Raw genomic sequence first — 71,178 nt, 5'->3', positions numbered from 1 at the left:
AACTAGGCCTCTTTCTATAGAAACAAAGGTTTTTCTTCCAACTAGTGCAGTCTATCCTTGATGATGAAGATATTCTGTATTGTCATGCTGCTCCATCAATGCTTCAACAGTTAAACCCTCATACTCATTGTTCTTTGTACCAGAAAGTTGGTTGGACTAGTTTACAGGTAAGAGGAAAAGCACATTGCCTGTAAATAAATTCTTCTCTTAACCACAGAAGCATAGTCTAGTTTGAACCTTAGACATTGCTCTTGTTGGCACTTATGTTGGCAGAACTGGTTTCTAACCTCAAACTTGAGTCTTAGATTCCACTTGGATAATGTAAAGCTTCATTATCTGATTTGTTTGTTTTTTTAAATGATCATGAGGTTATCAGGTTAAGGAAACAAGCTAAGTCGAAATACTAGCTTCTCCACAGTCCAGTGTAAAGTGTCTGTTTTTGTTTTGATCTGTGTTGAATCAGTGCCAATTCAACCTGATTGTGGTGCTGGCACACGATTTTAACACAACCGCATATGTAAGTGAGTTCGTGTTGATGCCCGTCTCAACACCCCAGGTAGCCGGATAGGAAACAATGGAACTCAAACACAGCGAGCTGCAGCTTCAAACAACCAACTGGATCAACCTGACTTAAAAACTAGCATCAGTTTTGACTCTAAAGACGAGAGACAGGGGAAGTGTCTCCAGTAATTTGAATTTGGACTCCAGTAACCATTAAACACTTGCTATCAGTGTTGCGTATTTCTCCTTTAATTTCTTTTCTCTTATGTTGTTTCTGTCTTCTGATTGTGTTCTTGTCTAATGAAGGTTTCTTGTCCTCAAGTCTTTCCTGGAAAACAGATCTTTAATCTCAATGGTACCATCTGAATAAATAAATAAATAACTCTCACTCATTGCTGATGACGGCCTCAATGCGACTTCAGACCACAGAGTCCAAACCAGAAGTGTCACCTTAAAGAGTTTAAATATGAACATTTTCTGACATACAAACAAGGTTTTATAAATGTTTAATAGATACAAACTTGATATCAGCAGCAGTGTTGACCAAAAAAAGCAACGTACATCCATTCAAGTTGGCGAAAGAAAGCTACTCTTCAAGGGTTTCAACAGACCCATTTAATATCCTGGTACTGAACAATTAGAGGGTGGTTACCATTGTTACTTGTCACCATGTTGAAAGAATGGCACCAAATGGCAAATGTAAACTCTTAATACCTCTTTCTCTCTTATCTTAACCGCCTGTTCAGCAGCAGTGACCTAAAAACACATTTCAAACCATGACAATGACACACTGACTCCATCTGCAGAAATACGTTGACCTTTTTCAAATCAAACATTTATAATAAACAGAAGCTACAGGAAATGTAAACAGGTTAGGTGTACCTTTATTTGGACAGAATTGTCCTGTTTGTAACCCTGTCTGTGCAAAGAGCTGCAGTCCTCTAAATGCAGATCAATTCTTCTTTAAAACTAGTTTGAACAGAAACATTTGTTAGTGGTGTCAACGGAGCCAGCAGCAGCGAGGAGTGTGCAAATAAACTATAAAACTGTTTAAAAAGGCGTTTTTGTGTGATACAGTACAAAGTAAAGCAATGATTTATCACAATAAAAGACAACATGCAAGACAAGACAGCAACTTTTGAACAGACAGAAAGTTTCAAACTTCACATACCTTTCTAGTGTCAAAACTTTCTGAAATTAAATACTGTGCTCAAACATTTATGTTCAAGTTGGCAGCAGTTTTTGGGATCACAGTGTCCCCCGCAAACAGAGGTCCAGACGACCTGGGATCCGTCTGCAGGAAACCGTGCAAGCGTCCAGTCGAAGAACACGTACCGAAGAAACGAAGACTTCAAAAGCAGCCTGAATCAGTTCCTTGCAGCGCCGACCGAGCTTCACGTTTCGTCACAAAAGGTTTATTGCGCTTTAAACAAGTCCGGGTACGTACAGTACTTACAGTGGAGTTCCTCAGGTCTCTATTCAAGGCCTAGGGAGAAGTTAATCCCATGGACAATACCAATGATGATGGGTTGCCAGGCAACCAGGTATCTGAGCCAGTCAAGCAGCTGTCCATACAGGACATGTGTCTTCTCCCAGCTGGCGGGATATGAGTTAAAGAGCATTCAGGATGCTGATGTGTTGCACTAAATGTACAGAAATACCTTCATGCATTTATATACATCATCTAAATCATCACAGCTTCTTCATCACCCACACAGTTATGATAAAAGGATACGGGTTGTTCATCATCCTCTTCATGTCGACCTTCTCGTTGCAGTATGGACACGTCTGCTTCTTACCCACAATGCACCAGCCGCGGATGCAGAACTCGTGGAATCTGAAGGGGCGGGTCAAGTTAAGGCGCAAACAGCTGCAGAAAAGTTATTTCTTATTGTGCAGTCACACTTTGTGAACAGTGTATCTCAGTGTTTTATGCTATCAGGCATAGTAACATATTTCAGAGTCAGAAAAGACCAATAGACACATCAGTATCCCTCACTGTTGACTTCCATACTTTTAACATAGGTGGTGTTCATGTATGTAGTTGCCTTCAAGCTGACTAGTATGTGGATTCTGTGTATGTGAGAAGTATATGAATGTATACTAGAATATATTAGAGTAGTGGTGTGAGTTTACTGGACAACTACCCCAGAATGCATTGTGTCTCCTCAGACTGTGCAATGGTGGCAGTAAATAATAAATAAACAATTTTCATTCAACAGTAGGTCGGACCAGTAATGCCGTCCTGCTTCAGTATACTTCAGTCTGCTGGTAATGGCATACTTAATCATTCATTTGGTAGGCAGTAGGTTAGTATGTGATTTCAAATGCAATCATGGTGACACAAGGCTGGAATAGTAAACCCTACTTTTCTATCTGGCCATTTGCTAAACATTCATTAGTTAATCTCCAATGTGATAATGGTCTGCTTTTATTAGTCTCATACTGTATCTGACAGTAAACTGAATATCTCTGAGTTTGACCAAAACAGCAACAAACTTTGGAGTTGGGGGAAACTGTGTCTGACAATTTCTGTAACCAACAATCACAACGACTGGTCAGCTATGTAGAGATGAGAAAGAAGGTAAAGGTTTCAACTTCTTTTCCAGCTGTTTTTTCAACTATTTCTGTCACTTTTGTATGCAAGTTGGTCTGAAAACATGTGCTCATGATCACGTCTGCTCTCTTTATTACAGCCAGATTTTCACCTACCTTCAGGAATGTCCATAAATAAAATAAAAGCTGTTAAGATTTTTGCCTTCCAACATGTTTGGACAACATAGCAGTACAAACTAGTTTCTTGTCGGGCATTAACTGACTCAGAGGATACAGGTGTCCACAGGAGAGCTGGTAGGTGTCTTCTATAAATCCTTCGTCCTCCACGTCCACCAGGATCCTCTGACCGCACACTGCACAGATGTCGTTGGTCAGGCTCCGGCTGGGCATTCCCCCCTTGTTGTAGTACTGAAAAAAAACAACAACACACCCACGTAGAGCTGCAACGATTAATCAACTGGTCTATCGAAAGAGAAAATCAACTGGCGACTCTTGTGATAGCACTGGTGCCAAAACATTAGAGACTTTGTAAGAAACAAGGGGCTGACTTGTAAGCGCCAAAACTGTCATCCACACTGAGGAACAATATCTGTGCGGCCAGAGTTGTGATGATAAGCAATCAATAGTTATCAATTCATGATCATTATATATTATTATGTGTAATGTTTTTAATGTTTTTTAGGAAGTTGCTGGTCACATCTGACATGGGATGAGGTTAGGTTGGAATCATATTAAGAATAAATTTGTGTTTTTACCCCGATTGTAGAAGCCATGTAGTCCGAGCAGATTTCAGCAAAGTCTCTACCCATCACGCCGTAGTAAAGTCCGTAAAACAGCATGATGACACCAACATCCATAGAGTCCTCAGCCTTGATCCTAAACAAAGGAAGAAAGAGAGATCGGCTGTCAGTAAAGCCCATTTAAATTAAACTGAGTAGGCTATAAGACAGCCACGTGTAAATGGTAAACGCAACTAGCCTTAATGGAGTGGACAAAATATTAGGAACACCATTCAATATAATGCACCCTAATACACCACAATCACTCAATAATGAACATAAAGCAGAATTTTTACCTTCTTGTCAAAAAATGTATAAGCTTCATAAATGTAGAATTCATAGCAGAGCTGCTGTATTGGATTAAATTAGATTGCACAGGTTAAGCCATTGAATCCATTTGATATAGTTAACTTATTCTCTGAACTATATTTTATAGTAATTACAAGTTATATAGTATTATACAGTTAAGTAGTTTATATTCAGCTTCAGTAGCATCACGTTTTTATTGAATCTGCCTCTCTCTCTCTCTCTCTTCAGGTCTGTTAAATGAGAAACATCTTGAATGACTTAAAATTGAGGTTTTGTAACATCAGCTGATAAAACGCGCAGCACCGCAGCATTTTAAACATTTCACCGTTAATATCAGCTGTTTAGTTGGATCCGTTTATATACTCTGAGCATAGACTGTATAAAAGAAAGATATCACTTGTTTAGTTGGAGCCTTTCATTTACTCTGAGCCGGTTAGCCTGAAACTTGTTGCTATAGTAACGTCATAGTAACCTGTCTGAGGATTAACGTTGTTAAGGTTGACATCACATGGCGCTGCTGGTGTCATTACTTTTTCGGGCTCCGGTGTTTGTTTCTCAGCAGGTTCTGACTTAGATGATGTAGATATATGTTTTAACCAGCGGTCTGTGTTTGTTTCCTTAAACTTAATATCACTGTTAGCGTGTCTGTGTTATGCTAGCGGGAGGTACAGAGAGCTACAGGTGTGTTCAGGGTCGAAGTCAGACAGTTGGACACAGCGGTTCCGGCCCGCTGCAGACGTTGGTTGGATATATTTATTTTATTCATTTTCTTTTTTTGAAGACGTTAGTTAAGGCGGTAGGTGTGTGTTGCTTAGGCGGCTGCCTTAGCTGTAAAGTGATGTGGGAAAACCTGCTACTCATTTTCAATTTAAACACCAACAATACAACAAAACCCTTTAACAGACACATCACCGCCATCTAGTGGTCAAAGTTATAATAGTCACAAAGTATGACAGTATTTGATGCAGGGAGGTCGTGATACATGCGTCTGTAAGAAAATGTATGAAATATGAAGATGTAAAAATCACTTCTGATATCTGTTATTAATATGTTAAGCCTAACCTATTAGCTTTTACTGGACAGAACAGATTTAGTACTACTGACAGTCAGGAAATGCATCATAAATTAATGGAAAACTGGAAATTTACTGATCCAAACTCCAATATATATCTTTTTTTTTTCTTTTTCTAATCTTAACCATTTATTTTCAGCTGATTGGTGCCGCTTCACTCTGTTTCTTTTGTGTTTTCATTATTTTCCTTAAAGGTTTGAACTGACAGGAATGGTATTTTATTAATGGTATAAAATACAGAACAATACAAAGTTAATGATAATATCAAAAGGAAACCTAAAGACGTCGACAGCGACCGCCCTTTTCATATTCTTTGAAATTCAGAAATGTATTGTTTGTAAATCTGTGTGTAGTATTGTCTTATTGTTTGATTTTATATAGATGGGTAAATGTAGATGTATTCCCTTTCTCCTGTGTAATGAAGAGTAGGTGCTATAGTAAATTCCATGTTTCTCGAAATATATTAAAATTAAAATTATAGCACTACTACTGTAATCTATAACTACAACCAATCAGTTAATCAGTACTTCAACCAGCCAACATCCTTCGGCACAGCTTTGGGATTCCTTTTCTGTGCTCTCTGATGAGATGTTTAAAACTAACTGTAAACCCCTGATCCCGTCGCCATGGAAGTGTGGACGACTCACCTGAAGAAGACATTGAAGCCGAACATGGTGAACATGATGGCCAGATAGCCCAGAACACCCACAGCATAGCTCAGCTTGTAGATCAACAGGAACCACTTGTACACCATCCTGAACACAGAAATACAGCCGGAGTGTTGTTAACATGTATAATACAAACATGTCAATGAAATCTAAGTCATTTGTGGGGTGATTGTGGGCAAGTTTTGCTCCAAATATATACAAATATATAAAAAGTAATGTATTAATCTATTATCAGTGGTGGAGAGTAACTAAGCACATTTACTCAAGTACAATTTTGAGGTACTCCACAACATATCAGAGGGAAATATTGTACTTTCTACTTCACTACATTTATTTAACAGCTTACTTTTCAGATGCAGATTTGACACAATGGATAATATAACAAGCTTTTAAAATACAACACATTGTTAAAGATGAAACCAGTCAGCAGTGTGTAGTCGGCTCACATTTCAGATGCCTGAGTTGTTAACAGCTCCACCAAATACTGATTCTTCCCTCTAAACTTCTCACATGCTTTCATTTCAATAAATGTTCAAATGATCCAATATTTCAGCAAAAATCACCAGCCCTCATATTTATCTGCTGACCCTTTGGAGGGGCCCCACCCCTAGGTTGGGAACCACTGGACTAAACCAGTTAACTGTATATAAAGTAGTGTAAACTAGTTAACTGTATATAAAGTAGTGTAAACTAGCTAACTGTATATAAAGTAGTGTAAACTAGCTAACTGTATATAAAGTAGTGTAAACTAGCTAACTGTATATAAAGTAGTATAAACTAGCTAACCGTATATAAAGTAGTGTAAACTAGCTAACTGTATATAAAGTAGTGTAAACTAGCTCCACCTCCAGCAGCTACAACAGTAACATGCTGCTCTAACACTGATGCTTCACTATTAATAATCTTCATGATGTCATATATAATAATATATCAGTAAGAGGGACCAAACCACTACTAGTTTTGTGTAAATTATTTGTGTCATTACGTCTTTCAAGCATTTCCCAGAATTGAAATAAGAAGAATATTAAAAGGGGAAGTAAAAAAACAGTTAACTTATGCATGATAAGTTATACAGTTCATTGTTTATATTTCCTGTTTTTACCACACTGACTTGTAGATTATTTTCTTTCTTCTTCTTTTCTCAGATAACACGTCAACAATCACAATACAGACCCAATTAAAAGAAGTCTTCAAACATCCACTTCTCATTGACATCCCAGCTCACCTCGGCGTCCTGCAGGACAGTGGCTTGCGAGTGGCTCTGAAGATGACGTAGCTGGTGATGACAGAGAACATCCCCCACATGGACAGAAACCTCCACCAGTACAGTTTGATGGTGAAGTAAAGGGGGACCACCCACATCTGGACCAGAGTCACCAGCTGAGGAGGAGACCGATAAAACATTTACACGAGTTCTCAGGCTGACACAATCCAAAAAAAAGCTTGAACCAGAGACTTGATCATTTATCCAATTATTATTTTCAGAGGCATTTATGCTAACTTAGGTTACTAACCCATGTGAAACAAACAGATGCACAGCCATAGGGTAAATAAAATGACTCACCTGCACCTAGAATTAATATCTAACAATTAATAATAACAGCACATGAGCAAACAAGAACATGATGCCAAATAATTAGTGCATATTTGTTGACATCAGTGAAGAAAACCTGAGTATTACTAATGTACAGTTCATTATACTACATCATATAAACATCACTGAACAGTATATATAGTCAGTAAATAGTATATTATAGTTATTACTGTATGTCTAGTCTCTAGTCTCTATTAATGTATTGTTATTTGGGTTATTTAATTTAGATATTGTGTGTATTTTAGCCATTCACAGTGCTTGTTAATTTGACCTACATCACTGTTTTCGTATTCAAGCGGCTGCTCAAGAAGCTACTTTAAGTAGCCTTTGGGAATAATAATAAAATAGATCGATCTATCCATCCATCCATCAACCTACCTAGGTATCTATTTTCCTATCTATCTTTCTATCTATCTATCTCTCATGCATAGTTACTATAGATTAAATATGTGTTGATATAATGGCATAAAACCTGTTTGAACTGCACTGTGACTTAATGCATTGAGATCTGTATCAGCCTCAAAGATCCTGCACCAGAGGGAACTATGAACTGTGTTATTGATCATCGATTAATCAGCAACGCAGTCCTGGAGCCGTGGACTCACATTATAGGACCGGTGGTGCCTCTGTTTCCACTGGACCAGGACTATCTGAGCCACCACCAGCGTGGCTATGAGGATGAGGACCATCTCAGCGTGCATGGCCTCGTGACCGCGGTGCTTCACATGCAGACGCTCATGCTGCACCCTGCAAGGAGGAGAAGACAAGAGGAGGAGGTGAATGGATGGATGGATGGATGGATGGATGGATGGATGGATGGGGGTGAGGGGTAGGGAAACAAAAACACAAGAGGAGGCTGAAGGACAATACAGTCTTTAATCTTCTATTCAAGTGGGGTCAACCTCATTTTAAATCAACGGCCACCAACAATCTGATCTCATGCGGGTCGGATCATTAAGGAGATGGAAGGAAGGAGGGAAGGATGGATGGATGGATAAAAGGAAGGAAGGAATGAACAAAAAGAAGACAGGAAGGGAAAATGGAAGGAAGAGAGGAAGGAAGGACGGACAGAATAAAGGACAGAAGGAAAGAAGGGAAGATGATAGGAAGGAACAAAAGAAAGAAGGAAAGAAGACAGGAAGGAAAGATGGATGGAAAGAATGGACAGAAGGAAGGAAGGAAGGAAGGAGGGAAGACAGGAAGAAAAGATGGATGGAAAGAATGGACAGAAGGAAGGAAGGAACAAAAGAAGAAAGGAAGGAAGACAGACAAGAAGGAAAGATGGATGGAAAGAATAAAGGACAGAAGCAAGGAAGGAAGGAAAAGAAGACAGGAAGTAAAGTGGGCCGGATTGGACCCCTCTGCAGGCCGATTCTGGCCACAGGGCTGCATATTTAAACCCCCCTCTGAAGTATGCACACATTTATATCAGAAAGTTAGTGGTGAAATAAAGAGAGGAGCTACTCACTTCCAGTTCTCCCTGTGAGTCATTTTCAGCAGGTCGTCCTGTAATGAGGAGACAGACAGAAATAGCAGCTGGGTCTCACTGGACTGATTTATGTAGGTTAAACCCACTTATTAAACGGAATGGCGCCTTAGCAATAATAATACAAAAAAGAAGGAATGTATGTTTATTAAAAAAAACGATGTAAATATGGATTTCTATAATGCCACGTCGAAATAACAACAGCACCAGCAGCAGCAGCAGCAGCACAGTATTGACAGCTTGCAACCATTAGCAGCCGATTTAACTCCTTTTAAACGCACTAAAGCTGCAAAGCATTTCGTTTCTACACAATATGACCTGCTTGGTAGTGAAATAGAGGGGTTTATTTACCTGAGGGTGCACTCCTGCCATCTCCTGCCCCTTGTTTTTACCCAGCTACCCGGTTAGCAGCAGCTAGGGGAAGGTTAGCACGCCGTTTGACAGCTGCTCATAGACGTAGCGGGTATGGAGAGCCGAGAGTGCCATAAGTCTAACCGCGCGTAAATAGACATCACGCTTTTTTTTTTAATATAAATCTCTCCAGTAGCGATTTTTAGGGGATGCTCAAACACCCCTAAATTTGATCTCAGCACCCCTATAAATATATAAACTATTATTTTTAATTTTTTATTATAAAAAATATTTTATACAGCGTTAATTATTATTTTGTGAGTCTGTCTGTTAGAGATGGGACAAACACTTCTGCTACAGGTTCAAATGGTTTTACGTTAACAGGTTTAATGTATTTTGGATTGTTCGGTCATTAATATTGTTGATTGATTAACTATCTCTAGTGTCCTCTCTTTAAAAATGTGTCATTGTTTATTCTGAACCATTATTATTATACACTATAGTAGACTATGTATTACACTCAACTATGTATTAATATTTCTTCTTGTAATTTGTGTAATCTGTTGAAATGAGTAGTTTAGCAGGGGGTTTAAACACTTGCAGGAGATTGTATGTCACATTCTCATTAGGAGCTGAGCCCCCCTAAAGGCCTGATCCTAGAATCGCCCCTGAATCGCTCTAATATAGACACACAAAAATACTACAGGAACAATCATTAAAATGTTCTGGTTGTATTTAATTTATTTTGTAGATATATTCCACAACTGTTTTAACACATTTTAGTAGTCTAATATTTAAAGTCCACACAAGAAAACAAAATATAAGCTGCTTATGATCTGTAATAACTACTGCTGTCAGACTCTACAACACCTGCACAACCTGCACATGCTGTAGTTTCTTCTCTCAATCCTCACCACTACCCATCATATTTATATTTTTCACACTGCAATCGGTTTTTTTATGTGCAATATTATTTATATTCTGGTCACTTTACTTCTAGTGCTTGTTTTAGCTCAGTTAGCACTAGTGTATGTTTAAAGGTGTATATTACACATCGTTTTGCTTGTTACAAGTGAATTTCCCCGTTGTGGGATTAATAAAATACATTCTAATTTAATGGCATTATGGTAGTGGTCTACAGTCCTGCATATTTTAGGCATCTCCCTACTCTTAACACACCTGATTCTAATTATTAACTCAATATCAAGCCCTTTTTACAAGCTTCGGCTGCTTGATAATGAGCTACTTGTTAGAATCAGGTGAGATACCTAAAACAGCAGGATTAGGGTCATCACCAACTAGACTGTTGGACAGCACTACATCCCAATACATTCACACATTAAGCAGATAATGGCCTCATTAGTTGCAAGCAAAAATCACTCAAGAAAACAGAAAATTCATACTTTTATTTTTATTCAATTCATTTGAAGGAAATATTGGTTCATCTTTAAAATTAAACATTTTGTATGACATGATGTCTACTCATGCTAATACAAACATAATTAGCATGAGTAGACCATTTTAGTTCGTAACAGATGGATATGGTAAATGGACTGTACATGTATAGCGCTTTTCTAGTATTTTTGACCACTCAAAGCACCATTTACACTACATCACATTTATAGACTGATGAGTGAGACTACCACGCAGGGCGCCAACCTGCTCATCAGATAGAGATTAACATTCACAAGTATCTTGGCCCAAGAACACATCAAAATGTGGACTTGAGGAGCCAGGAATCAAGCTGCTGATCTTCCAATTAGTGGACAACCGTTCTACACTATATTGCCAAAAGTATCTGCTCACATGCCTTGACTCGCATATGAATTTAAGTGACATCCCATTCTTAATCCATAGGTTTTAATATGACGTCGGTCCACCCTTTGCAGCTATAACAGCTTCAACTCTTCTGGGAAGGCTTTCCACAAGGTTTAGGAGTGTGTTTATGGGAATGTTTGACCATTCTTCCATAAGCGCATTTGTGAGGTCATACACTGATGTTGGATGACAAGGCCTGGCTCTCAGTCTCTGCTCTAATTCATCCCAAAGGTGTTCTATCGGGTTGAGGTCAGGACTCTGTGGAGGCCAGTCAAGTTCATCCACACCAAACTCTCTCATCCATGTCTTTATGGATCCTGCTTTGTGCATTGGTGCACAGTCATGTTGGAACAGGAAGGGACCATCCCCAAACTGTTCCCACAATGTTGGGAGCATGGAATTGTCCAAAATCTCTTGGTATGCTGAAGCATTCAGAGTTCCTTTCACAGGAACTAAGGGGCCAAGCCCAGCTCCTGAAAAACAACCCCACACCATAGTCCCTCCTTCACCAAACTTTACACTTGGCACAATGCAGTCAGATAAGTACTGTTCTCCTGGCAACCTCCAAACCCAGACCTGTCCATCAGACCGCCAGATGGTGAAGCACGATTTGTCACTCCAGAGAACGCGTCTCCACTGCTCTAGAGTCCAGTGGCGGCGAGCTTTACACCACTGCATCCGATGCTTTGCATTGCACTTTGTGATGTAAGGCTTAATTCCATGAAGCTCTCTACGCACTGTTCTTGAGCTAATCTGAAGGCCAGAAGTTTGGAGGTCTGTAGCGATTGACTCTGCAGAAAGTTGGCGACCTTTGCGTACTATGCACCTCAGCATCGTCTGACCCTGCTCTGTCATTTTACGTGGCCTACCACTTCTTGGCTGAGTTGCTGTCGTTCCCAATTGCTTCCACTTTCTTATAATACCACTGACAGTTGTCTGTGGAATATTTAGGATGGAAGAAATTTCCCGACTGGACTTGTTGCACAGGTGGCATCTTATCACAGTACCACGCTGGAATTCACTGAGCTCCTGAGAGCGACCCATTCTTTCACAAATGTTGATGTAGAAACAGTCTACGTGCCTTTGTGCTTGATTTTATACACCTACGGCCATGGAAGTGATTGGAACAACTGATTTCAATTATTTGGATAGGTGAGTGAATACTTTTGGCAATATAGTGTACCTCCTGAGCCACAGCTGTCCTGATATTTCTTCAAACAATATAACTGCATACATAAACTTTGATGATGAGACTGGGAAAATCTGTGTCCAGAGTTGACCGTGAAGAGAAATCAGTGTAGTGCAGGCTCCTCGTTCATGCTCGATCTGTTGGGAGGACAGAAACATTAGCCAACAGAAAACGTTCTTAATCTGTCAACAACTACAACTGAATTCGCTCAGACATCCAAGGAAGGATTGGGCCATCTTTGGTCGTTAGACCTCTGGTGGAAACTACGAATGGCAGGAAAAATCATCATCACAGCGACTAGCAGGCACCACTACTTTACAGAATAGATACTGTAATCTAAAACATACATACCAGATTTATAGGACAGCCCTGGTGTTGACCATTCTGCCAATTTCACTTTGATTGGACACAACATGGCCTCCACATGGATATTCACCCTGAAAGTGAGATGGAGATGAAGTTAGGTCTGAAGACAGATATGTTACGAGACACATTAGACTTTTGTTGTTCGCTCAGACATCCAAGGAAGGATTGGGCCATCTTTGGTCGTTAGACCTCTGGTGGAAACTACGAATGGCAGGAAAAATCATCATCACAGCGAACCGTCTGTGCATTTGCAAACATCAACATATTGTTTAAAAAGCAGACACTTACCAGGATATAAGCTTTATCACTGCTGCTGCTGCTTCCTTTGACTTGATAGGCACAGCCAGGAGAGACCCTGAAAGTGACAAAGTCACAAGTTAGGTGTGAAACTGGGTGAGACATAAAACAGGTAACACTGACTACTTTAAAATTCGCTCAGACATCCAAGGAAGGATTGGGCCATCTTTGGTCGTCAGACCTCTGGTGGAAACTACGAATGGCAGGAAAAATCATCATCACAGCGAATTGTGTCAAAGAGGTAAACAGTTGAAGGGTTCACAGATTGAGTATAGTTTTCATTAAGCACATACTTGTAAATACAGTTAAGTCTTTAAAGACCCTTTTCTATAAAACACACCCATTTAAAATGGTACTTATATTGAACACCCAAAGCCAAGACAGTATTTTAAAATTTAGTTACCAATTCAGATAGTTAATAGCTGCAAATAACATTGCAATTGTATGATGCAATCTTAAATTCAGATCTATCAAATATAATTAATCTACATTGTTTTTTTAGAGACTTCAAACACCTGTATGTGCATCATAACCATGTTTAAAACTCAATGCATTTGTCTGTATTGTACATTTGTTATACACTTATGTTTCAAGGCTAGGTCTGACTTGAAAAAGATTTCAGTCTCAGTGAGGCTTTTAACTGCTTAATAAAAAGGGGGAAATATATATTAAGGTCAAGTCTATAACCTGTTAACACTGTTCTATTACTGGATAGGATACATACCTTTGAAAAGGAGTCAAAGCTTATGTGGACTCATGATGAGAACACCTACGCCAAGGTCCGGACCTTCTACATCCTGCCTGAAACGAACATTTAAAGTGTGTTTAGTTATGGAGGTCAACAAGATATAACAATCACTTCTATTTCTTTTAATTCGCTCAGACATCCAAGGAAGGATTGGGCCATCTTTGGTCGTTAGACCTCTGGTGGAAACTACGAATGGCAGGAAAAATCATCATCACAGCGACTAGCGGGCACCATGACTTTACAGAATAGATACTGTAATCTAAAACATACATACCAGCTTTATAGGCCGGTCCTGGTGTTGACAGTCTGCCAATTTAACACAACATGGCCTCCACATGGATATTCACCCTGAAAGTGAGATGGAGATGAAGTTAGGTCTGAAAACAGAAATGTTACGAGACACATTACAGACTTTTGTTCGCTCAGACATCCAAGGAAGGATTGGGCCATCTTTGGTCGTTAGACCTCTGGTGGAAACTACGAATGGCAGGAAAAATCATCATCACAGCGAAAAGAGGTGAGCGGTTATAGAGCTGCATTCAGGCAGGTCTGAGTCACACCAAAAGAAGGACATATTCTGCTAAACTTTCATGTACTTTGATTTCAAACATGGTCAACGGTCCGTCAATAAGCCGACTGTAGTATTGGTTGCTAAGGTTTTTCTATACGTTTACATTGTCCACATATTTTAGCTCCAGCGTGCACAGACGGACGCCTGAAGCAGACAAATCAGAACAGAGTGAACTATAAGCTAAAGTGGTCTGTGGCTGCATGAAGGACCAGCAGAAGATAAATAAGGATGAAACCATATTCCAGTAGAGCCCAAAAATGTAAATATAGAGCTAGAAGTCTAAAGAATATGTCCTCTTTCATGAATCGGTCAGTCATACAGACTCCAGTCAGACTAAAATGAGTAAGAAACTTAAACTCATCAGCTCGCTCTGCTTCTTACCGTTGAGGTTGAAGTCGTACCAGCCGAGCAGCTTCTCCACTGTGACCAGGAAGCTCATTCTGAGGGGCGATGGATGCAAACCTGTCGGGACATTTCTCATGTTAGAAAACCAAATAAATTCAGTAATAAAGGTCTGTTATCATGAAGGCACCTGAGATTGAGGAGTACCCTTACTGTAGTACAGTCGAAGGTACAAGTACTTTACTGCAGTACAGTTCGAGGTACTTGTAGGCTACTGTAGTAGGGTTCGAGGTACTTGTAAGCTACTGTAGTACGGTTCGAGGTACTTGTAAGCTACTGTAGTACGGTTCGAGGTACTTGTAAGCTACTGTAGTACGGTTCGAGGTACTTGTAAGCTACTGTAGTACGGTTCGAGGTACTTGTAAGCTACTGTAGTACGGTTCGAGGTACTTGTAAGCTACTGTAGTACGGTTCGAGGTACTTGTACTTTACTGCAGCACGGTCAGAGGTACTAGTACTTTACTGCAGTACAGTTGGAGGTACTAGTACTTTACTGCAGTACAGTCAGAGGTACTAGTACTTTACTGCAGTACAGTTGGAGGTACTAGTACTTTACTGCAGTACGGTTCGAGGTACTAGTACTTTACTGTAGTACAGTTGGAGGTACTAGTACTTTACTGTAGTACGGTTCGAGGTACTAGTACTTTACTGCAGCACAGTTGGAGGTACTAGTACTTTACTGCAGTACAGTTGGAGGTACTAGTACTTTACTGCAGTACAGTCAGAGGTACTAGTACTTTACTGCAGTACAGTCAGAGGTACTAGTACTTTACTGCAGTACAGTCAGAGGTACTAGTACTTTACTGCAGTACAGTCAGAGGTACTAGTACTTTACTGTAGTACGGTTCGAGGTACTTGCACTTTACTGTAGTACGGTTCGAGGTACTTGCACTTTACTGTAGTACGGTTCGAGGTACTTGTACTCTACTGTAGTATTTCCATGTGATGTACTTTCTACTCCACTACATTTATTGAACAGCTTTAGTTACTGTTCAGATGCAGATTTGACTCAATAGATAATATAACTAGCTTTTAAAATACAACACATTGTTAAAGATGAAACCAGTCAGCAGTGTGTAGTCGGCTCACATTTCAGATGTCTATGAGTTGTTAACAGCTCCACCAAATACTGATTCTTCCCTCTAAACTTCTCACATGCTTTCATTTCAATAAATGTTCAAATGATCCAATATTTCAGCAAAAACCAAAGATTAGAGAAAAAGTACAAAAACTGAAAACACATTTGTGTATCAGAATTTAGTTTTTTCTTCATTTCCTCTCCCATTAAATCATCTCACCATCCCTCACGTTTATCTTTTATCCATTTGTAATTGACTGGAGTTATTTGGGAGTCCTTTCTCTTGATCCTTGTCTTAAATTAAACATCTGTAATTATTTCAGTAATAGTCCTAGTCCCTTCTTCCCCTTTATGCTTTTAGATGTTTCGGATTAACAATGAAAAGGAACAATTTCATTGAATGAAAAATACTAAAGAGTCCCATAAACTCCACACATGCGCAGTACAGCTCAACTATTAAAAGTCACATGTCAGCTTTTAAACCATCTTTAAAAACTATTATAATCTGTTAAAAGATAAAATACTAAAGTTTAAATAACATAAAGAAAACACGTCAAATAACGAGGCCTGCAGTTTCGGTTCAGTTTCAACATGTGGAAACTCTTCACGGACAATCTTCAACCATCTGAATATAAATTAAACTTTTAATATGAAACATCTGCAGCTGTAGCTCGTGCATGTTGTGTTTAATAAGTTAAAGTTGTTATTTGAGGATTAAAGTGAAAGTTTAAAGTTATATTTACCGTAACTGTGATGAAGAGAAGCAGCAGCTGGTTTCTAAGAGTCTCCGTGAAGCCAAATGACTGATCCTCCGTCTGCGCGCGCTTTTATTGAGTCAGCCGGTAACCGGAGGCTCACCGCCGCCTACCGGCCCGGAGGACTACACGCTGCTGGAGACTACACTTTTCCTCCTTACTCATGTCCTTCCTTCCTTCCTTGATGCCTCCCTCCCTCCTTACTCCTTATCTTCCTCCCTCCCTCCCTCCATACTCATTTCTTTCTTTCTTTCCTTCCTTCCTTCCTCTTTTCCTCCTTCCTCCTTTCCTTCTTTACTTCCTTCCTTCCTTCCTCTTTTCCTCCTTACACCTTTCCTTCCTTCCTTGCTCTCTCCCTCCTTACTCCTTTCCTCCCTCCCTCCCTCCATACTCATTTCTTTCCTTCCTTCCTTCCTTCCTCTTTTCTTCCTTACTCCTTTCCTTCTTTACTTCCTTCCTCTTTTCCTCCTTACTCCTTTCCTTCCTTTCTTCCTTCCTTCCTTGCTCCCTCCCTCCATACTCATTTCTTTCCTTCCTTCCTTCCTTCCTCTTTTCCTCCTTACGCCTTTCCTTCCTTCCTTCCTCCTTTTCTTCCTCCCTCCCTCCATATTCCTTTCCTTCCTTCCTTCCTCCTTTCCTTCCTCTCTCCCTCCATACTCCTTTTGCTTCCTTACTTCCTTCCTTGCTCCCTCCCTCCTTACTCCTTTCTTTCCTTCTATCAACTTAATGTGTCTGAAGTCAAGTAACGTGAACGGGGTTTAAACGGCAGCTGTAATATTTATTTAATCTGACTTTTGTCTCATTTTAATGTTATTTGTATATTTGCTGTTGGGTTTTTATTCTCTGTAAAGCACATTGAGCTACATCACTTAGTATGAAAGTTTATTATTAGCCTATATTATTATTAAATAATGTGTTTTTATAGATTGAATAATGATTGATTAATAGGCTACTGGTTTAGTAATTTAGTGTCAACAATATTCATTCTTTTGTATCATTATTAGTAGCTATTATTATATTTTTATATCAAATTAAGTCTCTTATCGGCAATATATATGTATGTGTGTGTGTGTGTGTGTGTGTGTATATAACATTAATAGAAAATAATAATATTAACACATGCTGTGAACATGAAACCTGTGGAAAAAGGTTATGGTTAGGAATTAATTTGAATGTAAGTCATTGTATTTATATATAAATAATGATTTTTATTATTTGCTACAGACATTGAGTGTAAGCAACATATTTTTATTTTATTAATTTTTTATTGTATTTTTTTGAATTCAATGTCAAATTATTTGTATTATTGATTTAAAAAAATAACATGCATAGTAAATACATGCTATGAAATGAAGAAAGGAGGCGATATATATAAAAAATAAACTTTAAATTAAACATTTTAATAATTTTATAACATTAAAAAAACCATGCTTGCTTTTATTATGTTAAAATATTTCATTTAATACGTTTAGAAGTTGATACGAGTGAGACTACAGAGGAGAGAGAGATAGAGGTGTCATCATCAGGTGATTGACAGTCAGCTGAGCCAATCACATCTCTCCTTTAATGCCCGCCTCCTTGCTTCTGATTGGTTGGATGCTGCAGCGAGGCCTGTAGGATGCCCCCCTCCCCCCTCCCCACCTCCTCTCCTCCTCCTCCTCCTCCTCCTCCTCGTCCATCCTCCCCTCCACAGTCTGGTGATGCTGCTGCTGCTGCTGCAAGCTGCTGGTGTTGCCGTGACGATGATATCCTCCCCCCTCCTCCTACTCCTCCCACACTCTGACACACTCTCTCTCTCTCTCTTACACACACACACACACATTTAGAGCAGAGGGAGCAAACAGGACGCTATCATGACGCGATGGCTTCAAGCTGGAAAATAGACACACACACACACTCGTCGGCCTGCGTCTTAATAAAACATGGTGAGTGCTCTCTTTCTTTTTTGGGAGGATGGAGGGATGACAGGACAGAGTGATGGATTGATTGGGAGGAAGGGAGGATGGAAGGATGGAAGGAAGGAAGGAAGGGTGGGTAGATGGAGGTATGTTTGGGGATGACAGCAGCATCTGCAGCATGGTGTGTGTGTGAAGGATGAGGATGATGATGATGATGAGGAAGAGGAAGAGGAAGGGTGGATGAAAACGAGGACTGCAGGATGAACGAGGGAGGGTGGAGGACGGACGGATGGATGGATGAGTGAGCTTTAGAGCAAATTTAAATCTTGTCTGTGTGTGTGTGTGTGTGTGAGTGTGTGTGTGAGTGTGTGAGTGTGTGTGTGTGTGTGTGTGTGCCAGGCCTGCATGCTCTGTAAGTTAGCATCCTGAGTGCTAACAGTAACAGGAGGTACGTCACTTCTGTGGACAGAAACTGGGATGATCCACTCTGATTTCCTTTTACTATTTCTGCTAAAAAAATAAATAAAAATAAATAAAATAAAATAAAATAGAAAATACTAAATAATTTATAAAAGATTAACCAAAACCCTAACCCTTTAAAAATGAATGTAAACTTGTCATAATCTTGCATATTTTGCCTCTTTGCGCTATCAACAGGCTAAGATTTGGTAAGAAATGCTACCTTTTTTTATGCTAATATGATCAGAGAGGCTAATTGCATGACCTCTACTCACCTGTGTGGTAAAGTTTAAATATTTTTAAAGTTTAATTTAATTTATTGGTAAAAAAAAAAGAAAGGTGGAAACAGAGGCTGTATGTCTTAATTATGTTTAAAAGTACACAACTATATCAGATGTCGTCCTCCCGGGTCAAATCGACACCATCTCTCTTTTGACTGTTCCTTCTTTCCTTCCTTCTTCCCTCTTTCTTTGCTCCCTCCTTCTTCCATCCTTCCTTCCTCTTTTCGTCCTTACTCCTTTCCTTCTTTCCTTCCTTCCTTCTTTCCTTCTCTCCTAAATTCCTTCCTCTTTCCTTCCTTCCTTCCTCCTTTCCTCCCTCCTTCCCTTCCTCCGTCCATCCTTACTCCTTTCTTTCCTTCCTCCCTCCATCCTTACTCCTTCCTTTCCTTCCTCCCTTCCTTCTCTCCTAAATTCCTTCCTCCCTCCATCCTTACTCCTTCCTTCCCTTCCTCCCTTCATTCTCTCCTAAATTCCCTCCTCTTTTCGTCCTTACTCCTTTCCTTCCTTCCTTCTCTTCTAAATTCCTTCCTCTTTTCGTCCATGCTCCTTTCCTTCCTTCCTTCCCTACTCCTTTCCTTCCTTCCTCATGTCCTTCCTTCTGTCCTTCCTTGACCCGAGGACAACAGGAGGGTTAAATAATAAGTGGAGAACAGGTGTCTATATATATGTAGCAGTTACCTTAATTCATTTAGGAGGCGTGTTTCTGTCCACCTGCTGAATATTCACTCTCTTTTAGCTCCGGTTTTACTCTCCACCAACTCCTCTTATACTCCACTATGTTCACCAGCTAGTCTACAGCTAGCTAGCCTGTTAGCACGTAGCGTACAGAGGCCTTTTCTCTCTGAAAACCACGCTATGAGAGCAGGTGTCTCATTTCCTTCCTTCCTTCCTTCCTTCCCTCCCCCCTACTCCTTTCCTTTCCTTCCTCCTTTCTTCCCTCCTTCCCTACTCCTTTCCTTTCCTTCCTTCCTTCTTTCCTAAATTCCTTCCTCTTTTCCTCCCTCCCTCCCTACTCCTTTCCTTTCCTTCCTTCCTCCTTTCCTCCCTCCTTCCCTACTTCTTTCCTTCCTTCCTCCTTTCCTTCCTTACCCCTTTCTTTCCTTCCTTCCTTCCTTCCTCCTTTCCTCCCTCCTTCCCTACTCCTTTCCTTCCTTCCTCCCTCCTTTCCTTCCTCTCTCCATCCTTACCCCTTTCTTTCCTTCCCTCCTTCCTTCCTCCCTACTCCTTTCCTTTCCTTTCCTTCCTCCTTTCTTCCCTCCTTCCCTACTCCTTTCCTTTCCTTCCTTCCTTCCTTCTTTCCTTCTCTCCTAAATTCCTTCCTCTTTTCGTCCTTACTCCTTTCCTTTCCTTCCTCCTTTCTTCCCTCCTTCCCTACTCCTTTCCTTTCCTTCCTTCCTTCTTTCCTTCTCTCCTAAATTCCTTCCTCTTTTCGTCCTTACTCCTTTCCTTCCTTACTTCCTCCTTTCCTCCCTCCTTCCCTACTTCTTTCCTTCCTTCCTCCTTTCCTTCCTCCCTCCATCCTTACCCCTTTCTTTCCTTCCCTCCTTCCTTCCTTACCCCTTTCTTTCCTTCCTTCCTTCCTTCCTCCTTTCCTTCCTCCCTCCATCCTTACCCCTTTCTTTCCTTCCTTCCTTCCTTCCTCCTTTCCTCCCTCCTTCCCCACTCCTTTCCTTCCTTCCTCCTTTCCTTCCTCTCTCCATCCTTACCCCTTTCTTTCCTTCCCTCCTTCCTTCCTCCCTACTCCTTTCCTTTCCTTTCCTTCCTCCTTTCTTCCCTCCTTCCCTACTCCTTTCCTTTCCTTCCTTCCTTCCTTCTTTCCTTCTCTCCTAAATTCCTTCCTCTTTTCGTCCTTACTCCTTTCCTTTCCTTCCTCCTTTCTTCCCTCCTTCCCTACTCCTTTCCTTTCCTTCCTTCCTTCTTTCCTTCTCTCCTAAATTCCTTCCTCTTTTCGTCCTTACTCCTTTCCTTCCTTACTTCCTCCTTTCCTCCCTCCTTCCCTACTTCTTTCCTTCCTTCCTCCTTTCCTTCCTCCCTCCATCCTTACCCCTTTCTTTCCTTCCCTCCTTCCTTCCTTACCCCTTTCTTTCCTTCCTTCCTTCCTTCCTCCTTTCCTTCCTCCCTCCATCCTTACCCCTTTCTTTCCTTCCTTCCTTCCTTCCTCCTTTCCTCCCTCCTTCCCCACTCCTTTCCTTCCTTCCTCCTTTCCTTCCTCTCTCCATCCTTACCCCTTTCCTTCCTTCCTTCCTTCCTTCCTCCTTTCCTAAAGTTGCAGGTGTCATGTGATCTCAGCTTCACACATGGACTTCTATGATTGAAATGGTTTATAGAAAGAAATCCATCGTACGTCTCATATTTACACACAGATGTGTTCTTGTTTCTGTGACATTGTAAAGCTGTTGGTTGATCTTTCACACAACCACCACCTTTCTCTTCTCACTTCACTTCAGTCTGATCTCACGCCTGCCAAGAGTCAGCCAAGATGACTTTGCACAAACCCCTCCTACTGTTAACCCTAAAATGAGCTTATAATACCATATGATCCTCTCTCTCTTTGAGGGTCCTAAAACCACCAAACCCACCACTGAGGACGAAAACCCAGCCAAGTCATTGTCACTTAGCAATTAGCAGTTAGCAGTTAGCATTTAGCAGTTAGCATATACCAATACCAACTCAAGTACCCTTAAAGTCATACTGATACCAGCTGAGTGCTTTATTCGACACCCATCATGTGAACAGAAGGAGTGGGTCAATCACATGTCGCATTAAATCGAAGATCGCTTGCTATTGATTGGCTGTGAGCAGGTTTGATTCTTGTGTGATCCTCTCTTTGGGGGTCCTAAAACCACCAAACCCACCACTGAGGACGAAAAGGGTTAGGGTTAGGGTTAGGGTTAGCGCTTAGCAGTTAGCAGTTAGCATATACCAATACCAACTGAATTACCCTTAAAGTGATACTGATACCAACTGAGAGCTTTATTCAACACCCATCATGTGTGGCAGTGGGTCAAAATCGAAGAACGCTTGCTATTGATTGGCTGTGAGCAGGTTTGATTCTTGTGTGGGACGGCTCATGACTCTTCCAGCGACAACTCTTCTGACCAATCAGCGGCCGGCAAGAATCAAAGCCGCCATTTTTAAATCCCAACAACAGCGTTACAGAGATTCGGTTTCTCTTGTCTTGCTTTGTGTGTGACAGAAAGACACATACAGCAGAAGGAAGGAAGGAAGGAAGGAAGGAAGGAAGGAAGGAAGGAAGGAAGGAAGTGTGTGTGACAGAAAGACACATACAGCAGCAGGAAGGAAGGAAGGAAGGAAAGGAAGGAAGGAAGGACGGAAGGAAGGAAGGAAGGAAGGAAGGACAGAGGGAAGGAAGGAAAAGAGCAAGTACACCATCGCCTCCATTGGTTATGTGTTTGTGTCGCGTAGAAAACGAAAGTCACGGCAGTTTAACGCAGCGTTGCTATGACGACCCCGCCCACGTTGAGGAGGAACTATAGTAATGGAAAATTCGTTCCTGGTACCAAACCGAGCCGAGTCGAGTAGAGTAGAGCTAGAACTGTAGAGTAGAAAAGTGCCAAAAGAGCCTTTAAGGGAAGGAATTAACTTTCACTATATTTCCATCCATCAGTAACATCTAATTTCCTTCCTTCTTCCTTCTTTCTTTGCTCCCTCCATCTTTACTCCTTTCTTTCCTTCCTTCCCTACTCCTTTCCTTCCTCCCTCCATCTTTACTCCTTTCTTTCCTTCCTTCCCTACTCCTTTCCTTCCTCCCTCCTAAATTCCTTCCTCTTTTCGTCCCTACTCCTTTCCTTCCTTCCTCCTTTCCTCCCTCCGTCCCTACTCCTTTCCTTCCTCCCTCCATCCTTACTCCTTTCTTTCCTTCCTTCCTTCCCTTCCTCCCTTCCTTCTCTCCTAAATTCTAGGGCTGAACGATTTATCGTTTTCTGATCGAAATTGCGATTTCAGACAGCGCGATCATGTGATCGCCAAAGCTGCGGTTTTTGCAGCGCTCCTGACTGACACAGGATCTGTTGTGTCAACTATTTTACACATACATGCCGTCTCCCTACCATCCTGCCAAGCTCACCAATCAGAAGCGGCATGCTACTCGTGGACAGGTCACGCTAACCAATCAGTATTAACCGGCTCCTTAATTATAATTATTCAGAAATAGCTTCAGCTGGACCTGAAGTGGAGTTAGGGGATATAACCCCCAAGAAAACCAGCACGTCGGTCATTTGGGAGTGTTTCGGGTTTGAGGTTGCAGACGTGCACCTGAAACAGGTACTGTGCAAAACCTGTCGCGCTAAAGTTGCAACATCTAGCGGAAACACAACCAACCGGCATTTGAAAAATCAACACAAGCATTTGCATGACGAAAAAGTCCGGTGAAAAGTCCGGTGAAAATGATACTCAGGCCCACTGTAGCAAACAGACTACAATTACAGCATGTTCTGCCAGTGTAACTCCGTATGATAAGAGCAGCGGAGACACAGAGAGATTTAAAAACCTCCTCCGCACGCTGGACAGAAGATATATGATTCCCTCCCGCACCTACTTCAACCAGGTTGCCATCCCACAGCTGTATGCAGAGTGTAAATGCTGAGTGATGTAAAGATGTCAGGGAAGCGAGTATTATTGTTGATTTAAGTATTTTTGGGATTTTATTTGTTCTGCACTTCACCCTGACGTGTGGTGTCAGCCTTTGTTTAAAAAAAGATATTTGAGTTTTATTTTATTACCATTACTTGTCAAATTCACTTAAAAAGATAGTCCAGGTTTCTTAATATACAGTAGGGTTGAATAAAGTAAAGAGTTGTTGAATTTAGTTTTTCTTATTACTTATTTAACATTGTTTAGTTTTTTTGGAATTGTGTTGTATTCTATTTAGCTTTTTTTTTCCAAATTAACACAATTAAGGATTTTTTGCCATACTTCTTTTAAGTACTCTTTTAGTTCTTCATTTGTAATAACTGCCATTGGTCTTTAGTTTTTATCCTTGCATTAGAGTAATAGCATTTAATGTTTTAATGTTACTGTACATTGTGAATATTGCACTGAAGCTTGATTTGAAGGAAATCGTGAATCAAATCGAAATCGCAATATCTGCCAGAAAAATCGCAATTAGATCTTTTCCTAAAATCGTTCAGCCCTACTAAATTCCTTCCTCTTTTCGTCCTTACTCCTTTCCTTCCTTCATCATTTCCTCCCTCCTTCCCTACTCCTTTCCTTCCTCCCTCCATCCTTACTCCTTTCTTTCCTTCCTTCCTTCCTTCCTTCCCTTCCTCCCTTCCTTCTCTCCTAAATTCCTTCCTCTTTTCGTTCTTACTCCTTTCCTTCCTTCTTTCATTCCTTCTTTCCTTCTCTCCTAAATTCCCTCCTCTTTTCATCCTTCCTCCTTTACTCCCTACTCCTTTCCTTCCTTCATCATTTCCTCCCTCCTTCCCTACTCCTTTCCTTCCTCCCTCCATCCTTACTCCTTTCTTTCCTTCCTTCCTTCCCTTCCTCCCTTCCTTCTCTCCTAAATTCCTTCCTCTTTTCGTCCTTACTCCTTTCCTTCCTTCTTTCATTCCTCCCTTCCTTCTCTCCTAAATTCCTTCCTCTTTTCGTCCTTACTCCCTACTCCTTTCCTTCCTTCATCATTTCCTCCTTCCTTCCCTACTCCTTTCCTTCCTTCATCATTTCCTCCCTCCTTCCCTACTCCTTCCTTCCTTCCCTTCCTCCTCTCCTAAATTCCTTCCTCTTTTCGTCCTTACTCCCTACTCCTTTCCTTCCTTCATCATTTCCTCCTTCCTTCCCTACTCCTTTCCTTCCTTCATCATTTCCTCCCTCCTTCCCTACTCCTTCCTTCCTTCCCTTCCTCCTCTCCTAAATTCCTTCCTCTTTTCGTCCTTACTCCTTTCCTTCCTTCTTTCCTTCTCTCCTAAATTCCTTCCTCTTTTCGTCCTTACTCCTTTCCTTCCTTCCTCCTTTCCTCCCTCCTTCCCTACTCCTTTCCTTCCTCCCTCCATCCTTACTCCTTTCTTTCCTTCCCTTCCTTCTCTCCTAAATTCCTTCCTCTTTTCGTCCTTACTCCTTACTCCTTTCCTTCCTTCATCATTTCCTCCCTCCTTCCCTACTCCTTTCCTTCCTTCCTTCCTTCCTTCCTTCCTTTCTTTCCTTCCTTCCTTCCTGTATGGTTATAGCAGTTACCTCATTCCTTGTGGAGGCGTGTAACATCTAATCAGACATGAACATGGTACATAATCTTATCTAATGGTTTGGTTTGTGGTCTAATCTGCAACAGTTTAAGGATCCGTTACCATTTTTAATTTATTACATCATAGAAAGAAAAAAAAAACCCAAACCTGTAAAAATGCATCTGTGAAAGAAAAGAGACCAGCAGAGAGACGGAGACAGAGACAGACGAGACAAAGTGACCGCCAAGCTCCTCGTGGGAATATATGAAGATCAGATTACCAGCGTGTGTGTGTGTGTGTGTGTGTGTGTGTGTGGGTTAGTGTGTGTGTTGTGTGTGTCTCTCTCTCTCTGTGTGTGTGTGTGTGGTGTGTGTGTGTGTGTGTTTGTCGTGTGTGTTGTGTGTGTGTCTCTCTGTGTGTGTGTGTGTGTGTGTCGTGTGTTGTGTGTGTGTGTGTGTGTGTGTGTGTGTGTGTGTGTGTGTGTGTGTGTGTGTGTGTGTGGGTGTGTGTGTGTGTCGTGTGTGTGTGTGTGTGTGTGTTGTGTCGTGTGTGTCTATGTGTTTATCTGTCTATGTGTGTGTGTGTGTGGTGTGTGTGTCGTGTGTGTGTGTGTGTGTGTGTGTCGTGTGTGTGTGTGTTGTGTGTGTGTGTGTCGTGTGTGTGTGCGTGTGTGTATCATGTGTGTGTGTGTAAGTCGTGTGTGTGTGTGTGTGTGTGTGTGTGTGTTGTGTATGTGTGTCGTGTGTGTGTGTATGTCGTGTGTGTGATGTGTGTGTGTGTGTGTGTCGTGTGTGTGTGTGTTGTGTGTGTGTGTGTCGTGTGTGTGTGCGTGTGTGTATCATGTGTGTGTGTGTAAGTCGTGTGTGTGTGTGTGTTTGTCTGTGTGTGTGTCGTGTGTGTGTTGTGTCGTGTGTGTGTGTGTCTGTGTGTGTGTGCATGTGTGTGTGTGTATGTCGTGTGTGTGTGTCGTGTGTGTGTGTGTTTGTTGTGTGTGTGTGTCTCTCTCTCTCTCTGTGTGTGTGTGTGTGTCTTGTGTCACTGACATGCTTTTAAGGAACCCGGGTTTCACTCTTTGCAGTTCGGTCTCAACGTCTCAACGTGTGTGTCTGTGTGTGTGTGTGTGGTTGTGTGTGTGTGTGTGTGTGTGTGTGTGTGTGTGTGTGTGTGTGTGTGTGTGTGTGTGTGTGTGTGTGTGTGTGTGTGTGTGTCACTGACAACGTCTCAAACGTCTGATTAACTGAATTTTTATGGAGTTTCTGTCCCGATGATGTAATGGAGTCTGTGTCTGGTCTCTTAAGGCGGTATGACGTCAGCAGGTTTCCAATCAACCAAATGTGTTTCAGGTTGTGAGACGTCGTACCGCTGTGGTCTGATGTGTGTGTGTGTGTGTGTGTGTGTGTGTGTGTGTGTGTGTGTGTGTGTGTGTGTGTGCGCGTGTGCGTGTGTGCGTGTGTGTGTGTGTGTGTCGTGGTCTGATAACTGAACATCAGGGAAAATCATTTTTATTAAGATTTACTCCACATGCATCGTATTGAGCTGTAAATCTAATTCATTGTTTTGTCAATTTAACCCTCCTAGTGTCCTCAAGTCAAGGAAGGACAGGAGGAAGGGGTGAGGAAGGGAGGAAGGAAGGGAGGCAAGAAGGAATAAAGAAGGAAATGAGTAAGGAGGGAGGGAGGGAGGAAGGAAAGGAGGAAGGAAGGAAGGAAGGAGTATGACATTTCTGCTTTTAACCCTCCTGTTGTCCTCAGGTCAAGGAAGGAAGAAAGGAAGGAGAGAAGGAAGGAAGCAAGGAAGGATGGAAGGAAATGAGGAAAGAAGTATGGAAGGAGGAGGGAGCAAAGAAAGAGAACAAAAGAAAAATTTAAGAAAGAGGGAGGAAGGAAGGAACAGTCAAAAAGAGACAGGGTCAATTTTGACCCGGGAGGACGACAGGACGGTTAAGAAAGAACCCTGAAATTAGACTACAAATTCTTTCCTTCTTTCCTTCCTTCCTTCCTTCCTTCCTTCCTTCCTTCCTTCCTTCCTTCCTTCCTTGACCTGAGGACAACAGGAGGGTTAAAAGCAGAAATTTGATTCACATTTGAACCCTTTAAATTGAAACTAAACCTCATGAACAGCAGGAGGAAGCTTGAAACTGTTCTAATACGACTGAAGGAGAGAAGAAGTGAGGCTGATCACACCATTAACAACTAGTACAGACGTTCATTCATTCCTCCCTCCTTCCTTCCTTCCTTCCTTCTCTCCTTACTCCTACATACACAGTTCATACATTCCTCTCTCCTTACTCCTTTCCTTCCTTCCTTCCTTCTCTCCTTACTCCTACATACACAGTTCATACATTCCTCTCTCCTTACTCCTTTCCTTCCTTCCTTCCTTCTCTCCTTACTCCTACATACACAGTTCATACATTCCTCTCTCCTTACTCCTTTCCTTCCTTCCTTCCTTCTCTCCTTACTCCTACATACACAGTTCATACATTCCTCTCTCCTTACTCCTTTCCTTCCTTCCTTCCTTCTCTCCTTACTCCTACATACACAGTTCATACATTCCTCTCTCCTTACTCCTTTCCTTCCTTCCTTCCTTCTCTCCTTACTCCTACATACACAGTTCATACATTCAAACAGATGAATAGATGATTTTAACGTTGTGTGTGTAGAGAAACAAGGAGGGGGGGGGGCGGCGTGGGGGGGGGAGAAAGGGTTCGATTGTGTCTCGCTCTGCAAGTGACAGATACAGAGAGTCACCATGGAGTCACATGGAGTGAGTGTGTGTGTGTGTGTGTGTGTGTGTGTGTGTGTGTGTGTCTATGTGTGTGTGTGTGTCTATGTGTGTGTGTCTGTGTGTCTATGTGTCTGTGTGTCTATGTGTGTGTGTGTGTGTCTATGTGTGTGTGTGTGTGTCTGTGTGTGTGTGTGTCTATGTGTGTCTGTGTGTGTGTGTGTGTGTGTGTGTGTGTGTGGTTGTGTGTGTCTATGTGTGTGTGTGTGTGTGTGTGTGGTTGTGTGTGCCTGTGTGTGTGTCTATGTGAGTGTGTGTGTGTCTATGTGTGTGTGTCTATGTGTGTGTGTCTATGTGAGTGTGTGTGTGTGTGTGTGTGTCTATGTGAGTGTGTGTGTGTGTGTGCGTGTCTATGTGTGTGTGTGCGTGTGTCTGTGTGTCTATGTGTGTGTCTGTGTGTGTGTGTGTGTCTATGTCTATGTGTGTCTATGTGTGTGTGTGCCTGTGTGTGTGTGTGTGTGTCTATGTGTGTGGTTGTGTGTGTCTGTGTGTGTGTGTCTATGTGTGTCTCTGTGTGTCTATGTGTGTGTGTATGTGTGTCTATGTCTGTGTCTATGTGTGTGTGTGTGTGTGTGTGTGTGTGTGAAATGAGATTATACATGTGTGTGTGTGCCAGAGAATTAAATAAAACCAGCATGTTTCTAATGATTTCATGTCGGGAAGGTCGTAGACTTTCAGCAGAATATTATTTCTTTTTTTGGGGGGGGGGGGGGGTTAGGGTTTGGGGCTGGGGGGGGATTATGAAGAAGATCACAGGCAGCTCATGACCATAATCCCCCCCCCCCCCCTCTATCCCCTTCTCTTTATAAATGATTCATAAGAAGGTTCAGTTCATATTTTACGTACAGAGGCAGCAAACAGACACAAAGACAGATGAAAGGATAGAGAGCAGACAGACTGGTGGGGTAGGAAGAAAGAAAGTAAAATAAAAATCATATTAATGTATTAAAAACATTCACTCAGTACATTTACAGAAGTAGAAATTGGCTATAAAGGAAATAAACTTACAGTAAAGATGCAGTTTTATGATTTAAAACATCAAACACAACCTTTACATTCAAATGAACCCTCCTGTTGTCCTCGGGTCAAGGAAGGACAGAAGGAAGGACAGGAGGAAGGACAGGAGGAAGGACAGGAGGAAGGACAGGAGGAAGGACAGGAGGAAGGAAGGAAAGGAGTAAGGAGGAAAAGAGGGAGGAAGGAAGGAAGGAAGGAAGGAAGGAAGGAAAGGAGTAAGGACGAAAAGAGAAGGGAATTTAGGAGAGAAGGAAGGAAGGAAAGAAAGGAGTAAGGATGGAGGGAGGAAGGAAAGGAGGAAGGAAGGAAGGAAGGAAGGAAGGAAGGAAGGAAAGGAGTAAGGAGGAAAAGAGGAAGGAAGGAAGGAAGGAAGGAAGGAAGGAAAGGAGTAAGGAGGAAAAGAGGAAGGAAGGAAGGAAGGAAGGAAGGAAAGGAGTAAGGAGGAAAAGGAGGAAGGAAGGAAGGAAGGAAGGACAGGAGGAAGGAAGGAAAGGAGTAAGGAGGAAAAGAGGAAGGAAGGAAGGAAAGAAGGAAGGAAAGGAGTAGGGAAGGAGGGAGGAAAGGAGGAAGGAAGGAAGGAAGGAAGGAAGGGCAGGAGGAAGGAAGGAAAGAAGTAAGGAGGAAAAGAGGAAGGAAGGAAGGAAGGAAGGAATGAAGGAAGGAAGGAGGGAGGAAAGGAGGAAGGAAGGAAGGAAGGACAGGAGGAAGGAAGGAAAGGAGTAAGGAGGAAAAGAGGAAGGAAGGAAGGAAGGAAAGGAGTAGGGAAGGAGGGAGGAAAGGAGGAAGGAAGGAAGGAAGGAAGGAAGGAAGGACAGGAAGGAAGGAAAGGAGTAAGGAGGAAAAGAGGAAGGAAGGAAGGAAACATCCCACATCATCCTACACCATCCTATAATCATCCTACATCAGCCTACATCATCCTACATCATCCTACACCAACCTACATCATCCTACACCATCCTACACCATCCTACATTATCCTACACCATCCTATAATCATCCTACACCATCCTACATCATCCTACACCATCCTACATCATCCTACACCATCCTACAGCATCCTACACCATCCTACATCATCCCACAGCATTCTACACCATCCTACAGTATAATCATCCTACACCATCCTACACCATCCTACACCATCCCACACCATCCTACATCATCCTACACCATCCTATAATCATCCTACATCATCCTACATAATCCTATAATCATCCTACATCATCCCACACCATCCTACACCATCCTATAATCATCCTACATCATCCTACATCATCCTATAATCATCCTACACCATCCTATAATCATCCTACATCATCCTACACCATCCTACACCATCCTATAATCATCCTACATCATCCTACATCATCCTACACCATCCTACACCATCCTACACCATCCTACATCATCCTACACCATCCTACATCATCCTACACCATCCCACACCATCCTATGTGTGTCAGCCACGCTAGAGAAATGTGAGGATTTCGGCTCTGTGTGACAGTGTGAGCACACAGGCCGCTAAATTTAGGATTTTAGGATTAAAGAGCCCATGATTGCTTTTTTTTTTTTTTTTTTTTGGTTGCATCTCTTCCTAGTTGGTGCCAACCCCTCCCCAATGCGCTGTGTTACCATGGAAACCGCCCGTCTCTCTCTCTCCCTCTCTCTCTCTCTCTCTCTCTCTCTCTGTCTCCATCACTTTGAAGACAGTTCGTTGACCTACATTTCTGCTCCTTGAAGCTCTTTATTACTGTTTCACTCTTCATGCACTTCTCCTGTTGGGCCCCCCCCCCACCCACCCAAAACCACACACCCCACCCTCCACCCTCCACCCTCCCCCCTCTGTCTATGGATCGTACCATCTGTTCCTTCTCAGGTTCAACACTGTGGAGTGAACCATCTGGGAGTTAATTAGGGGTGAGCAGAGATCTGGTCTGCTGCCACCTGGATCAAACATATGTGCATTCCTATAGTGTGTGTGTGTGTGTGTGTGTGTGTGTGTGTGTGTGTGTATGTGTCTGTGTGTGTGTGTGTGTGTGTGTGTGTGTGTGTGTGTGTATGTAGTGTATGTAACGTATCAGTATTGCTGTTTCATTGTTTACTCATTTGACTAGTAAATTAAATAATTTAAAAAATAAAATACATTAACATTAATTACTGTTTTTTTTGTTTTACAACTCCTGTTATCTATCTATTTAATTAATCTATAATAATAATAATAATCATTATATTATATTAAAGGGTAATTCCTCAAATTTGTATCTATTATTTCTCTCTATGTTATGTGCTTCCTGTTTGTTATCACAGTTTAACAGTCAGCCAAACTCAGGTAGGCCTAGAACACCTGAGCCAGGATCAAAAAAAGACAAAGATAAAAGACAATACAACACCTTAGCGACACGCTGTAAAGAAAACTAATAAACAGTAATGATATTTAACCTTTGTATCGTCCTCCCGGGTCAGATTGACCCCGTCTGTTTTGACTGTTCCTTCTTTCCTCCCTGCCTTCCTTCCTCCTGTCCCTTTTTCTTTCTTTCCTTCCTTCCTCCCTCCCTTTCTTTCCTTCTTCCCTCCCTTCTGTCCTTCTTTCCTTTCATTCCTTCTTCCCTTCCTTCTGTCCTTCTTTCCTTCCTCCATCCTTCTCTCTTTCCTTCCTTCCTTCCTCCTTCTTCCTTTCCTCCCTCCCTTCCTTCCTGCCTTTTCTTCCTTCCTACTGTCCTTTCCACCCTCCTTCCTCCCTCCTTCTTCCTTTCTCCCCCCCCCCCTTCTTCCTTTCCTCCCTCCCTACCTTCCTGCCTTTTCTTCCTTCCTTCTGTGCTTTCCACCGTCCTTCCTCCCTTCCTCCCTCCTTCTTTCTTCCTCCCTCCCTTCCTAACCTTCCTTGACTCGAGGACAACAGGAGGGTTAAAGAATAAAAACTACACGACACAAATGAGCCGTTTACCGTAACAGTAGGCTGACACACATCGTTGCTAAGCATCAGCTCTCAAATTACTTTTAACACTCCTTGTATGACTTCCCAGTCAATAAACATCACACATTACAAAACTAAACTTAACATTACATATTATATTATATATTACATCAAACATCAAATGAACAAACTTACAGCTTTTGCTTTCGTGAGTATGAGAAAAGACGATTCAGAGTGACCGGCCGTCTTTCTTACTGCTGGTTGCTACCTCTGATTTTATATTTGACGATAAAGTAAGCTACGTGGCTACGTTGTGATTGACAGGTTGATTGACCAATGTCCTTGAGATGCAGCCCTCACAACCAATCGCAGCCTCCCCGCTCCACCGTTGGTCCCGCCCATACGTCCGTCCATGACTCCGCCTCATGCCCATATAAGTAGAATCCGTGTTCATATTTCCCCGGCATGCACCTGAAATTTTCAAGATGGCGCTGCCTAGATTCGATACTATTGGCTTCCGAGCAGCAGTCCACAAACCAATGGGTGACGTCACGGATGTTACGTTCATTTCGTATATACAATCTATGGTTGCTACGTTACTGCAAGTAGCTATAAACCGTTATGTGGCCTTCAAAATAAAATTCCAGATCGCTGTACAACTGTGTGTGCGTGTGTGTGTGAGTGTGTGTGTGAGTGTGTATGTGAGTGTGTGTGTGTGTGTGTGTGTGTGTTCCTTATGCAGCAGTTCTTACCATACATTTAATCTAATACATTCATTAAATCATTTCAAGTATCTTAAATCATAAAAATTATTCTGAGAGCAGAACACATATCAATGTCAGAAATTATTATCTTAAAATATAAATTACATATAAACCAAGTATAATATATGTATAATATTCATGTACAATTGAATCACCATATATAATATATATGGACATTGTAAGTACATTTTTGTGTCAAAATTAACAGTTACACAAACGTTTTGATATATATTTATTTAAACATACATTTAATTAAATACTGGAAATCACAACATTTCAACATTATTTTTGGAAAAACAGATGAGACAAGATGATTTTTGATTACAGAAAATATGACTGAATATTCAAATTCAGAGTAATAAAATAAAAACACCAAAGAAGAGAATAATGAGAACATCGCAATACAGAAATGTAATATATTGTTATAAGTTCTTTAGTCTGTGAAGCTGCTGCAGCTGAAAACATCTCTGGTTATTGTGTGTTTAATTGAGCGTGCAGAGTAAATACTTAGTTTAATCAGAAGAATAATTAAATTACATAGCGGGGAAGTATTGGTTTAATAGTTTAATGGACTGGTGATTGATTTTCTCCATCTATGTTTCCTCATCTATCTCTCTCTCTGTCTCTCTCTCTGTCTCTCTCTCTCTCTGTCTCTCTCTCTCTCTCTCTTTCACGCAGGAGGTGGTCCTCAGTTTGAACCCTCGTTGAATTAAATTAACACCCAACGTCCACCGCGTTCCCCCAAATCAGACCTAAAGAGGAGTGGATCTATAATTCTTCATCACAAGGAGACGTCACATGGAAGCAGAAGGACATTTTCAATGGAAGGTTTTTGGAGCTTCTGATGCTTGGATGCTTTTTTTCTCCAGCAGGAATGTAATGGAATAAAAACACTCTGACTCTCACTGACTAAAGGCTCAAATAAATGTAAGAAATCAAAAAAATTGCTGTGCAAACAAAAGTGGATGATTGTAAACTAGAAATACTTGAAAACAAGACCTCCATCTGAATTCCCCTGCACTCGTTTCCAGGTGCTTTGTGGAGTTTAATCCGTCAGATTTGACTTCAGGATCATAAATCAAACTTAACTCCCAACAAAAAAAAAAAGCCATGAATCTCCTAAGATCACATTTGTGCCCAGAGTTTTCATCCATTTGAATGTTTCGCCCCTCCCTCGCCGACGCACAATGGAATAAAGGCTGAGACGAGCAGTTTACAAGAGCAAAACAATACAAACACACCTGTAGAGACCCTGAGCTGAACGTCAAGCCCCTCCCCCTGGCTGCAGAGTGGAATAAGGGGTGTGTTTGGAGGTTCACCCCCCTCAGGCTGCCAGTCGCAGATGGAGGCCCACCAACACTCTCCAGATAGCAGCAGTGAAGAGTGCACCGTCCTGGAGGCCCCGCCAGTCAAAAACGCCTGCCCGCTGCATGCAGGGAAGGTGAGGGTCCAACACCAGGGTGCTGATTATCCTGTGATGATGTGTTTCTCTTATAACTTATAATTTAACTCTTGGAAACCGCTACAGCCAATGAAAAGCTGCTATTTACCCCCAATTTATCAGCCAAATCATTGCATATCAACTTAATTTCATTGTAATGTACATCTCTGTCATAATACCGTTTCTTTACAGTTCAGCTTGAGTGAGCTGAAGTTTGTCCGGTCTCCACAGTCTGGATGTGAAAGTGCTGTGTGGAGCCGCTCAATAAACCATCAGGAATTACTTCCAAACATCAAATTCAATGATTTCATATCACTGAAATCAGAGGAAATGCTTCATTTCATAAATAACAGCACAAAACATGATACTGTACAAGTAAAAACTACCAAACTAAGAGATATGCAAGATGGAGGCTCACAGTGGGTCTTTATTTGTCCCTGGTTGGAACTTAAAATGTGACCAAAACACAAGGATTTAATGGAGTTTTATGAAAAGTGAAACATATTTCAGGAAGCAGGTTTTTTTTACAATTTTTTTTCTTGCTGGAACAGCTGATAACACCATAACCCAGAAAATGTCTGCTGGCTGTTAAGACTTTGATTATACTCTTCATCTTAATGGCTTGAATGACCATACTTTCAACATATAATTGCTTCTTTCCGGGGATCTGATGGACAGAATCAAAAATGCCACAAAAATTGGTGAAATTCTTGAAATTACAGTGTTATATGCAGATTTACAGCTAACAAACCAGAATTATCTTGATATGCTATATTTTTGCTTTATTTTGTCCATTACTGACTGAAAGAGAAACATGTCTTAGAAAATCGTATTTGGGAATAACCAAATTTGAAGCCAGACAGATCTCAAAGCTTTATGCAACAAAACCACCTGAAATCAATTCTATGACTGACACTGTTGAGTTTTAGTTGGGTGGCTTCACCACAACTCCACATTACAGTACAAAAGCAGCATGATCTTTATATCAATGTCTCTCTGTAACTTTACTCTCCATCTGTTGTCACACACCATCTCGTCCCCAGGTGTCAGACCTCTACTGTTCAGCCTGTGAGTGTCCAGTGTGTGAGGATTGTGTGCCGGACCATGAAGACCATGTCAAGGTGCCCCTCAGTCAGGCTTTGGAGGAGCACCGCAGCACCCTGCAGGAGAGGCTGGGAGCCGTTCAGAACAGGTACGGGTTTGGTGGTGAGAGTCTCGAGCTCCTTCTACAACAGTGACTTACAATGTTTTTTTGATTGTCTAAGTTCAACAGCGCTGATATAGAGTATAGAGGTGGTTTTGACAGTTTAAACGTGTCAAAATGATCTTGTGGGAAATTTGGTGAAACAGAAACCTGCTTTTGACCTTCTGTCTGCTAGTGCTGAGTACAAGTCCTCCAAATTATATAATAAAATATGTCATTGGTCCATGCTCTCCAGATGACACTTAGGAGAGTTTCCTGATCTGTCCCATATCAGCAAGGTGACACTGTCTGTGCTATTTATGCTGGGAGATTATTAATAGAGCATTTTCCTGTTTATCTCCACAGACTCCCCCAGATTTCGGACGCCCTGTCCTTCGTTAAAGAAATACTCCAGCAGCTGTCCAATCAGAGAGCTTCCATCGAAGAGGACATCCAGTCGAGTTTTGAGGATCTGCACAAACAGCTGGATGTGAGGAAGAGCGTTCTGCTGATGGAGCTGGAGGTCACCTACGGACTCAAACAGAAGGTGCACACACTGGATTAACAAGATTTAATGCTAAGATTTCTTTTGTACTTGCTACAGACCTGTTTTTAATCTTTTGTACACTGTACACAGAAGTGACAGTATGGTGTACCTTTCTACGGTGTAATTAGTTGAGCCTGACAAGATTATGTCTCTAAGATTTTGCCTCAAAACCCCAAAAAACAAGATGAATAAGAGGAAAGAAATTGGTACAGAAGTAAAAGCGCTGCCTCTCCTGCCACTAGAGTACTTTAACAGAGAAACACCAAACGACACATCAAAAACATCATATCATCCAACTCCAGGTACTCCAGGCCCAGGTGGACAGCCTCGTTCGGGGAGAGGGGGATCTCGTGTCCACCTGTACCCAGACGGAGGAGGCTCTGGCTGGGGAGGCGTGTGTGGCGAGCCTGCAGATGGAGCAGGACCTCGGGGAGAGGCTGGGGGAGTTGGCTGGCCTCGGCCTGCCGTGTCAGCCGGAGGAGAATGACCAGCTGGATCTGGTGTTGGAGACTGACGGGCTGAGGAAGTCCATACACAATCTGGGGACCATCGTCACGACAAGGTGAAAGGTCAAAGGTCATAGTTAAAGATAGATGCATGATAACTGTTGTAATTATTGCACCGCAGCAGCAAAGATGGCCACGTTTCAACCCTTCCTCCTCCTCCTTCCTTCTTGTCAGTGCCGTGGCGAGCCAGAGCGAGGCCATGGGTGCAGGCCTGGAGCAGTGCATTGTGGGACATCCTGCATCTGTTACCATAGTGACAAGAGACAAGTCAGGGGGAGCCTGCAAGAATGGCAATGCGATTCTGTCAGCTGAGGTTTGTTTTACGTCCACACTCCTACAAAATGTGGAGCATTTCTCCAATTAAAACATACCCCTGTCTTTTATTCCAGGTTTTCACCCCAGATGGCAGCATAGTGGATGGTGAAATAGTGGACCACAAAAACGGGACTTATGAGTTTGTGTACATGGTGCCGAAGGAGGGCGACTTCTCATTGGCTCTGCGTTTGTACGACCAGCACATCAAAGGAAGTCCCTTCAAACTGACAGTTGCCAAGGCCTTGGAGGCAGAAGCAGAGGTGAAAGGACAGAATAACTTGAAAAGGATGAAAAATCAGTCTGTTTAAGAACAGTAATCTAAAAGTCATAATTGTAGTCGTCATCATATTCTCTCCAGGTGTCTCCCTCCACCACCACAGCCACCAACTCAGCAGCCAACGCCACCCCATCCACCGGCTCCTCTGAGGGGGCGAAGAGACGGGGGAAGTCCCCCGGCCAGAAGAAGAAGACAGGCTCCAAGAGGGCCAGTAGTGCGCTGGGCACCCCACGACGCAAAACTCAGAACCCCATCGAGGACGACCTCATCTTCAGGATCGGTGAGAGACTGATGTTAACATGACATATAATAAACACTAAACAGTTCACTCAGCAGTGAGAGGCAAATCAAGATTTCGGACACTAACTAATCGTCATCATTTTTTGTCATTACCATCAGCTGTAGAGTCACATGACGGTAGTTAAAAGTTACTCAAAATACAACTGGAACATAATTTCAGTATCCAACACATTAACTTGTACTCTTGTGTTAATATATTATGTTTCATTAGAGGAATTATATTTTTTATGTTGTCTTCAGGAACAAAGGGAAGGAACAAAGGAGAGTTCACCAACCTTCAAGGAGTGGCTGCCTCCACCAACGACAGGATACTGATCGCAGACAGCAACAATCAATGTGTACAGGTAAAACAACACACACACACACACACACACACAAAGTGAAGACATTTTGTTCGGCCAGAATTAGCCGTGGAAGAGTAAAATAGTATAAAATGTAAAGAAAAAGTATCTCAACATTTTACTTAAGCGCAGTTACTTAGTTACAAATGTTTGTGTCTCCATTGCAGATTTTCTCCAACCAGGGGGAATTCAAGAGTCGTTTTGGTGTGCGGGGACGGTCACCAGGACAACTGCAGCGACCCACGGGTGTAGCTGTGCACCCCAGCGGTGACATCATCATCGCTGACTATGATAACAAGTGGGTCAGCATCTTCTCCCACGACGGCAAGTTCAAGGTAGGTGGGGTTATTTTCTGTTGACTTCTTCAGGAACATTACATCATAAAAACAAATTGTCCAAAGTCACACTGAGATATATCAACCTTCTTGGTTATACTTGTTGCATTCATCAGGCCAAACTTGGCTCTGGTAGACTGATGGGACCGAAGGGTGTGTCCGTGGACCAGAACGGTCATGTGATCGTAGTTGACAACAAGGCATGCACAGTCTTCATCTTCCAGCTGACCGGCAAACTCATCACCAAGTTCGGTAGCCGAGGCAACGGGGACAAGCAATTTGCAGGTAGTGTGAAAAAAAACCATGTCTCGTGAAAAACTGCAAAGGTTATGTGTGTACTAATCTGCTGCATCAAGCTGATTGGCACATGATAACACCCTTCTCCAGCTGAGCCCCACCCGCTTCAATATAGTGAGAAGAGTTTAATGTAGTGTCCATGTAGAATCTCATCACACACTTAAGATGCTGAAGTTTCATATGAAACACTGACAACACAACCTATATCTTCTGTTTTTGTGCTTTTGTCTTCAAGGTCCACACTTCGCAGCAGTCAACAAGAACAACGAGATCATTGTGACTGACTTCCATAACCACTCTGTCAAGGTACTGAGTGAATATTACCTTCACCTAGACTTACAGTCAAGCCCGAAATTATTCATACCCCTGGCAAATTTTGACTTAAAGTTACTTTTATTCAACCAGCAAGTTTTTTTTTTGACCGGAAGTGACACAGGTGTCTCCAAGAAGATAAAAAGACGATGTACAAAAGGCATCATTGTGGTAAAAAAAATATTTCAGTCAGCTTTAATTTACATTTGAACAAAAAGTGGCATGTCCAAAAGGGGTATGAATAATTTCGGGCTTGACTGTATATAGGTGTACAAGTAGAGCTTTAAAATTCTCTGTCCCATCAGGTTTTCACCCCAGAGGGAGAGCTGTTGTTGAAGTTTGGCTCTAATGGTGAAGGAAATGGCCAGTTCAATGCTCCCACTGGTGTCGCTGTGGATGTTAATGGGAACATCATTGTGGCTGACTGGGGAAACAGCAGAATACAGGTACAGCAGGGAGGATGGGTCTATAATATCAATCTAAGAAATGTCAGTGTTATTGCAGTTGTCATAACACCTTTTTCCTCTCTGTCCAAACATTTCCAGGTGTTTGATGGCAGTGGTTCCTTCCTCTCCTACATCAACACATCAGCAGACCCTCTGTACGGACCCCAGGGTTTGGCCTTGACCTCTGATGGACATGTGGTGGTGGCAGACTCTGGAAACCACTGCTTCAAAGTCTACCGCTACCTACAATGATTGAGGTTCGGGTGGAGAAATGAAGTGGAGTCCAGAGAGTCAGACGGAGGGAGCAGTTTTCTGAGTGGAGAGATGCGCTGCACGATGTCAAATTCTAGGAATTATTGCATGAACCTCTACCGCTGCCTGTAACGATGGAAGGAGGGATGAATAGAAGCGAGGAGGAAGCAAAGAAGAAGAATAAGCTGCCATCTTCACATCATTAGAACCACAATGGAAATTAAGTTTAAAATGTTTTGCTGATCTTGATGAGGTAAGACCATCAAAAAAATGAAATAGCAGAGAGCGGAAATTTTGGGGAAATTGCGGGACAAAGATCTTCTTGAAGTCTAAATAGGGATGAGGGATGAGTACCAGATAAAGAGGAAAGAAAAGAAAACATGGTGGATTCACACATTTGCTGCACTTATGCCCTTCATTTGAAAGTTTAATGCAAGATTGGAGAAAACAGTTATGGATTAATAATCTCTGGAAAGTCTGGAAATCCTTCTTTATCTCAGTCAGTCTTAATGGAAAGAAAATCGAGAAAAAGAAAGCAAGAACCGATAGAGGCTGCAAGAGAGGAGAAGGAAAATGTTTTTTGGAAAACCGCTGCTTCCTTAATCCACAATGGAGTGAATGATGGATACACAGATAAAAGAATAATCCAGGGCATGAATTAATAAATCAAGAATGGTGTTTGGAGAGAATGGAAATGTTCTAATGTTCTGCCTTCTTGTATTGTAATAGAAAAAATGGTCAGTGAGCCAAAAGTGGTCTACATCTTGGTTTGACATGATTTGTTCCTTCAGGTCATCACCACAAATTTCCTGACATTCCGTAGTTTGCAATTGGATAACAAGAAGCTAGAAAGCTTCGATGGCATTTTCAGACCTGTGTTGTTTGGTCCAGTTGAATCGGACTCTGGTTTGTTTTCACCCTTGGTGTGATTTGTTTGGTCAGATCTGAACACAACAATTGTACTTGGGTGGGGACCAGAACAACCGTACAGACCGTTGAAGGATGTAGTCTTGGTTCAATCACAAATAAACTTTGGAGTGGTTTGTTGTGGGAACAGAATCCAACCTAGATCCAACACAACTACAAGGCTGCAGGTTTGAGTTGGCGAATTTGACACATTCTCAATGTTTGGCAGATAGGAGCTTCTTCACGACCCTCTTGTGATGTTTCTGGTTCCCCAGACACAACTATCCAAAGAGCAGATTGAACACTCTCAAATGAAGAAATTAAAAAATCTCTAACACGAATAACCAAAAGTTTTATTGTACCAACTCAACCTGTAATTTGGATCAGTGCAAACAAAGTACAGGTTTGAAAATGCCTTAAGAGTTAGCCATAGAGAAGTTCACTTAACTTTAAACTGGTCCAGCAGTATAAGACTATGGTTGTACTGGGAAATTCCCAGCAGGGAATGCTGTAGATACAAATGAACCAAATCTCCCTAACTATATTGATTTTGCTATCAGGGTGGCATAGATACGTTCTACCCTGGGATGATCATTAAATAATTATTATTACCAAGATATGGGCTACTTTTAGTCCGTTGTCCATTGTTTGTACAATAGGATTGTCTGAATATGGAATGTTTATTTCATTTCTTGGTATATGCTAGCATTCTATACAAGTCTTAGGCAATAGATTCATCATTAGAAAAGACTGCTTGACTCTGACTGTCTGAATGATTGATTCATATGATTGGGTGACACAGTAGCTTTGACGAGCTGAATTGTCCATCTATGCTTGGTTTGAGTGTTGATCTATTTTTTTCCCCTGAGAAACTTGTTGCAAGGAAAAAAAAGTCTATAAATCTATCCTATATATTTGTGAAAATACCTTCAATAATATTATGTAAAATGTTCAAAGAAATCAACATTTTTACACACTTGTTTCTGCTTGCCATGTCATTAATGAAAAAACAAAGCTGGGGGAGGAGATTCTAGAATGTTCCGATTCATTGCCAAGGATTCTAGAATGCTTTAAACATTCTGAGGAGTGCTGTTGATGACGCGTGAGCGGCCGATGGTTCCAGAACTGTTTCCCCTCATTCTGTATTACTTACAAAAACAAACAATATCCTCACTATAACTGAACATAGAATTACGATAATCTCCTGATAGATATAACAATCATATAGGTTTATGGTATGACCACTAGAGTCAATGATTTCAGCTTTGTTTCTCATACTTAATGTTTTGCAAATTCAACATTCAACATTTTGAAATGGGAATACAGAATGGGAAAAAACACTTCCAGAGCCACTGGCCCTTCATACTTAGCAACTGGATTCCACAGGTTCTGTCGTCACCCATAAGAGTACCTCAGTGTTCTGGAAGCATGCTTCTGTATTACGTGATTGTTGACATCTAACATACCACTCCTAATTTCAACTGTAAGCTCCAATTTTCCAGAAAATGCACCCTTCACTTAGAGTTACAGCAATGTTAAGTACAGTAAAGAACATGTGACAAATGTGAAATGAAGCATTTACAAATTACTTTTGGAAAAGTGCTATGTAATAATAGTGATAGCAGCACAATGCAAGGCATTTACGTCATGAGGCATTAACAGTTATTCAGTTAAGTTACTCACAACAACAGTCAGTTGTTCAGTTTTAACCTGCATCATGAACACACAGAAAACATCTGCAACTAACAAAAGCTTGTGTTAAAGGAAATGGTGTCCTTAGTGTCAGTTATTCACACAATGATGTTATCAGACAATAATCAATAGCATAAATATACTGCGTTCAAAACTGATCAAGGTTTTTTAGGAAACTGTATGAGTAAGTTATTTATTTATTTATTTATTTATATATTTAATTAGTCATTTAAATCTTTTTATCTTGCCATTTGATTGTGTTCCACCTTGTGCATTGAAATTCGTAAGTGCCCATTATTTCTTATTTTTATACATTTCATCCATTACGTTGCATCAAAACATGATTGTTGGTATTTGATACATTTTATATTGATTGTTATGAGTGGACAAATCAGTTTTTGTTGTCATTTTATGAGGGGAGAAATCAAGCTATCCATTTAGCAAATTTGCATTTATGATTGAGGCCAATGGGCACTTTTAGCAGAAAGCTAATGAGTTAGCTTTGGCTGATACAGCAAGATATAATGACCAAGCATATATGCCATATATGCCTGTTAGGCCAAGGGGGGATATTTTGAAATATTAATACTGTCTGTTGGGTGCAACCAGTTATAAGCTAAATCGGTTGCTTTTGGCTGGTTGTAGCCATTTGTTTCAATGCTGAATGCTAACAATGCCGACAGGCCACTTTTTTGTTTTTTATAGACAGCTAAACACAAAATTGTTGTGATATCTGTATGTTCAAGACCTAAAATTATAGTTGTCACACACAAAAAAAGAGTTAATTTTCTTTAATTGTGCCGATTGTCAGTTTGTTAAAAGTACTCTAGATCTCTGACTTTGTTTGAGCGCCTAATAATGCTGCTAAATCTGTTGCTCATTAATGGTGATCTGGGAGAAAATTTGGGGCATTTGGGGGCGCTGATTGTTTCAACAAAGTCAGGGAGAGTATCTTTAAGTAATCTGGGCCTTGTTTGTTGGATTCAGCCTTAATGTCATTGATATGAATGTTGTTTTAAAGTTGATATGATGGAATTGCCTTCTCAGTAACCTTGATTTGTATCACAAACAGACATAGCGGTTAGCTGATAAATATGTCAAACAGGAGGAGTTAATTTATAGACTACACATCCATTTGAGGGAACTTTGGTTCTCAAATGAGATTTTCCAAATTGCTCTCAAATAAAATTCAATGATGGCATATTAAACCCCGAAGCTTTTCCGCAACATTTTCAGACTGGTGTCAAATGGAAATCCCTTAATGAAGAAAACTTTCATCATGTGGCTTCAGTGTGTGTATCATTTTTAGTTTTGCGTCAACATTGTACATCAGTTTTATTTATTTTTCCTCAAATGGATATGTAGTGTTTCGGAACACAGCTCTTAAAATACTGATCAGTTTCTTACCGTGTTACTTGCCTGCTCTTTCTCTCTCTGTATTTACTATCTGTCATGTCTGTTCACTGTTATGGACTGTCGCTTAATATTCACACACACTCAACACCGAAATAAAGCATTGGTTCAAATGGAAGCCACCTGTCGTTTGTTTCTGTTTAAAGTCTGTATATCTAATGATCTAAAAGTGTTTTACTGTATCAGTGCCATTGGGGCATGTCAGATTCTTTTGAGCCTGTGAGAGTTTGGAGAGGCCTGATAGTTACCTAATAAATACCTACACTGCATCTTAATTATATTAAACCGTATCCATCCATGTATGATCTCTGCTACTCTTATGGCAAACAGTGAATATAACAACATACAATTTATGTTGTTTTTTTTATTGGAGAAAACACACAGAGATTCAACACAAGTATCACACAAAGTAAAGTACAGTCTCTGAGTTTGCCCTGCCCTCTTGTGGCTAAAAGGTATACAACACCTAAAATAAATAAATAAATAATAAAACAAGAAAACCAGACTGGTGCTGCAGTGACCCATTAACAGTCAGGAGCACAAATTAACATTAAAACCTGTTTCCTAAGGTAAAACTGCTATTTGCATACATTTCCTATCAGTGCTCCCATATTTAGCACCTCTAAATAGAGCTTAAACACACCATTTTTAATAGTGCTGCCTTTTCCATTGTGGCACTTCAGTACATATGGATAAATTCAATCAATTCAATTCAGTTCAATTTACTTTAACAAATACAATACATATTCGCAAAAGTACAAATACACACAGAACAACAGTTACATGCAGACTTATGGCAGTGATTTATAGCCTGTCTGTCTATTAATATCCTATACCAACTACATAGCAAAACTCTAAATGACCACCAAGTAATGCTCCACGAACCATATGCCAACATGTTAGGAAGTTCAACCAATAGCCTCACACCACTGCCAATTATTGATGCCCCTGTTGGAACCATACTACACACCGTTGCAACCAATTAAAACTCTAGAAATAATCTATAACACCCTACCAGACTGCATAAGGCCACTGCCACTAAAACTTAAGCATGGTGATAATAATCAATTTTACAATCTTAGCTTTGCAAAGTGTTACCTTAATTAGTCTTAAAGTATATAGAAATGTTACTCAGCTTACAGTTGTCACGCACATTATCTACTGGATGAGTCTCTCTAGTTTATGATTTGCTCACTGTTATCCTGATTCAGGGTTGTTTTTACAGCCTGGCAGCTTTCCTGCCCGGTGTAGAAACAGCAGAGGTAACACCATAGAGCTGGGCAGATTGAGCCAGGTCACTGATGTTAACACTACACATCTGACACTGTAGCTCAGCAGTGTTAAGCCACTGACAACAGTACCAACCAGGATCCCTGCTGTCGCCAAAACCAGTGTTATCAGTATGGATGTAATGGTGTGGAAAGCCCTCTGCTTTACTTTGTCATCATGCTTCCTGTTCTCTTCCCCTGGCCTTGGACGCCTAAGAGTGTAGAGAACGGAAAGGCTGCAAAAAGAGATGATGACAAAAGCTATGCCGGTGGAAAAGAAATAGGTCATTGTAATGACCTCAACCCTGGCTACAACCATTACACACGCCAATAAAAAGAATAACAGCCAAACACACCCAATGCTGATATTTCTGATCCTGATTGCACTCTTGTTCTTCAGACCCAGGTAAGTGATAGGATGAACAACAGCCAGGTAGAGCTCCCCACAGGTTAAGGTATGAAACTGTATTTTTATGGCCATTGCGGTCACAAGCAAGGCACATCCAATGTCCACCACAATTTGGAGACCAATGTGTACACCAACACAGTACAAAAGACATGCAAAAGCTTCAATCAGCTCCAGGGCAACCATGTTGTAGGTGAAGATGTCAGAGTGACTCGCCATTGCAGCAGTGGGAACAGATCGCTGTCGCCTCCACCGTTGATATCCCAGGTAGAGGATGAGGATGGAGAGAGGGACAAGAAGGACGATGTTGGTGATGGAGAAGGCTGTGAAGATGAAGATGCCTTCTCTGGACCTGGAACATCTGTCCAAGTAAGGATGGAGGCAGGAGTTGGAGGAGAGGTAAGGAATAAGAAGTGAGAGATCAGCAGAGGAAGAGGAGCTGGCTGACATATTTAGATACACGGAGACCTGAAGAAGAGGAGGACACAAAGAGTATAGGAGGGGGAGGTGTAGAGAAGGTAAGGACAGTGTTAAAATCAAATTAAGACAAATAATCTGGACAAATAAATTGCTCACACCAGCATTTAAAACAAGCACTTCACAGTGAAATCACTTCATTTTTGATTTAACTTTTGTAATTAACAGGATCTTTTGCACTACATCACAATGTCACCAAGTGTTTTAGCAAGAAAAACATACAAAGACATACTCTAGTTATATTAAAACATTGATAAGCACCTTTTTGGGGAAAATACAGAATGATTGATTGTTAGAAAAAAATTGAAGAAAATTACGTAAACTAACAAGCATTGATAATTAAAATATATAATATTGTTATTATAATGTATTAATAATGTATTAAAATATATATTATAAATAACAAACCCCACCTTGTCTGTAATCTTTTTATTGACCGTCTTTCTTCTGCGTCTCCAATGTCGCTGACTGCTGTTTATGGGAGTTTGGACCAAATATACATGGTTTCATGTGATGTGATTAGTGTATGAAAAACAGGTCAGAGCAGGGCTGTCAGGTATTTTGCATCTTGCAAAACTGATGCAGATTTTCTGATACTTTCACGGTAAATTGCAGAAGGCAAATTTTCCGTATGTGACACCCGAAAGAACTTCTGCGAGAGATTAAACAAACAAAATGAACATTTCTAGTATTACATATATTACTGAGAATAGTTCTCGTCATATTGATTAAGTAATTTCAACACAGTAATAGTATAATAAAGATACAATAATGATGTTTATACATATGAGGAGACATTGGTGGGTCAACAATACACTGATAGTTTGAGTGCATTAAGAGCATTTGATAGGATTCAAATCTAATGGAGTCACTCAGTTCATAGCACCTGTCTGATCTGTGAGTTGGTGTGTTATTATAGACACATCTGGAGCTGCAGTTTGGTGGCGGAAAACATATTTTGGGGATCTGGGAGTGAAACAAGACCCTACCCAACCATTGGGACCTCCTGTTTAAAACATGAAGACCTCTACCCTGACTAACTTAGCAGCCACTCTCGTCACCACCTTGTGGAACCTCAACAACCACCTGGACAGCCTAGTAAAGACCTAAAAACAAGAGATAATACCACAGCAAACTCATTCTAACACCCTAACAATACCCCAACCACCTTACTAACATTATAGTAACCACAACACAACACTGTAGCAACCACACAGTCACAACAAATCTCTCATATTGAGACTGAAATTATCATATTTAGCCTGATCTAACAGACAGGTCTTATAGAAATATACTCAATTTATTATTCGTTTAGTCAAATTTACTCTGCTCAGATCTAATCTACTCCTTGTCTTTACTTATTGACGTAACAGCAACATAGTTTCCCTGCCCTTTGTAGGTAGAGTAGAGGTATCACCAAAGAGCAGGGCAGATTTAACAAGCCCCCAGATGCAATCACCAAACAGCTGACACTGTAGCTCAGCAGTTGTGACTTGTGTACAACAATGGAAACCAGAAACACTACAAACCACAGCCACAGCACTCCTGTTATGGCTGTGATGGTGAAGAAAGCCCTCCGTTTCGGTTGCTCCTTATCCCTGCCTGCCCCGGCCGGTCCTGGACGAATCAGAACACAGAGGACAGACAGGCTGCAGAATGAGACGACTACTAAAGAGAAGATGAGGAAGCAGAACATTTGGATGGAGGGCGAACTAGGATAGCACCAAACTGTTACACTGACACATGCGATGCAAAGCAGCCAAACACACCCAATGCTAATGTTTCTGATCCTGACCCCTCGAGCGTTTCTCAGCCCTATGTAGACAATGGGGTGAACAACAGCCAGGTAGCGCTCCACACAGGTGAGGAGGTTAAACAGCACCTCTCCATAGAAAGCAATGCAAGAAGTACAATACCCTGCTTTCATCATGTCTCTGACATTAACGTAGGTGCCACAATAGTAGCAGATGCTGCCCAACAACCAGATTAGCTCCATGGCAAGCGTGTGGTAGGTGAAGATGTCAATGTGGTTCATCTTTGTGAAGGAGCGTTGCTTCTGCCATTGCTGGTGACCCAGGTAGAGGATGAAGATGGAGAGAGGCAGGATGAGGACGGCTCTGGTGATGTTGGAGGCAGTGGTGATAACATCAACGAGAGAGTCAGAGCAGTAGAGGTGCAGAGATTCGAAGGAGGAGTTGGATGGTGAAAAGGTGTTAAATGACATTTCTACAGTAGGTAGGCAGAGGCCTGAGGGGAGACAGATACAGAGAGGTACACATGAGGAGAAAGGAGTTGCTGACACATTGGGTGCATCCCAAATACCTTAAATTGCATTCATGTTTCCCTCACTTGTGTCTTTTCCTTGCATCTTAGTGGACACATGGTGAGACACAAGGAGTACATGTCAAGTCTCATATTTGATGGAGGCAAGAATGTAGTAGCAAGGAAACATCATACAATTATCCTACCTGTGACCATTAACAACCAGGAGGTGGAGCAAGTGGACGCCTTTAAATAGCTTTGATTGTTTGTTTGTTTGTTTGTTTTGGATCAAGCATTAATCTTTTCTTAGTGTGTGGATTACACTTATGTTTTGAGGTTAGTCAACTCTCAAACCTTCATATAAAGTGTTCTTAGCTCCAACATTGGCCTTGTTTTTGACATTCAGATATTTAAAACAGGCAAAAGAAAAAAAAAACTAGGATAATCTTGACAGTGTGATATCAGGCTGTAAACAACATCTATAATTTTATCACGATGACAAAGCGTTAGAAAGAGGACTTACCTCAGGGAACAGTAGGTCTTAAACTTCATTTGAACTTATTCTGAATCATATTTTGCGATTTATTTCTTGCTTGTTTACAATGTTGCATCTAATATAATGCAAATACTTATTACTTATTATACAGACTTACTTATTAAAAGTAAAATGGTAATGGACTGTACTTATACAGCGCTTTTCTAGTTTTTATGACCAGTCAAAGTCAAAGCCATTCATACACTGATGGCAGGAGCTACCACTGCTCATCAGAAGGAAACATACACCAACAGTAACAACAGCAATTGTGGGTTAAGTATCTTGCCCAAGGACACATCGACATGCGGACTGGAGGAGCTGTGAATCGAACCGCCAATCTTCCAATTGGTGGACGACAGCTCTACCTCCTGAGCCACAGCTGTCCCTTCATACCCATATAATGTGTATGATGTGAAATCTGATTTTGATTGTTATGCAAACTTCCCAAATTCCCTCTTAGTGTTTCCCTGTTTAGCTGTGGTGGAAGTATAGTGACAAAAAGAGGAACTTTGGCACTAAAAACACTGTAATGTTGAAATTTGATTAATTTGGACACCTGAAATGTCATATTATGTATTGTATCTAATTTAAGTCAGTGAAGAAAAAAAAAACTGAATTACATTTTTTGTTTAGTCTATTTCTGTCATTTTTAAACGTATGCAACACTAATACACATGAACATAAAGTAAATAATCATATGCCCTTGTTTCCTTCATCTCCTGTGTGACAAACCAAAAAAGGTTGTTTTTAAGTTAATCAGTCTCAATACAAAAAAAACAGTGTTTGATCATATTTGTACAGTAAGCAACAGTTTTTGAAGTGAAAATCATTACATTATCAAAGAGCACCCACCTTGTCAGCTTGTTTGTTCCCCCTCGTCTCCAAACTCACTGACTGCTGTTGTGACTCCAGATATACAGTGAGTGTGTTAATGATGCTCATTTGTCATAGTGCCAGACAGCAGCAGGACTGTGGTCTTTCTTCTTTGCATGTTGCAATAAGAAAGGCAGGTTTTTGTTTGACTTTGTCCTGTAAAATCACAGGAAGGCACATTTTATTTTTATTTTTTCACAATGAGGTCTGCTGCTGCGCTCCCTTTACCTCAGACGTTGGAAGTTGGAGCTGGGAATGACATCACCCCCAAATTTGAAGTGGTCCAGTTCAAGTCAGAAAACTTGGTTAGCTGTTGATAGCCAATATCAGTCTCATAATAAAACACATTACACTGTATTTTGTGCATAAAAACACTGTAGCAACATGTCCAGAGATAGAAGGTAGACAGTGCTGATTTAATGAGACAAAAATAACACAGAAGTACTAATAAACAGGATCACACTGTTCATACACAGATTTTTAGGGTTAGGGTTAGGTTCTTCCAACCTTCAGAGTCATAAATCTGACTTGTGGTTTCGTTCCAGTTGAAATTTATGACTGGGAACTCAGAAACTTCTGATTATAAATGGAACACACCAATGAAACAGGGTCGACTCCGCACACAACACACAAGGTCTGAAATATGATGTTTTTAACAACTAGTGAACTTACATTTCTATTTCTGTGTTTCATTCTAACACAGCAGAATAATCAGTTCTCCAGCTGTTGGGGGATTAGGGATTGTATGTTATTCTGATTAAATGTTCCCTTTCAGTGCTATTTTATGATATATTATGATTTTTTAAGATGTGTACGTGCTCTTTTTGAATTGCTTTTTAAGATGGATGGTGACAACAGCAATGTTATTGAGATATTTCCATGGATTCAAATGGCCTGCAAACAAAGGCTGGTTTTTATTCAAATGAAATCGAGTCAGGCAGGCATTGTGTTATCTTTAACACTTAATGATAGGGTACGTTTTGCTGGAAAATGTGCTTCGTAATGACCCAGAATGCAAATAATCATTAGCAAGCAGGTGCGGCCGATCCATCATTATTACTAGTTAGTGTCAATCATATGAGTCATAAGTAAGTAAGTTATACACAGTTACAGTAAGTGTTTTAACTCATGGCAAAATAATAAAAAGTAAAACTAGATTAAGTAAACTACTAAATAAAAGACTATAATATTGTCCAAAATATTTAAAAGTAAAGTGAGCCTCCACCTCCACCAGCTGCACATAGTATGGGTCATGCACCTCCATATACCACACGATAATGGAGAGGGTCATAAAAACCACTGAGCACATCATTGGAGCCCATTTCCCTGCCATCCAATACATTTTCCACAGTAGCTTCATCCACAGAACCAGCAGCACTAACTTTTCACCAAGCCCATAAAATGTAATTTCATGTCTTCATAGGTTGCATATGAAACCAAGTCATGGACCTGAGGCTGTGGAAGGATCTGCCCAAGGAGATCAGATGGGCTGAGTTAGTGATGTCTTTTACCACCATCCGGGGGACCCTGTGGAGGAGAACAGGTACTTGGGCACAATTTTGGACAGCCTTCTGAGGTTTTCCTCCAACACTGAGGAGATCCTTAAGAAGTGCCACCAGAGACAATATCTGCTCAGGAAGCTGACATCGTTTGGAGTGAATAAAGACATTCTCCTGACCTTTTACCACTCCTTCATCGAGAGCGTGCTCATTCATCACGTTTATATAGCATCATCAAAGTCTGCTCTAAAATCTTTGGACACCCTGTTAGAGCTCTGTCTGCTTACACGACCCCTCACACACTCTACACTCAGTGTTTGAGTGGCTCCCATCAGGCAGCAGGCAGCAGGCTGCGCTGTCCACACTGCAGAACACAAAGGAGGAGGGCCACCTTTGTCCCCACAGCAGTCCAGCTCCTGAACACTGACCCCTCTCTGTCCCAACATCATTGTCCCTCGACTGACTGAATGCACACAGCACTTTAGCATGAGGCACAGAGCACTTTAAAGTATAAATGGGACAGTGGTGAGATGACAATAAAGGTCTTTGAATCCTGAGGTATATGATGCAATAGCTGTATATTTCCTTTTTAGAAGTGAAACATCACTGTCAGAGGGAGAGTTCTAGAGAAATAATCACTTTACAGACATTAAATCAAATTCACTCCATCATCTGTATTATCAGTTGTGCGTTGTCCTCAACCTCACCTGCTGCTGCAGATATCTGCTCCAAAAATACATTATGGCAGCAGGACTGTGGGTTTTGTTGTTGTTGTTTTTGCATATAAAACTAATTATTTTGTGTGGCCTCATATGCTACTTTTGTGTACCTCTGCCTTGTGACTTCATGTTTGATGCACACCTTTTTTCATCAACAACATACCAATCAGCTTTGTATATTACATGATCTGGTGAATCAGTGCCTCAGATTTTCAATGATATAACATGTCCATATACCCAACACAAAAATGGTTCTTCTCTCTGCCACACTCTTGTGTATAGTACATCACTTATTTACTTATTATACAATGTTATCATTTAAGTAAAAATGAATTTCCTCATTTTGTTTTTATTAATTTACGTCATAACAGCCTTTTTAGTATAGCTTTATTAATGTAATCTACTATAAGTGCTAAAATTCTAAATTCATTTTTATTCTGCATTTAAAAAAGTATACAACAATCTTTTCTTTCAATAAATAAAACCAGATATTAGCTACAGAAGTTTATTGTCAGCTTGCCAAATGACACCAGCATGTAGTCAAAGACAGACAGACAGGAGAGAAAACACAGGTGTACTGATTTGAATAAGCATCAGATTTAGTTTACGGGTCATTTGAATCTAGTCAAACATCCACTTAATGGACAGCTGACATGAAGCATTGACACTGACAGTTTTAATTATGTTTCCTGCATAACTACATACAATGGTAACTCTTTTAGTCCCCCATGCTGTCTTTTATATCACTACTAATGCCTGTGGTAAAATCGTAAATAGATCTGCTCCAGTTAGGATGGTATTATGGGTTAGATCCATCTGATCATTAAAAATAATTTAGTGGCTTTCCAAAGTCCAACTGAAATCACATTTCTTTTTTTGCAGTAAAAAGGGTGAAAGTGTTATAATAGGACAAGTTGAAGGAGACTAATGTGGTTTGTTGTTCAGAGTCTGTAGCGCTTGTGTTTAATTTGCTGTTTAAATATATTTTTCATGTTACACTTCATGTTTGTCTTTCTGACTTATAGATGTTTTGTATTGGGTGATGTCAGTGTATTGGCACTAATCAATGAACACAGAATAATCAAACTATACTGGTGCCTTATGAGGGATTACATGATACCATAATAACTCCTATATGTACATCTGTGTGTACAACAATCTCTGGATAAATGACCACCACCATGAATCTGCTGAGGTGCCTTCAACCAAGGTAGTCGTTGGTCTACCGTTAATGATGCTGTTCTGCAGCCGACCCCGACCCTGCACGTCATACCCATGAATGAATAACGAGGCAGCAACATTAGACTACTGACTCTTGGGTTTTCCGTATATATACACTGCCCACTCCCGGTATTCAGTGAGTTTGGAGACACGGGAGAAGGCGGACCAGGACCCAACCATACTGAGGTAGGTATTGATATATAGGTTTTTAGTCACTTTAAGGATTTAGTTATGAAAGTTTTATCATTGTTTGTATGTTAAATCTAAAAACTGTCTATTAGACAATGATCTAATGCCACATGCAGGAAACAGGTGAAGTTATGTAGCATTTTCATCATACTTCATACATCTTTTTAATTTCTTGGCAAAATGCTCTGGACTACTAAGCACTTAACATAAAATATCAATAGTCACAATTACAAATGGAGTAACAAATAAAAGAGTGGAAGTAATGAATTACAATTACTCTTGTTACTTTAACAAAAGCCTTTTTTGTGTATTGTGTTTGTAAACATTTTAATACTATATCACTTTTTCAAAAACTGTTTCATTATTCTAGTCCAAAGCTAGTTTATCAGCAGTTTAAATGTATACAATTTCTAGCACTGTATAAATTACAAACATTAATTATTCAATCACCTTAAAAGGTCCACAGTGTTTCCACATGGTCATTTAAAGTAGATGATCAGCTTCTATTGAGCTTCATCAGTGTGAGTTAGTCATTTAAAGTGATATCTGACACATTTACAGTCTTTTTAGCATCAGATTCCCTCTTAGTGTTTCCTGTTGAGCTGTGGTGGAAGTATAGTAACAAAAAGCAGTGATTTGACTCATTTGGCTGTTTCATATTAGCTTCAGATCAACTTTTAAATCCATGTTTACACAGACGGAGGACTGTTGATTTAGTCCTCCGTCACTTCCATTGTAAGTACATTATGAAGAGATCTTCTAATGGTCAGTATGAACAGGAGGAATCATTACAGTCTGTTTCAAAGTGCTGTCTTGATATAACCCGTCCATTTTCTTTGAATCTCTGCTGATTTCAGTAACTGTATCTAATTTCTCTTGTTCTCTCCTTTTTTCTAGATCTCATTTTCCCTCCATCTCGATCCCTCTCCTTGTTTTCAAACCTCCACCATATGAATATGTCTTCCCCCATAAATGGCACCTTTACTCCTCATATCACCTCCTCCAACACCTCCTTCTTCACTTACTCCATTATGATGGAAATGGGTTTTGCCTTAAGTGTCACCAACATCCTCGTCATCCTCCCTCTCTCTGTCTTTGTCCTATATCTGGGGCATCAGCGATGGAGACAACAGCGCTCTGTTTCCACAGCGACCATCATCAGTCACTCTGACTTCTTCACCTACAACATGGCTGTCATGGAGCTGATTGGGGTCTTAGGAGATGTCTTCAACTGCTATGGCCACTTAGTCAACCAACTAATGATGATAGGGATTATGAGTAAGTCTTTAGCCTGGTGTGGACAGATGATGTTCCCAGTTCTAACCTGTGTGGATCGCTACCTGGCTGTTGTTCATGCCATCACCTATTTGAGGCTGAGACGGACACACGGGGTCACAATCAGAAACATTGCCACTGTGACTGTTTGGGTGTTCTGCTTTGGAGGGCTGACTGTTTGGTCCTTCCTGAGAAACTCCCCACATGCCTTTATACCAAGTGTCTTCTCTGTGGTCATGCTTTTAAGCATTATGATTTTCTGCAGCCTGTCTGTTCTCTGTGTTCTGATTCGCCCGCGGCCAGGGGAGGTGGGTGTTGACAGGATGCAGGTTGACAAATTAAAGCAAAGGGCTTTCTACACCATCTTAATCATCATGGGAGTGCTGTCTTTGAGGTTTGGAGGGACTCTTGCTAGCAGTATGATATTCTCTTCTCCAACAGTGAGCTACTATGTCAAGTATATGATGATTACATCCACAGCCTTGTTCAATCTGCCCAGCAGTCTGCTGTTACCGCTGCTTTTTCTACACAGGGCAGGAAAACTACCAGGCTGTAAACACAACACTGAATCTGGATGATGAGCGGATCACTTTAGAGTGTAAAATTAGACAAGAACAACACAAAAAAAGTGATGGGGCCATAGCAATCAGATGAAGTTTTCTGTCAAGCCAGTAAGGCCAGAAACTGATGTAATATGAGTTTAAAAAGTAGTCAATGATTTACAGCTGAGCGGAGGTAGAGCGGTCGTCCTCCAATTGGAAGGTTGGCGGTTTGATTCCTCTAGTCCACATGTCGATGTGTCCTTGGGCAAGACACTTAACCCCAAATTGCTCCCGTTGCTGCGCCTACAGTGTATAAATGAGAATGAATGGTTAAATTCCTCCTGATGAGCAGGTTGGCACCCTGTGCGGTAGCTCCTGCCATCAGTGTATGAATGTGTGTGAATGAGTTGTAATGAGTTGTAATGTAAAGCGCTTTGAGTGGTTGTAAAGACTAGAAAGGTGCTATACAAGTACAGTCCATTTACCATTCCATTTAATTATGGTAAATACCACAAATATATATAATGTGATATTTATATAGAGATATATAGAGATAGATAGTGACCAATCAATATGGGACAGTGGTTAAACATTTTTTAGGCTGAAGATCCTTATGAAGTCCAATCATGAAGCCCAAATGTGGCACAGATTGCTGCTACTGTCTATTAACATGGTAAACACCATATCGTTTTCAGAAAGGTTTTCATCTACATGGCCTTAGACGCTCCTTCTGCACAGCTCTGATTAGTCAACTCACTGCAGCTGAGCTAATCAACTCACCTGACGTTGCTCCTGCTGAGCCAGCTCTGCCCAAAATCTCTCTCCTACAGCCCAAACCATGCCAAATTAAATTTTATTTAAATCAGCTTTTTGTTTTATATCTTTAACAAAGGCAGGTCATACTCTATGTATAAGGACGACACTAAAATACAGTTATAAAATGAATTGGTTTAAGCATCCTGCCAATTAATATGTGCATGGAGAGAAATAACATGCTGAAAAGTGGCAGGAAGAATGAAGAGGAACAAAGAAAACATTATAAGATAATTGCAGTCTGTTATTCTTTTGTACATATGATGTGTATGTGTCAAATGTTAAATCTTACCTATCATTGTAATCTGTACAGACTGGTAGATTGAAAAGTTTTCTATCTGTGTTTTAAATGAAATAGTCCAAATCTAGTATGTAGGTATGTATGTATGCATAAATAAGTTGTTTAAGATCATTACCTTGTCTGCATATATTCTATATAAATAGATACATGGTTTGTTTGCAACTTTTATTTTTTACAAAGTGTTTAGACTGTAGATGCATAAATATGGATGCATATATAGACTGAAATGTTGAATGAATAACTTATGTCTGAAAATATATTTAATTCTATTTATTTGATTTAGCATCTTTCATTAAAGCCAGGTCTGTATACTACTGATGAAGTTTTGCCTAGTCTGCTTCATTTCCTATATTAAATTGTTTTCCACAGTCATTTATATATGAGATTTTATAGAAGTATATAAGAATATGTAATGGGAGGAAACCCAGATGAAAATAAAGTTAGTTTGAAGTCTCTGATGAAAAACAAGAAATGGGTCATAATAGCTAATGTGGACATATAAAGTATAGGGAAATTCTGAAAAGGTCTTGATGAAGGTTTTGACCAACATTTGGAAACTATCATCATATCAGTGTTTGTAATATTAATACTGTTGCCAACATGTTTTCACACATTAAAGTCCTAATAACTATAATTGTGTACAGCTTCATTATTATAAGGAAGAAATTGACAGTAATTCATTTGTTAATTGGTTTTGCTACAAATCCCTTGTTTGGTATAATATTTTGAAGAGATTTCAGAGGGCTAAAGCGAGGCTCGACAAAGTCTCATCAGTGCATCCTGGTTTAATCTGTTGCACGTTTGCCAATCCACGATTAAGATCTGCAAAATTGTCAAGCCCGGTCTGAGTAATTCAGATACGTGTATGTTCACCGCTTTCTTACATAGACCACTCGATTGATCATGGATTCACTGACGCAGACATGGAAAAAACGCGTGCTGCACACCTCTTACCAAGTGAGCAACAACTTCTGATGGAAACTAATGAGGAGGTGACACATATTAAGAGAAATAAGTCTGATGTAATTAAACTAAAAGAAAAAGCCTGACAGACACCAACGGACCGACTGAATGTGTAAGTAGTACAAATATACACTTACTAACCACTGCTCCACTGAAACCGTCATAAATACAATCCCTAATCGGCCCCTTCGTTTACGCATTCATGTGGATGTTCGTCATATTGAGGGTCATCCCGGTCAAATTAGTGTGGAGTTTAAGTGAAACCCTCAAATAGTCTGCATCAGTACAGGCTAACAGGAAGCACATGTGCAAACAAGAGAATTGAGGAAATAACACACAAATATAAGAGTTCCATCTTTTGACCATAGACTGTATAAAAGAAATGGATGTAACATCCGTGACGTCACCCATTGGTTTGTGGACTGCTGCTCGGAAGCCAATAGTTTTGAATCTGGGCAGCGCCATCTTGAAAATTTTAGGTTCATGCTGGGAAAAATAAAAACACGGATTCTACTTATATGGCCATGGGCGGAGCCATGGGCAGAGCAGGGAGGTTGCTATGCTTGCGAGGGCTTGATCTCGAGGACATTGTGCAATCAACCTGTCAATCAGGACGTAGCCACGCCCCTAATGCATACCCTGCTTTATCGTCAAATATAAAATCAGGGAGGCCAAAATGTCCCAAATGAACATCATACTGCATTGAAGAAGGCTTTAAACTAGCGATTGAGACCATAAACACATTTTGAAAACGTTTACTGAGGTTAGAAATCAAGTGTGAAGTTGGTGAATTATCCATTGACTTGTATAGAGACGGTCGCCCCCTGGTGGCCTTTTGCTAGAATGCAATTCTAAGTTACTCCCCTGATTTCAGAGGACCAGAGCTCCCCGCCTGCTTTTGAGTTTGCCAAGTACACGCACCTTTGTTTTCGTCATGCGAACTTCACAGTCCCAGACAAAATATCAGAATGTGTGATGGAAAAAAGATAAAACAAAAGTAAGGAGAATATCATTTTGTACCTGAGGTCGCTTGATTTATGACAAACTCACAAATGCCTGTATGCATGCACAGCCTACATAAAAAATAAAACAAGTCAATGTTATCTTATATCTTATTCTCATCATTTTAGACGTTATGTGTTCACAGGAAAAGACAAGTAGACAAGTAGTATACAAACGGCTAACCCTAACCTTAATCCTGCGCCAAAGGTGTCCCATAATTTGGCCGTCCATTTACACCCTCCCCCTTCTGTTGAAGCTACAAGAGTTACTTGATTTGGAGATACATGGTAGTGAATTGGTAGTGGCTAGGGAGTGGTTTGGGATCGGGCCAACACCTTGCCCAGCCTATCAGCTCCCAGCATGCCCTTGTGTTCTGTCACCTGTACCTTGTTGTGTGATTAATTTAATTTGTATTCAAGTCCAGTTGTCAGTTCAGTCTTTGTTCAGTTTAGCCCCGTCTGTCCTGTTGGTTCTGCTCAGCTCAGACAGTTTGGGTTTTGTCTGTAAATCCCAGAAAAAAGACGGTTCCTCAGTCTCTGCATTTGGGTCCAGCTGAGTTTTGAGACACAGTTCAGGAATAACCGATACCAGGTAGGTAGTGGTACATCGGTGGATGTTTTGTAATAACTTTAACATGGTTTTAGTTATAAATGTGTTATTCAGTTTGTTTGTTAAACCTAAAAACAGTCTGTTAGACAATGATCTAATACCATGTGGAGGAAAAAAGTTATGAAGTGCTTTCATCAACTGAAAACCTAACGATGTTGCAATCATTCATATTTAACATACTTTTATAGTTTTTTATTTCATATTATTTGTTGTCTTTATGATTATTTTCATTTGACCACATATTTTTAATTGGGTACAACACAAAGTATCAATAGTCGCAGTTATAAGCTGAGTAAAAAGGTAAGATCTTGTCAGCCACACCAAATCCATTTATTACATACAGTTATGGATGATTTTGAAATTACAGTTACTCTTGTTACTGTAATAAAAGCCATCTTTAATGTACTTGTTGAAATGAAGACGAAACGAAAGAAGGGACCTTAATGATTACCAAGCTATTATTGATTAATTACTGATTTAATGCACTGCACCACTTAAAACAATCATGGTGAATCCTCCATTAGTGACATTTACCTTTGGTTAGATATATGCCAGCGTTCTACTGTTTTAGACACAAAACATTTGTAACACCACTTTTATTCAGTAAAATGTTCTAGTGCTCTTTCCTCTTTCCACCACTTGAACAACAGACTGTTTTAAGACTCACTTAAAAAAATGTGAACCCCTTCAACAGTAAAGGTGGTGTGATTTAGCTTTTAAATCTCAGCTGATTTCATTAGCTTCTTGTGTCTAATTTATCTTTCTTTCTCTCTTTTTAGATCTTATTTTCCATCCATCTCGGTCCCTCTCATTGTTTTTAAGTCTCCACCATATTAATATGTTGTCCCCTGCAAATGGCTCCTTCCCTCATCATATCACCTCCTCCAACACCTCCTTGCTCGATGACACCATTACTAGCTACCTGCACCTTACCATTAGTTTGACCAACATCCTTGTCATCCTCCCTCTCTCTGTCTTTGTCCTGTATCTGGGACATCAGCGATGGAGACAACAGCGCTCTGTTTCCACAGCGACCATCATCAGTCACTCTGACTTCTTCACCTACAACATGGCTGTCATGGAGCTTATTGGGGTCTTAGGAGATGTCTTCAACTGCTATGGCCAATTAGTCAACCAACCAATGATGATGGGGATTATGAGTAAGTCTTTAGCCTGGAGTGGACAGATGATGTTCCCGGTTCTAACCTGTGTGGATCGCTACCTGGCTGTTGTTCATGCCATCACCTATTTGAGGCTGAGACGGACACACGGGGTCACAATCAGAAACATTGCCACTGTGACTGTTTGGGTGTTCTGCTTTGGAGGGTTGGGTCATCTATTCATCCAGGAACAGTACATCTTCATATCAAGTACCTGCTATACATTGGCTTTTTTAATCATCATGGCTTTCTGCAGCTTATCTGTTCTCTGTGTTCTGATTCGCCCGCGGCCAGGGGAGGTGGGTGTTGACAGGATGCAGGTTGACAAATTAAAGCAAAGGGCTTTCTACACCATCTTAATCATCATGGGAGTGCTGTCTTTGAGGTTTGGAGGGACTATTGCTTGCAATGCGATATTCTCTTCACTAACACTGAGCCACAATGTCCTGCATGTGATGATGACATCCACAGCCTTGTTCAATCTGCCCAGCAGTCTGGTGTTACCTCTGCTTTTTCTACACAGGGCAGGAAAACTACCAAGCTGTAAACACAACACTGAATCTGGATGATGAGTGGCTCAATTTAGAGTGTAAAATTAGACAAGAACAACACAAAAAAAGTGACAGGGCCATAGCAATCAGATGAAGTTTTCTGTCAAGTCAGCCAGGCCAGAAACTGTAGTTTTAGCAGATACAATGTAGATGTAAAGGTTTTTGCTTGATTAAGGATATGATTAAAGGTGTGCTAGAACAGGTGACGTTTGTAAGACTAGAGCGAGATAAGCAGGGATGACAGTTAGACTACTGGTAATGAGATGATACTCTCTATCAAGCCAGTTGGACCAGACACAGCAGTTTATTCTGATGATTCCAAATGAAAAGTTTAAAATGTCTTTGTGTGTTGTATCAACTGTCACATGTATGTATGTCACTTTGGATAAAAGTGTTTGCTAAATGAAAATGTAAATTGTAATTGGAAGAGGACCATACATAAAATAAAGGTTTGAAAAAGGCATTGACTATATCTCAAAAGGTCTCAGTGAATATTGGAACATTTGAACTATGTCTGAACTTCAAACTCACACATATCTATTCACCTACGTTAAGTTTTGCATGTCCTTATAATGTCTTCATATTCGTGAACATGTGCGTGCAGGTACTGTTAGTAGTGCAGTGACTCATTAAACAAATCGTTCATATGGTTCAGTCCCAGCTGGCAGGGGTCACACATACTAAACTAATTTGTTTTCACAGTCACTATGAAGCAGCCGAGAGAAAATTTCCATCTCACTGCTGTCGGAGATGTTATAAAAATAGAGTATCACACATAAGTACACACAGTCTGCATGGCACTCTTGAATTTGCATGAACATCAACATTTGTTTGCAGGTCATTTGAATCCTGTCAACCTTTATCCATCAGAGAAAATGAATGATAACTATTATTTATGGCAAATAATAATCCTAATATCATTGTTGACATCATTCAGACATTTAATATTTGAGGTTTAATATAAAAAAAGAAGAAATTTCCAAGATGGACCAAGTACTGGGGTCGCCCCCCCAGAAAGAAACACAAAAATACTAATAAAATAACCCTAGATACAAACAAACAAAACCATAACTATTATCATGACAATAAAACAGAAGCAGCCGTGTATAACATGGAAAGAAAATATGCTTTGCTGCTGTGATTTGCAGTATTCAATTGAGTGATTTATTTGTTATGTAACATGCAAACAACCCCACAGTCCTGCTGGCACCTCTCACTCTGAAGCATGAGCATCACTGACCCTCAGAATAATTAACTCATATTTGGAGCATCAAGAGTGAAGAGCAGTCAGTGAGTTTGGAGACGCACAAGAGCAAACACAGCTGACAAGGTGGGTGTTCTTTAAAAATGTCAGTTAATACATTTTATTCATAAAAACGACAGGGATTTTAATTTCATTTCTTATTTGCCTTAGACTGGAGACAAATAAAATAAACATCTTGTTGTTAGTTGTAATTTTTGCTTATTTTTCTTATTCTTACACTGCACACATTGTTAAATTCCTTCATGTCCATTTTTCTGCTTGAATCAACATCGCTCATATTATGAATCTTCTGAATGTCTCCACAGAAAATAGGACATATTTCAGTTTGTTATTTAGTTTGGCTTGTTGATTTACTGTCTTATTATAAATATAAATATAAATGAATTTTAAATGTATTTTTTATGACTTTTCATCTCCAGTAGGAACTTTCTATCACACTTAGTCAATTATATTTTATATGCAACTTTTTTGTGCCTTTTCAGCCTTTTTCGCATTTACTGCTATCTGTGCAACTTAAATTCACTGATTCTGTCTTTTTTATGTCTATTTTATATTTTTGATAGTATATTTGATACCTTTATATATATATATATTTAGATACTGTATAGTATTTAGCTTACTGAACCTCACAGCCAAAGCCACAAAAAGAGAAACTACAAGCATGTTCATTTGTTTTTCAATCAAATATCTTAATTAAATTTTGACCTGATGGTGGCATAACATGGAAAAGTAACTATTAATCCTTTGGGGAGGATGAATAATAGCCAAGATTCGGTTTCCTGGAATTCTAAACAACTGTCTTGTAAGTGTTGACGTCCTTATCTCCTCAATATGGTAAAAACAACTCCTTAAAAGGTTTGTTACGACATCCCCAACCTGGTAAACTATTGACCTTTTGCCTTTCTTGTTGTTCTCACATTTCACTATGATGCACAGATATCTGCCTCTACAATACCTAATTTAATGAAGGTTTATTTAAGGTTGAAAATGGAGAAACTTTTTCTCACTATTTCAACTTGGCTTTTTTTTGTCCCTTCTCTCCAACTCAGGCCACCAAACAGACATGTCAGTCAACTCGTCCTCCTCCAACTCCTCCCTTGGTTTGTCAAACCACTGCTTTTTCACTACAGCTGTAATGCATAACTTAACAGCTTATATAGTGACTAAAACTCTCCTCCTCCTGCCTCTCAACATTCTCGTCTCCTATTTCGGTCACCAAAAATGGAAGAAGCAACGCTCCTTCGCAACAACGAGCAACTCTGACATCTTCACCTACCACATGGCTGCCGTTGAGCTCAATTTTTTGTGGTCGAGCGTCGTCTACCTAACTGGCTCAATCACTGATAACCGAGTCATGGCGTCAGTGGGGTTGTGTTTATGCTCTATTTATTTTCCTGGAGAGATATCCTTTCACTGCCTGACCTGTGTGGAGCACTACCTGGCTGTCGTTCACCCCGTCACCTACCTGAGCCTGAGAAATACAGGCGGGGTCAGGATCAGAAACATCAGCATTGGCTGTGCTTGGCTGCTGTGCTTTGTATGGGTGGGCATATCAATGTTGTATTTCCCTGACACACCCACCATCCTAGTTTCTTGCCTTTTTATTTTGTTTTTAAGTGTGGTCACTTTCTGCAGCCTTTCAGTCCTCTGTGTTCTGATTCGACCGGGCCCGGGGGAGGCGGGTGGGGAGAGGGAACAAGTCGACCAAACAAAGCAGAGGGCTTTCTACACCATCACGGCCATAATGGCTGTGCTGTGGTTGTGGTTCGCAGGGATGCTTTCTTTTGCTGTGGGCCTCAAGTCACCGCAGAGCTCCAGTAGTGGATGTGCTTTGATGATGTCAGGGACCTGGTTTACTCTGCCCAGTGGTCTGGTCTTACCTCTGCTCTTTCTACACAGAGCAGGAAAACTGATGTGTTGCCGTTACAGCAAATAGTCGAGCAGAGGCATTTCTAAGTACATTTTCCTTCAATAAGACTGCAGACAATAAATTAGAACTTATGTTAAGTTGTAGCAGAGGAAGTTAGATTTCATGCAAGTGGATGAAACATTAGTTATTTATTATTTATTGTTATTTTCTTAGAAATTGTAGTTTGCACAGGAGGGATTACATTTAAATTGCAATGTTCTCATATTGATCAAGTCCATGAATAACTCACATTTGTACACACAAATGAGATTTGTTTTTCACACTAAGTCAAGCTGGGCTCTGTATTCATATTTTTGAAATGGCTCTTAACTTTCTGATCACTTTCATCACATTTGCCTACTCTTTGTCTCTCTGTACTTACTCTCTAATCTGTCATGCATGTTCACTATTATGGACTGTCTGTTGCTATAAACACACATTTGTAATTCTGCAATAAAATAAAAAGATCAAAATGGTGTCTGTGGTGTTTCTGTGAAGATTATGATTCAAAAGTTACTTCTGACATCTGACAGATGCAACACATGAAGCTACATGTCCCTCAGCTCTAAACTCTAAATCAGGATTGAACATGCCAAAGCTGCATTTAATGTTGTTGTATAGGCTGACAAAAATCATAGAGCACTTTTAATAATAATCATACTTGTTGCATGAAAACAGTTTAATCATAGACTTAATAAGGGGGCACTCATACAGGATATGCTTTAGCTGTAGAAGGCTCCAGTCTTTACTGGTATCAATAAGTCTTAGGCTGCTTATATGCCTTGAGTACGAGTGTACAAAATAGTTAAGAAAAGTTAGTAGTAGTTCTTTAGTTTGTTATTATATATATTCTTATATTGTCTTTCACATTCATAATCAGAACCAAAACTTGACTATCAGTCAATTTTGTGACCAAATTCATGCACCGGCAAGCCAGACTTTTATTTGTCAAAACAGGGAAATCCTGGTCATAAAGGGACGCGGCTGTCAGTAAGCTAAAGTTAACTCATTACTACCAGTGATGACAGTTCCCCTTCTTTGAAAATAACCTACCAGGTAGGTCCAGGTAAAAAATAGACCACTACAGTACACACTACAGTAACAATCAAATGAAAATTATCTTTTCACCGTTTTTCTAATGTAGTGCATTAGACAGTATAAAGACAAAAGGCTATGGGCAACAGACAAATAAAATATGAACATTTCGTTAAATACAAAGCTTTGTTGCGACAGTGTGTGATCCACCTTAACTCAGCTGACATTTAAGCATCAATGACCAAGCGCCGGCAGCAATCGTGTGTATGTGTGTGCCTGTAGTAGTAGAAGGCCTTTTGTGATGTCACTTGAGTCAATATTAGTTGTAGCTGAAGACCACAAGTTTGAAAATGAAATATCATCTGGGATTGTAGATGGATTCATTATTAAATCATAGACAATCTGCTGCTTTTTATTTAAACTGTCCATCATGAGTCACATATGTGATGTATGACCCTATAGCTCATCTGTGTTGTGCTCTAGCTGACTCTTTGTGTGCCACATTGGTAATATTTGTAGCAGCCCTGATTGCAGATTTCATAGACGTTTCAATCCAAGCGTGAGGGAAGGCTGTGTGTTCACCAGCAAAGTGCACCCTGCCCTCGTTCCTGAAGAGCTCCTTAGCGTACTCCAAGTGTTGGTAGGGTGTGAAGAGAGCAAAGGCGCCCAAGCTGTAAGGATCAGTGCTCCACTTCTTCACTACGACTCCGATGCACTTATCCCAGACTTGCTCACCGTGGATTTTTGCCAGATCTCTCAGGGCCAGCTCTTTCAGCTCTTCATCGCTCGCACCCACGAAGAGGAGGGAGTCGTCAGACCAGGTGTAGGATGCCAGGAGGACTCCAATGGTCTCATTTGTATGGAAACTGTGGCTGGGATAGTAGATGTAACGAGAAGGTCCATCTGTGATGCTCTTGCCTCCTCGGATGCCATCGTTCTCCCAGAACTTATCACGAAACGTGAGGATAATTTTAGTGGAGCTTTCGTAGTGGACTGCCCTCAGGGCCTCCATCTTTCTGATGGAGAGAGGTGGATCAAAGTCTATGAAGAGGGCTGCTTTGGCTGTGGTTGTTACCAGAACGACATCAGCATGAAGGTCCGTCATAGGGAACTGGTTGCCAGTCTGGTATGACACGATTACACCTTTATGTGACTGCCTGATGTGTTTGACCTTGGAGTTTAAGAGGATGGGGACATCCAGGACAGAAAGAAAAGCTTTGGGGAGAAGATCTGATCCACCCGTCACTTCATAATACCTTCAAAACAAAGACACATTTTTATTCTTACTAAAGTAGTCACAAAAGTGTGTCTTGTTTGTAGTATTAAACCAAAAGCTGATTGAGAAGAGGTTGCAGGACAAGACTTGGACAAAGCAGTGCAAGCTGAACAGAACCGACCAAAACAAAGGATCCAACATCGACTGAACAGAAAACCCAGACTTAGCTGCTGATTACAAACAGGACACACGTGAGTAAAACAAGTGGAGCACAACTAAGGTGGGAAGGAGAAAACTAAAACACAAACAGAAGTTCAGGGAGGATGTGACATGATCCCTTTTGAATCCTTTTCAAAACTGGCTATTTTTGGCCAGAGGTGCAGCGATGTGGAACCCAAGAATTGAACTTCTCCCTGAAGCTCTCTTTTCTACTACATTTATCACTTAAACGTTGTTGTGAAGCTTCTATTGAGCTTCAGCAGTGTGAGTTAGTCATATCAAGTGATATCTGACACATTTACAGTCTTTTTAGCATCAGATTCCCTCTTAGTGTTTCCTGTTGAACTAGATCTTAGGTCATGTACGACCTGATCTCAAACTAAAACACTTATTTTCTAACATCTTTGGAGATAAATGTAAATGCAGAAATATGTTAAATCATGTAATCTTACGTTGTGTTGTCGTTTACGTCACTCTGGATGTAGATCGCCTCAGTCAGAGCCAGGTGCATGAGGCTTTGTTCGTTAAGTAAGTCTCCAATCATCCTCACCGCTCCTGGACTCAAACCACCTACTTCCTTCAGATACTCCTGTTAAACAAAGCATAATAATAATAATGTCAGGCACACACATTGTCTTGACACAATTACTTTTTACTTTTCGTCATAGGATTTAATGCTTTACCTTCAAGGAATAGTGGTCATATTTCTTCAACGCCGCTTTGCAGCCATGTTCCTTCACTTCATCTTTCACCTACCAAAGAAATTAACTGATATATTAACATGCACTCACACATCACCTACATCCTGTATCACAGGTCTGTTGAGGCCCAAAACTGACTTTTGATATTTTATTGCACATTTAGGATTTGAGACATGTTGTGTTGTATGGGTCGAGGCAGATGGTCGCCCACTGAGAGCTTGGTTGTGCTTGAGGTTTCTTCCCATTAAAAGGGAGGGTTTTTTTCCCGTTTAATGGGGAAGTTTTTTCGAAGTGCTTACTCATGTGGGAATGTTGGGTTTCTTTAATTTGAATTTAAAGAGTACAGTCTAGACCTGCTCTATGTGTAAAGTTCCTTGAGATTACTTTGGTTGTAATTTGGTGCTACATAAATAAATTTATTTTTTTAAATTTATGATTTATTGATATGGCTGCTTAGGCATTGCAGGAGATAAAGTAACCCAGTAAGCACTGCTTTGATAACTTCTGTGTCAAAATATGCCTGGACGTCTTGGTTTAAACTGGGCTAAATTTGGTTGATTTTTGTCTTTAATGCATAGGTTACAAATTTTACTCTTAATTAAAGAGGTTTTTATTGATTATATTCCAACATGTGTGTAGGATAAATGCTTTAAATTGTGATCTTTTCCCAAAAGAAAAATTAAAAAAAATTTAAAAAATCACTTTTTGGCCACTTAGAAGATTTTGATCTCCAAATTCCCAAATTAATGTTAACTGGAAACTGTCTGAAAAAGGGTTAGGGTTAATGGAATAATGGATGACATGTAGAGGGATGTATAAATAAAGTCAAAACTAAAGAACAAACCAGCATGACTAAATGTGAATTTACGATATAATCTTTCATCTACTGGTATCAGACACTCCGAGAATAAATATAAATATTTCTCCATTCAGCCACACCTTCTGCAAAGCTTGCTGTAGCAGCTCGTCGGCTGACTTCCGCCTCTCAGATTCCCGCAGTTGATACTTCAGGATGTCAGGGTTTGCTTTCACAGCGTACGTTCGCTTGCGCAGTCCATGGACCAGATAAAAAGTGTTAATGTCCTCCATGATAAATGGATTCATCTTGACTCCCAGCTCTTTAGCAAACCAGTGGACAATGCTGTTAAGAAACAAGGTGATAAACTTGTGACCGGAAATCTCCTGAAGGTTGGAAAGCATGAGCAATGAGAGCAATGAGATATGGCTTCTACTTTTAATTATGTAAATTACACATTAGCAAGTAGACTGTAATAATGTTTGTTCTACACATCACTTAATCATATTTAGCTATTACTAATAGAGTTTATTGCTGTGGCACTATGCACTTCTAAAACATAGATCAAAGAGTGTTGGATTTTCTATTGATTATTAGTTATTGTCAATAATGAAATATAACATTCATTTTGGTACTATACTTATGCTTATAGTTGTTCTTGCAGTTCATGCTATTTAATACTTCCACTCCACTATAGTTCAGATGGAAATATTCAACTTTTTACTCTAGAAACTAAAATCTGTCAAACTAGGCAGTGCTGATCAAATATGGATGAATACTCAGAAACATGTATTAGTGTAATTACATTTATGAACCAAATACATGCTCGTCTTGTAGCAAAACAAAAAAAGTTATATTTCTTGTGGGCAAAATGTACACATTTAAGACAAAGTGATGGTGGTGGGGTAAATTTCGAATTGGAGAAAAAGGTTTGTTATTGCATAATACAGTACAGAAATCCCATAAACTCACTGGTGATTACTTGGGATTCTCATGGCTCCCATTTCAGCATACCAGCCTTGTTTTTCATTTCTGTAGGTCTCTACTCGGCCTCCAACTCGACCACTGGCCTCCAATATGGTTACCTTGTTTAAACAGATAGAAGTCTAATAAGTTAGCCATGGGTCAAATAAGACATTAATGAAAAAACTGATTTGTCTGAGACACCCTCCCTACATTTAAGAGTAGACTTAAAACTTTCCTTTATGATAAAGCTTATAGTTATGGCTCTTAGAGCTCTTAGCTTATGCTGCTATAGGCTTAGACTACAGGGGGACTCCCATGATGCACTGGGCTCCTCTCTCCTCCTCCCTCTATCTCTCTATCCATCCATCTATATCCATTAACATTCTTGTTCTATTAATGCATTCAATAAGCTAAACTTCTTCCCCGGAGTTGTCTGTGCTTTCTGGTCTCACAGGTAATCTGGGCCTGTAGACGTCCGGATGACAGATTCCAGTCCCGGACCGTCAATGTGCTTCTCTCTCCTCCTCTTCCCCTCTCTCCTCCTCTTCCTCTCTCTCTCTCCTCCTCTTCCTCTCTCCTCTCTCTCTCTCTCCTCTCCTTCCTCTCTCTCCTCTTAACTCCAACTGGTCCAGGCAGATGTTCTCCCACTCTGAGTCTGGTTCTGAGGGTTCTTCCTGTTAAAAGGGAGTTTTTTCTCTTCACTGTTGCTCATGTGGGAATGTTGGGTCTCTTTAAAATTAAAACCTGAAGAGTTCAGTTTAGAACCTGCTCTATGTGTAAAGTGCCTTGAAATAACTTTGTTGTGATTTGGCGCTATACAAATAAAGATTGATTGATTGATCTGATCATTTTCAACATTTTGAGCTCAGAAAAAGATTACTTGCAAGACAAAACTACATTTGTAAAGAAATTATTGTGCAAAGTATAACACATTAATTTGTGTTTGGTTGACAACCTCGCTCACTCACTAGTGCCATACATGTACTATATCTACAGCATTTTGCAGTATATTCATAAAATCACCCATGAGCTGGCATACATTGACGTTAAAACGACAGACTGATCGGTCATGAAAGTTATCTTTTTTGGTTTTCCTTTTGTGTAAGAGACGAAAGTGATTAATTGCAGTGGGTATAACCAGGCATTTCATGTCATGCAGGTTTTACTGCTATGGCCTTCAAATGAGTGTAACAACATTGAATTTAGACTTGTGCATTATTATTAGGAAATTTTATGTCCCATTTGGTAAGACTGCATTTGTGAATTTATGCAAAACAGAGATATGGGTTCTTATTCAGACATAAGACTGCTGTAAAATCTGCATCAAATTTACATTTGAGTGGCATCTATTAACATCTTTCTGCCCCCTAGTGGCCAACAATAGATGAGAGCTGCTTTAAAGTGTCAGCATGTACCTTGTGTCCCGCCTCATGCAGTAACTTGGCAGCCGTCAGTCCAGCCATGCCAGCTCCAACAATAACCACATGATGAGAGGTGTCTATGTGTTGAAGGCCGTACTTCACAGTCTGCAGCAGCATGGGGTAGTCTGTGTCCTCCAAACATTGAGCCAGTTGTTCCTTCATGCTGAGAGCAGCAGAGCAGCTGTAGTACGATGTGAGCAGCAGCACACCGACAACATCTGGAAACACACAAAGAGAAATCAGACCACTTATTTCAACAGGGACATTGCATCAAGACATACAAAGCCAAAGTCAGATCTAATAATGTTAAATTGAGGTGAAAAAAAGCCTGAATTACAATTATTCGACGATCCTGTGCTACACCTATTATATATACTTCACTTGGTTTTAATATTGGTATCAATACAGATGTTTATATTGGGTTAGAGTTTATTTTCAGAAAAAAACAACAACATTATGATTTTTTCCATTAAAAGCAAGTCTTTCTTAACATAAACTCAGTATATCCACTGCAACTGAAAAATAATCAATCGTGCTCCGGCAAGGTTCAAGCCAAGCAGGCCTAGTGTGAGTGCACCCTAAGACTCAAAGAACAAAGACTAGACTGGACTATGAAGAATCTTGTGTCTACCAAATGGCTTTATTTTGCTGCAATGTACGTTGCTATGTTATGCTACCTTCTAAAAAAATGTAAATATTTGACAAACATTGACTGAATCTCTATGATGTGATTAAATTTGAACAGCAGTGTGCATTATTTAAATGAGTGAAGAGACTGAAAAGTTGCAGTTCAGGAACTTCAGGAACGTTCAGGGAGTGTGTTTATTTGGGAAATACACTATCTTCCTCCTCACAGTATGTGATTCATACTATATACTTAGTCCTGTGAATGTCCAGTCAAAAAGTACTTTCCTCATTTCATCATGTGGTGATGAAAACCCTAATGCTGAAAAAGCAGAAGTCCACTGATAATTTCCTCACTGGGTCCAAACAGAAAAAGATTAAGGAACTGAAGACAGCAACATTTACACGCACAGCACATAATTGGGCGTCAACCTTCAAGCCTCCACCACTCTGTAAAAGGGGTTGGGTAGTCTGATGACTTTAGATTATTAATAACTTCTTCAGACTCATAAAGAATCCCTTTCGCCACTATTTTGTGTCAATAAAGGAAAATAAAAATGCTGCAAAAATACTCACATAATTTCGACATCACTGCATTTGGATGCATCTCAGTTGAGAAGTGGGTCTTCATCTCTTTGGTGGCAAAAATTAAAGAAACAGTCAGGAAATGTGAACAAATATCAATTTCATGATATTTCTCATTTTTTCCATTTTGCAGGTTTTTAATAGTACAGTTATGTGACAAAAAGCAACAGATAATAATAAATACAGCAAATTTACACTAATATATTGCTTGTGTGTTGCTTTCATTTTATATTTCAATATTTAGTTTTACAAATAATTACAAGGGTTGATATCCCTTGCCATATTTAGGACCCTGTTTTATCTCATCTTGTATAGGCTGTGTAATATTTTGAGTGGAAGGAAGTTTCTTATATGTGCTATGTACGAAATACTTCTTAGGAA

General features: G+C 40.4%; 3 protein-coding genes, 1 long non-coding RNA gene and 5 other non-coding genes across 10 annotated transcripts; 1 reads left to right on the top strand and 8 right to left on the bottom strand.

The window, feature by feature from the left end:
- Window positions 1-997: 997 nt before the first annotated feature.
- Window positions 998-9,396, bottom strand: rnf175 (ring finger protein 175). Its single transcript, XM_053343692.1, has 9 exons — window positions 9,317-9,396; window positions 8,948-8,985; window positions 8,085-8,226; window positions 7,111-7,265; window positions 5,865-5,972; window positions 3,813-3,933; window positions 3,332-3,465; window positions 2,237-2,338; window positions 998-2,097 (listed from the first exon to the last, which is right to left on the bottom strand). The coding sequence occupies exons 1-9, from the start codon at window positions 9,335-9,337 to the stop codon at window positions 1,977-1,979; spliced, it is 942 nt and encodes a 313-aa protein (XP_053199667.1). The 5' UTR covers window positions 9,338-9,396; the 3' UTR covers window positions 998-1,976.
- A 3,131-nt stretch (window positions 9,397-12,527) lies between these two features.
- On the bottom strand, window positions 12,528-12,620 carry LOC128384860 (small nucleolar RNA SNORD14). The gene has a single exon (XR_008324589.1). It is a non-coding gene; the product is annotated as a small nucleolar RNA SNORD14 (small nucleolar RNA).
- A 211-nt stretch (window positions 12,621-12,831) lies between these two features.
- LOC128384858 (small nucleolar RNA SNORD14) lies at window positions 12,832-12,924 on the bottom strand. Its single transcript, XR_008324587.1, has one exon. It is a non-coding gene; the product is annotated as a small nucleolar RNA SNORD14 (small nucleolar RNA).
- Window positions 12,925-13,120: 196 nt separating this feature from the next.
- On the bottom strand, window positions 13,121-13,213 carry LOC128384854 (small nucleolar RNA SNORD14). Its single transcript, XR_008324584.1, has one exon. It is a non-coding gene; the product is annotated as a small nucleolar RNA SNORD14 (small nucleolar RNA).
- Window positions 13,214-13,575: 362 nt separating this feature from the next.
- On the bottom strand, window positions 13,576-14,750 carry LOC128384211 (uncharacterized). Its single transcript, XR_008324086.1, has 3 exons — window positions 14,687-14,750; window positions 13,674-13,787; window positions 13,576-13,587 (listed from the first exon to the last, which is right to left on the bottom strand). It is a non-coding gene; the product is annotated as an uncharacterized LOC128384211 (long non-coding RNA).
- On the bottom strand, window positions 13,862-13,954 carry LOC128384856 (small nucleolar RNA SNORD14). Its single transcript, XR_008324586.1, has one exon. It is a non-coding gene; the product is annotated as a small nucleolar RNA SNORD14 (small nucleolar RNA).
- On the bottom strand, window positions 14,153-14,245 carry LOC128384855 (small nucleolar RNA SNORD14). Its single transcript, XR_008324585.1, has one exon. It is a non-coding gene; the product is annotated as a small nucleolar RNA SNORD14 (small nucleolar RNA).
- Window positions 14,751-34,175: 19,425 nt separating the features above from the next.
- On the top strand, window positions 34,176-39,385 carry LOC128384073 (tripartite motif-containing protein 2-like). Of its 2 annotated transcripts, none has more exons than XM_053343654.1 (13): window positions 34,176-34,274; window positions 35,318-35,466; window positions 35,824-36,004; window positions 36,307-36,566; window positions 36,685-36,823; window positions 36,900-37,073; window positions 37,184-37,382; window positions 37,643-37,746; window positions 37,911-38,078; window positions 38,195-38,363; window positions 38,611-38,681; window positions 38,993-39,133; window positions 39,233-39,385. In XM_053343654.1, the coding sequence occupies exons 1-13, from the start codon at window positions 34,176-34,178 to the stop codon at window positions 39,383-39,385; spliced, it is 2,007 nt and encodes a 668-aa protein (XP_053199629.1). The 2 variants fall into 2 exon arrangements, with proteins under 2 accessions (XP_053199629.1, XP_053199628.1); XM_053343653.1 differs by having other exon boundaries at window positions 36,900-37,085.
- Window positions 39,386-64,732: 25,347 nt separating this feature from the next.
- Window positions 64,733-70,843, bottom strand: LOC128383623 (L-amino-acid oxidase-like). Its single transcript, XM_053343218.1, has 7 exons — window positions 70,789-70,843; window positions 69,583-69,806; window positions 68,174-68,286; window positions 67,345-67,546; window positions 66,388-66,456; window positions 66,157-66,293; window positions 64,733-65,525 (listed from the first exon to the last, which is right to left on the bottom strand). The coding sequence occupies exons 1-7, from the start codon at window positions 70,841-70,843 to the stop codon at window positions 64,733-64,735; spliced, it is 1,593 nt and encodes a 530-aa protein (XP_053199193.1).
- Between the last annotated feature and the right edge of the window lie 335 nt (window positions 70,844-71,178).

The sequence above is a fragment of the Scomber japonicus genome, chromosome 22 (assembly GCF_027409825.1).
Source record: "Scomber japonicus isolate fScoJap1 chromosome 22, fScoJap1.pri, whole genome shotgun sequence".
NCBI classification, from domain to species: domain Eukaryota; kingdom Metazoa; phylum Chordata; class Actinopteri; order Scombriformes; family Scombridae; genus Scomber; species Scomber japonicus.
The sequence above is the reverse complement of the archived record's forward strand: the minus strand, read 5'-3'. Positions and strand labels throughout refer to the sequence as shown.

Bases quoted from the DNA above. Each gene is read 5' to 3' on its own strand.
- rnf175 (XM_053343692.1), bottom strand. From the start codon at position 9,337: ATGGCAGGAGTGCACCCTCAG. The intron at 8,227-8,947 runs GTGAGTAGCTCC...TCCTCCTTGCAG, and splicing joins ACTCACAGGGAGAACTGGAA to GGTGCAGCATGAGCGTCTGC. The intron at 5,973-7,110 runs GTGAGCTGGGAT...TTCTGTGTTCAG, and splicing joins CTGTCCTGCAGGACGCCGAG to GATGGTGTACAAGTGGTTCC.
- LOC128384073 (XM_053343653.1), top strand. From the start codon at position 34,176: ATGGAGGCCCACCAACACTCTCCAGATAGCAGCAGTGAAGAGTGCACC. The intron at 37,747-37,910 runs GTAAAACAACAC...TCTCCATTGCAG, and splicing joins GCAACAATCAATGTGTACAG to ATTTTCTCCAACCAGGGGGA. The intron at 39,134-39,232 runs GTACAGCAGGGA...AAACATTTCCAG, and splicing joins GGGGAAACAGCAGAATACAG to GTGTTTGATGGCAGTGGTTC.
- LOC128383623 (XM_053343218.1), bottom strand. From the start codon at position 70,843: ATGAAGACCCACTTCTCAACTGAGATGCATCCAAATGCAGTGATGTCG. The intron at 67,547-68,173 runs GTGAGTTTATGG...GTTTCTTAACAG, and splicing joins AGAATCCCAAGTAATCACCA to CATTGTCCACTGGTTTGCTA. The intron at 66,457-67,344 runs GTGTGGCTGAAT...TTTCTTTGGTAG, and splicing joins TACAGCAAGCTTTGCAGAAG to GTGAAAGATGAAGTGAAGGA.